This window comes from Oncorhynchus clarkii, chromosome 22 (assembly GCF_045791955.1).
Source record: "Oncorhynchus clarkii lewisi isolate Uvic-CL-2024 chromosome 22, UVic_Ocla_1.0, whole genome shotgun sequence".
Lineage (NCBI taxonomy): Eukaryota > Metazoa > Chordata > Actinopteri > Salmoniformes > Salmonidae > Oncorhynchus > Oncorhynchus clarkii.
This window is the reverse complement of record NC_092168.1, coordinates 37,192,362-37,264,450: the sequence shown is the minus strand read 5'-3', so window position 1 is coordinate 37,264,450 and position 72,089 is coordinate 37,192,362. Positions and strand designations below refer to the sequence as shown.

At 43.3% G+C, this 72,089-nt stretch overlaps 2 protein-coding genes across 3 annotated transcripts in view; one reads left to right on the top strand and one right to left on the bottom strand.

Moving 5' to 3' along the window:
* The window catches only part of LOC139380844 (adenylate cyclase type 5-like), a 121,265-nt gene extending 113,736 nt beyond the window's left edge, over window positions 1-7,529 (top strand). For both annotated transcript variants that reach the window (XM_071123946.1, XM_071123944.1), the window contains exons 16-21: window positions 245-265; window positions 551-683; window positions 749-1,012; window positions 4,627-4,831; window positions 5,062-5,186; window positions 5,499-7,529. In XM_071123946.1, the coding sequence (XP_070980047.1) occupies window positions 245-265; window positions 551-683; window positions 749-1,012; window positions 4,627-4,831; window positions 5,062-5,186; window positions 5,499-5,627 (877 nt within the window). In that variant the 3' untranslated portion in view covers window positions 5,628-7,529. The remainder of the gene's footprint in view (window positions 1-244; window positions 266-550; window positions 684-748; window positions 1,013-4,626; window positions 4,832-5,061; window positions 5,187-5,498) is intronic.
* A 7,569-nt stretch (window positions 7,530-15,098) lies between these two features.
* On the bottom strand, window positions 15,099-38,459 carry LOC139380843 (vesicle-trafficking protein SEC22a-like). Its single transcript, XM_071123943.1, has 7 exons — window positions 38,258-38,459; window positions 28,183-28,400; window positions 20,837-21,000; window positions 20,258-20,437; window positions 18,036-18,154; window positions 17,676-17,741; window positions 15,099-17,028 (listed from the first exon to the last, which is right to left on the bottom strand). Exons 2-7 carry the CDS (start codon window positions 28,365-28,367, stop codon window positions 16,828-16,830), a joined length of 915 nt encoding a protein of 304 aa, XP_070980044.1. The 5' UTR covers window positions 28,368-28,400; window positions 38,258-38,459; the 3' UTR covers window positions 15,099-16,827.
* Between the last annotated feature and the right edge of the window lie 33,630 nt (window positions 38,460-72,089).

The window sequence follows — 72,089 nt, the reverse complement described above, 5'->3', positions numbered from 1 at the left end:
AATTGCCCAGTCGGTAAATGTTAGATTGAGGTGAAAGGTATTGATGGGTGGACTGATGCTTTGCTCTAACCCATGCTATTTATTCACGACAAGCAGATTTAAATTAAAACATGTCCTGAGTTTACTTAATGTAATGGATGACTGTTGGTTAGGTCAGGTCCTGTCTATGGTTATCCGTCTTCAGATGGAGTGGGTTCAGTTGCCTCTCTCCCTAAAATGTTTTTTCTTTGTTTTCTCTTCACAGTGAGCACATAAATGGAACAAGGTGAGATTTATGTAGCTTAACACTATTAAACCAATGGAAACAAATTGAAACGCACAAATTGATTGAGATCAATTGTATCCAATATAGTGTAGCTTCAATGCATCATGTAGATCTTCCTGGCACTTCATATGCCTAGTAGTTAGATAACATTGATAAACAGTGTTGTGACCTTGTATATTGTTTAGTAATAGTATGTAGTATCTAGCGTTATTGAAGAACATAGATTAAAGAGTGCGATGGCCTCAGGCCTGTAGTTGATCTTTGGTATCTGTCCTCTCTGTCCAGCTGTGTGATGGACTCTAAGGTCCCTCTGAAGATCATGACTCCCGTGGTCATCACTGTCTTCGTCCTGGCTTTGTATCTACACGCCCAGCAGGTGGAGTCCACAGCCAGACTCGACTTCCTCTGGAAACTACAGGTAGGTGTGTGGGTTTGTGTGCCATCCAAGGTCATTGATACCTCCTTGACCCTCCCTCCCTCCAGGCCACAGAAGAGAAAGAGGAGATGGAGGAGCTACAGGCTTACAACCGTCGCCTCCTCCACAACATCCTCCCCAAAGACGTGGCTGCTCACTTTCTGGCGCGAGAGCGTCGGAACGACGAGCTCTACTACCAGTCCTGTGAGTGTGTGGCCGTCATGTTCGCCTCGATCTCCAACTTCTCTGAGTTCTACATAGAGCTGGAGGCCAACAACGAAGGAGTGGAGTGTCTCAGGCTGCTCAACGAGATCATTGCAGATTTTGACGAGGTGAGAAGGGAGTGGGGAGAGAGAGGTATGAGGATGGGGTGAGGAGGGGAGACGTATGAGGATGGGGGAGGAGGGGAGAGGTATGAGAATGGGGGAGGAGAAGAGAGGTATGAGGATGGGGGGAGGAGAAGAGAGGTATGAGAATGGGGGAGGAGAAGAGAGATATGAGGATGGGGGGAGGAGAAGAGAGGTATGAGGATGGGGGGAGGAGAAGAGAGGTATGAGGATGGGGGGAGAAGAAGAGAGGTATGAGGATGGGGGAGGAGAAGAGAGGTATGAGGATGGGGGAGGAGAAGAGAGGTATGAGGATGGGGGGAGGAGAGAGGTATGAGGATGGGGGGAGGAGAGAGGTATGAGGATGGGGGAGGAGGAGAGAGGTATGAGGATGGGGGAGGAGGAGAGAGGTATGAGAATGGGGGAGGAGAAGAGAGGTATGAGGATGGGGGAGGAGAAGAGAGGTGTTAGGATGGGGAGGAGGAGAGAGGATAGGGGAGGAGGATAGAGGTATGAGGATGGGGGGAGGAGAGAGGTATGAGGATGGGGGGAGGAGAGAGGTATGAGGATGGGGGAGGAGGAGAGAGGTGTGAGGATGGAGGAGGAGGAGAGAGGTATGAGGATGGGGGAGGAGAAGAGAGGTATGAGGATGGGAGAGGAGAAGAGAGGTATGAGGATGGGAGAGGAGAAGTGAGGTATGAGGATGGGGGAGGAGAAGAGAGGTATGAGGATGGGGGAGGAGAAGAGAGGTATGAGGATGGGGAGGATGAGAGAGGTGTGAGGATGGGGGAGGAGGAGAGAGGTGTGAGGATGGGGGAGGAGAAGAGAGGTATGAGGATGGGGAGGAGAAGAGAGGTATGAGGATGGGGGAGGAGAAGAGAGGTATGAGGATGGGGGAGGAGAAGAGAGGTATGAGGATGGGGGAGGAGGAGAGAGGTGTGAGGATGGGGGGAGGAGAGAGGTATGAGGATGGGGGAGGAGGAGAGAGGTGTGAGGATGGGGGGAGGAGAGAGGTATGAGGAGGGGGAAGGAGAAGAGGTATGAGGATGGGGAAGGAGAAGAGAGGTATGAGGATGGGGAAGGAGAAGAGAGGTATGAGGATGGGGGGAGGAGGAGAGAGGTGTGAGGATGGGGAAGGAGAAGAGAGGTATGAGGATGGGGGGAGGAGAAGAGAGGTATGAGGATGGGGGGAGGAGAAGAGAGGTATGAGGATGGGGGGAGGAGAAGAGAGGTATGAGGATGGGGGGAGGAGGAGAGAGGTGTGAGGATGGGGAAGGAGAAGAGAGGTATGAGGATGGGGGGAGGAGAAGAGAGGTATGAGGATGGGGGGAGGAGGAGAGAGGTGTGAGGATGGGGAAGGAGAAGAGAGGTATGAGGATGGGGGGAGGAGAAGAGAGGTATGAGGATGGGGGGAGGAGAAGAGAGGTATGAGGAGGGGGAAGGAGAAGAGAGGTATGAGGAGGGGGAAGGAGAAGAGGTATGAGGATGGGGAAGGAGGAGAGAGGTATGAGGATGGGGGGAGGAGGAGAGAGGTGTGAGGATGGGGGAGGAGAAGAGAGGTATGAGGATGGGGAGGAGGAGAGAGGTGTGAGGATGGGGGAGGAGAAGAGAGGTATGAGGATGGGGGAGGAGGAGAGAGGTGTGAGGATGGAGGAGGAGGAGAGAGGTATGAGGATGGAGAGGAGAGAGGTATGAGGATGGGGGAGGAGAGAGGTGTGAGGATGGGGAGGAGGAGAGAGGTATGAGGATGGAGAGGAGAAGAGAGGTATAAGAATGGGGGAGGAGAGAGGTGTGAGGATGGGGAGGAGGAGAGAGGTGTGAGGATGGGGGAGGAGGAGAGAGGTGTGAGGATGGGGGAGGAGAAGAGAGGTATGAGGATGGGGAGGAGAAGAGAGGTATGAGGATGGGGGAGGAGAAGAGAGGTATGAGGATGGGGGAGGAGAAGAGAGGTATGAGGATGGGGGAGGAGGAGAGAGGTGTGAGGATGGGGGGAGGAGAGAGGTATGAGGATGGGGGAGGAGGAGAGAGGTGTGAGGATGGGGGGAGGAGAGAGGTATGAGGAGGGGGAAGGAGAAGAGGTATGAGGATGGGGAAGGAGAAGAGAGGTATGAGGATGGGGGAGGAGGAGAGAGGTGTGAGGATGGGGGGAGGAGAGAGGTATGAGGATGGGGGAGGAGGAGAGAGGTGTGAGGATGGGGGAGGAGAAGAGAGGTATGAGGATGGGGGAGGAGGAGAGAGGTGTGAGGATGGGGAAGGAGGAGAGAGGTGTGAGGATGGGGGAGGAGAAGAGAGGTGTGAGGATGGGGGAGGAGGAGAGAGGTGTGAGGATGGGGGGAGGAGGAGAGAGGTGTGAGGATGGGGGAGGAGAAGAGAGGTATGAGGATGGGGGAGGAGGAGAGAGGTGTGAGGATGGCGGAGGAGAAGAGAGGTATGAGGATGGGGGAGGAGGAGAGAGGTGTGAGGATGGGGGAGGAGGAGAGAGGTGTGAGGATGGGGAAGGAGGAGAGAGGTGTGAGGATGGGGGAGGAGAAGAGAGGTATGAGGATGGGGGAGGAGGAGAGAGGTGTGAGGATGGGGGGGAGGAGAGAGGTATGAGGATGGGGGAGGAGAAGAGAGGTGTGAGGATGGGGAAGGAGGAGAGAGGGATGGGGAAGGAGGAGAGAGGGATGGGGAAGGAGGAGAGAGGGATGGGGAAGGAGAGAGGGATGGGGAAGGAGGAAGGGGGGATGGGGAAGTAGGAGAGAGGGATGGGGAAGGAGGAGAGAGGATGGGGAAGTAGGAGAGGGATTGGGAAGGAGGAGAGAGGATGGGGAAGGAGGAGAGAGGATGGGGAAGTAGGAGAGGGACGAGGAAGAAGGAGAGAGGTATAAGGATGGGGAGTAGAGTTAAAGTTGTGAGGATGGGGGAGGAGGAGAGGAATGGGGGAGGAGGAGAGGGATGGGGAAGGAGGAGAGGGATGGGGGAGGAGGAGAGGGATGGGGAAGGAGGAAAGGGATGGGGAGGAGGAGAGGGATGGGGGAGGAGGAGAGGGATGGGGAAGTAGGAGAGGGGGATGGGGAAGTAGGAGAGAGGGATGGGGAAGGAGGAGATTAATGGGGGAGGAGGAGATGGATGGGGGAGGAGGAGAGGGATGGGGAAGGAGAAGATAGGTATGAGGATGGGGAGGAGGATAGAGAGAAGTATGAGGATGGGGAGGAGGATAGAGGTATGAGGAAGATATGATAATGGGAAGATAGAGGTATGAGGATGGGGGAGGTGAGAGATATGTGGAAGGGAGGAGATGGATATGTGGATGGGCGGAGGGAGAGAGGTATGAGGATGGGGGAAGAGGAGAGAGATGAAGAGAGGGAGTGGAGTGTCCACCTGCTCATTGAGATTACCACAGAATTTAACAAGGTGAGAAGGGCCTTTCTCTCTCTCTCTGTGTGTGTGCGTGTGTGTGTGTTTACACTGACAATATGTTCTGTCCCATTACTCCTAATATTACTACAGTATTGGCACTAGTGACTATTATTGGACCCTGTTATGTTGAAATAGAGCTAACAATATCAATGCTATTAACCCAAGTTAACTAACTAGTAAATGTCTTTCACTTCCCCATTCCCCTCCTCTCCCCCCAGATCATCAGTGAGGACCAGTTCCGCCAGCTGGAGAAGATAAAGACCATTGGCAGTACCTACATGGCAGCCTCTGGCCTCAACGACTCTACCTACGACAAGGAAGGCCGCTCACACATCAGAGCCCTCGCAGACTACGCCATGAGACTCATGGATCAGATGAAGTACATTAACGAACACTCCTTCAATAACTTCAAGATGAAGATCGGTAAAGCTGCCTATGGGAAATATAATTTTGTTGCCTTGTTCATTTTGATGTGAATTCATGAGAAGAACGATATCCTTAAGCAGTAGTGCCTCACAAAGTCTATAATGAGTAATGGAATTAATGTGACCTCACCAGGGAAAAGTCTGCTGAGCGATAAAAAATGTATATTGAACATACGGTGTATATATTGTTAAAAACATGCTGAACCATATCCCTGTCCACCGGTGCAGGTCTGAACATGGGTCCGGTGGTGGCTGGGGTGATCGGGGCCAGGAAGCCCCAGTATGACATCTGGGGGAATACCGTCAACGTGGCCAGCCGCATGGACAGCACCGGTGTACCTGAGCGGATCCAGGTAACTCAGACACAGCACAGAAGAAACTGATAACACACCAAGAATTTCTATTGTGACTTTATAACTATGATGAAGACCTAAGGGTCGAAACATTGTCAATAAAGCACATGGAAGCATAGCTTGCAGTGTGCACTCTTTTTTTTAACCTTGTGTCAATCTTTTAGAATATTATAATTTGGCAGTGTGAAATGGCAGGTAGTGTACTTATGATCAAGATATGTGAACACTGCTGTCCTCTGTGACTTCATGACTACTTACTTTCCCACCTTTCTTTCCCTCTCTCTCTCCTTCCTCTGGCCTTTCTCCCACCAGGTGACCTCTGACCTGTACAACGTGCTGAACTCCTATAACTACACACTAGAGTGCCGAGGCCTCGTCAAGGTGAAGGGTAAAGGAGAGATGCAGACCTACTTCCTCACTGGAGGACCTCCCAGCAGTTAACACCCAGGCTGTGTCCCAAATGGAAACCTATTCCCTATATAGTACACTACTTTTGACCAGGGACATAGGGCTCTGTTCAAAAGTAGTGCACTATATTAGAAATTGGGTGCCATTTCAGACACAGCCTATTCAGAAGCAGCCCCAGTAACAGACTGACACTGGTGCAGGAAAAGGCTGAGAGGAGAGGGGTGATTGGACTAAAGGGGGCTGACCCCCCCCCCCCCCCCCCAAGTCTTTGACGAGCAGGCTCATGGACCTGTGTTAGCTTGGGGAACTGACTGCCCCCCACCAACACCCCTTGTCCTAGGTTTATATCCTCCCTACCTGCAGAGGTCAGACTCCGATTGGACCAGAGTGAAGGAGACCCCCCAAGCCGAGAGGAGGCTGGGTGGGAAAGAGACAGGGAGGAGCTTAGAGGGCCTGGGTTCGTTGAAGAGACCAAAGAAATACCATCAGACAACAGCAGACAGAGACACATTGTGACAGCAGCATTCTCTCAAGGTCTTATTTCTATAGGTCATAGTGTGAGTTAAGGAACGGCTAAAAGCCAATCATCTCGCAGTACTGTAGATCTCTAAGGTTTTCTGAGGAAATCGATCCAATATGTGTGTCTTCATAGACATTCTGCTGAAGGATCCAAGTCGCTCTAAACAAAACCTGCATGAAGACACTGAAACCCATATGAACACGTAAAACATTCGGAAAGTATTCAGGCCCCTTCGCTTTTTCCACATTTTAGTGTGTTAGACTTTTTCTAAAATGGATTAAATAAAAAATGTCCTCATCAGTCTACACACAATACCCCATAACGACAAAGCGAACCCAGGTTTTTAGAAATATTTGTAAATGTATTCAAAATAAAAAACTGACAAACCTTATTTATGTAAGTATTCAGACCCTTGAGATAAGGTAAATCATGTTTCCATGAATCATCCTTGAGATGTTTTTCAACTTGGAGTCCACCTGTGGTAAATCCAATTGATTGGACGTGATTTGGAAAAGGCACAAACCTGTCTATATAAGATCCCACAGTTGACAGTGCATGTCAGAGCAAAACCAAAGCCATGAGGTTGAAGGAATTTTCCACAGAGCTCCTAGACAGGGTTGTTTCAAGGCACAGATCTGGGGAAGGGTACCAAAACATTTCTGCAGCAGTGAAGGTCCCCAAGAACACTGTGGCCTCCATCATTTTTAAATGGAAGAAGTTTGGAACCACCAAGACTCTTCCTTAGAGCTGGCCGCCCAGCCAAACTGAGCAATCGGGGCATCTCCAAGCGGGCTGTCAAAAGACACCTAATGGGACTCTCAGACCATGAGAAAAAAGATTATTTGGCCTGAATGCCAAGCGGCATGTCTGGAGGAAACCAGGCACCGCTCATCACCTGGCCAATACCATCCCTACGGTGAAGCATGGTGGTGGCAGCATCATGCTGTGGCGATGTTTTTCAGCGGCAGAGACTGGGAGACTAGTCAGGATTGAGGGAAAGATGACCGGAGCAAAGTACAGAGAGATCCTTGATGAAAACCTGGTCCAGAGCGCTCAGGACCTCAGACTGGGGCGAAGGTTCACCTTTCAACAGGACAACGACATTAAGCACACAGCCAAGGAGTGGCTTTGAGACAAGTCTCTGAATGTCCTTGAGTGGCCCAGCCAGAGCCCAGACTTGAACCTGATCAAACATCTCTGGAGACCTGAAAACAGCTGTGCAGCCACATTCCCCATCCAACCAAGGTTGAGATGATCTGCTGGGAAAAAAATGGGAGAACTCCCCAAATATAGGTGTGCCAAGTTTGTAGCGTCATACCCAAGAAAACTTGAGGCTGTAATCACTGTCAAAGGTGCTTCAACAAAGTACTGCGTACTTAAGTAAATGTGATATTCCCATTTTCCAACAAAAAAAATCCAAACCTGCTTTTTGCTTTGTCCTTATGGCTTATTGTGTGTAGATTGATGAGGGGGAAAAACTATTGAATCCAATTTTAGAGTAAGGCTGTATGTAACAGAATGTGGAAAAGTCAAGGGGTCATAATACTTTCTGAATGTTCTGTAAATACAGTACCAGTCAAAAGTTTGGACACACCTACTCATTCAAGATTTGCTTCATTTGTACTATTTTCTGCATTGTACAATAATAGTGAAGACATCAAAACTATGAAATAACACAAAGGGAATCATGTAGTAACCAAAAAATGGTTAAACAAATCAAAATATATTTTAGATTCTTCAAAGTAGCAACCCTTTGACTTGATGACAACTTTGCACACTCTTGGCATTCTCTCAACCACCTTCACAATGAATATTTTTCCAACAGCCTTGAAGGGGTTCCCACATATGCTGAGCACTTGTTGCCTGCTTTTCCTTCACTCTGCAGTCCAACTCATCCCAAACCATCTCAATTGGTTTGAGGTCGGGTGATTGTGGAGGTCAGGTCATCTGATGCAGCACTCCATCACTCTCCTTCTTGGTTAAATAGCCCTTACACAGCCAGGAGGTGTGTTGGGTCATTGTCCTGTTGAAAAACAAATGATAGTCACACTAAGCGCAAAGCAGATGGGATGGTGTATCGCTGCAGAATGCTGTGGTAGCCATGCTGGTTAAGTGTGCCTTGAATTCTAAATAAATAGGAACCACACATGCGGAGAACATCTCAGAAAGACAGGGCGGTTGGAACCAAAAATCTAAAATATGGACTCATCAGACCAAAGGTCATATTTCCACCAGTATAATGCCCATTGCTTATGTTTCTTGGCCCAAGCAAGTCTCTTATTATTGGTGTCCTTTAGTAGTGGTTTCTTTGCAGCAATTCGACCATGAAGGCTTGACTCCTCTGAACAGTTGATGTTGAGATGTGTCCGTTACTTGAACTCTGTGAGGTGCAGTTAATTGTCGATTTCTGAGGCTGGTAACTCTGCTGCGGAGGATAAGTTCATTAGAAGGAACTCTGGGTCTTCCTTTCCTGTGGCGGTGCTCATGAGAGCCAGTTTCATCATACCACAGCAGAGGTAACTCTGGGTCTTCCTTTCCTGTGGCGGTGCTCATGAGAGCCAGTTTCATCATACCACAGCAGAGGTAACTCTGGGTCTTCCTTTCCTGTGGCGGTGCTCATGAGAGCCAGTTTCATCATACCACAGCAGAGGTAACTCTGGGTCTTCCTTTCCTGTGGCGGTCCTCATGAGAGCCAGTTTCATCATACCACAGCAGAGGTAACTCTGGGTCTTCCTTTCCTGTGGCGGTGCTCATGAGAGCCAGTTTCATCATACCACAGCAGAGGTAACTCTGGGTCTTCCTTTCCTGTGGCGGTGCTCATGAGAGCCAGTTTCATCATACCACAGCAGAGGTAACTCTGGGTCTTCCTTTCCTGTGGCGGTGCTCATGAGAGCCAGTTTCATCATAGCGCGTCATGGTTTTTGCGACTGCACTTGAAGAAATGTTCAAAGCTCTTTAGATTTTCCATATTGACTGACCATGTCTTAAAGTAATGATTGACTGTCGTTTCTCTTTGCTTATTTGAGCTGTTCTTGGCATAATATGGACATGGACTTTTACCAAATAGGGCTAGCTTCTGTATACCACCCCTACCTTGTCACAACACAACTGATTGGCTCAGACGCATTAAGGAGGAAAGACATTCCACAAATTAACTTAACGAGGCACACCTGCTATTTGAAATGCATTCCAGATGACTACCTCATGAAGCTGGTTGAGAGAATGCAAAGCTGTCAAGGCAAAAGGGTGGCTACTTTGAAGAATCTCAAATATAAAATATGTTATGATTTTAACACTTTTCTGTTTACTACATGATTCCATGTGTTATTTCATAGTTTTGATGTCTTCACTATTATTCTACAATGTAGAAAATAGTCAAAATAAAGAAAAACCCTTGAATGAGTAGGTGTGTTCAAACTTTTGATTGGCACTGTATAAATACACATACAGTACATATGGAAAAAAGTGTTTTTTTGTTCATACAGTCCATGTATGCTGTCTTTGTACACTTGAGTGGTACAGATATTACAATTCTCCAAACCATGGGTACACTACGTACTAACATTGCCAGCCAGCACAGAAGCACTATCAAACCCTTTACTGGAGTTGGTCAGATAGGAAGGAGCAGTGTGTTTCATCTCTATTAGGGAGCGTTGGTGGGCCGTGTTAACCTGGCTGGCTACTTGAACGACCAGTGAGACTGCTCTGTTCAGTGTGAGTTTACAGAGCTCTACACTACACAACACACATCATGCAAACACAGGGGCAAAAACACAGACATACGCTAGCCACACATACATGCACATAGACACACATGCTTTAACTGACGACACTTTCAACCGAGGATGTCAACAAAAAGTTTTGTATTTGACATTTTGTATTTTGACTCAAACACCAAACCCTATCAGATATTTTAGATTCTATATTTTGTACATTAATATATTAGAGAGAAGTATCTATAAATAAAGATGTATTCGGATGTACATAGCTGACCGAGATCTATTACAATCATGCAAGGGGTGGACGATTCCTTGTCTGCCCCATCACTGTATTCTTCATTCTTTCTAGTTCACCTGCTTTTTCCACACATTTGCTTTGAATATCAAGCAGTTGCCTGCACTTGTGGCAAGGCATCCCCTGACATTGTCTTTTAGATGAATAAGCCCCTGCAGTCAGTCCGTGTCATAGATAGAGACTGATTTGGCACTCTATGAAGCCGTCCCACCAACCCTGGCTCAATCAGATGTAATGACCCAGTGAATGTCCAATTTTCTCCAATGAGGCCTTTATACTCGTCTATACTGATGATGACATCATCCTTATGTTAAACAATATGAGGAACAGCTTGTGGGAGTCCATGTGGAGATGTTTCATTTTTACCTTTGACCTGCTGGATATTGTTATCCCCAGTGGGGTTGCACAATTCCAGTAACTGCAAAAATTCCCGGGTTTTTCTAAAATACTGGTTGGAAGATTCCCGGAATCAGGAGGGAATAAGCAGGAAATCCAGTAAACTTCCAACAGAGATTTCTAGAAAACCTTGGAATTTGGGGAGTGACTGGAATTTTGCAATCCCTATACCCCTTCTTCTGTTTCTGGTAGAGCAGCCCCATCAGTGTTACAGCATACTGTGGGATCTTTGTCTTATCCTACATCTGATGTCATCATTCTAATTTAACCAATTTTTTTTGTCTTTCCCGTCATCAAACAACTACTTACAGTGACAATATTGGTGATTTGGGTACCAATCAGTTCTTGAGAAGCAGTCTGTCTGTTTGGATTGTCACTTTGTACCCCGAGGTACGTGTGGATAGGAAGAATGTCTTGGCGCTCTATTCATTCTGGGTGACAGATAGCCTAGTGGTTAAGAGCATGCCTGAACGGCCCCTCTAAAAACTCAAAGTCCAAAACGAACAAAAGCATCACAAAAGGCGTCATAATGCACTGCTCAAAAAAATAAAGGGAACACTAAATTAACATCCTAGATCTGAATGAATGAAATATTCTTATTAAATACTTTTTTCTTTACATAGTTGAATGTGCTGACAACAAAATCACACAAAAAGTATCAATGGAAATCAAATGTATCAACCCATGGAGGTCTGGATTTGGAGTCACACTCAAAATTAAAGTGGAAAACCACACTACAGGCTCATCCAACTTTGATGTAATGTCCTTAAAACAAGTCAAAATGAGGCTCAGTAGTGTGTGTGGCCTCCACGTGCCTGTGTGACCTCCCTACGACGCCTGGGCATGCTCCTGATGAGGTGGCGGATGGTCTCCTGAGGGATCTCCTCCCAGACCTGGACTAAAGCATCCGCCAACTCCTGGACAGTCTGTGGTGCAACGTGGCGTTTGTGGATGGAGCGAGACATGATGTCCCAGATGTGCTCAATTGGATTCAGGTCTGGGGAACGGGCGGGCCAGTCCATAGCATCAATGCCTTCCTCTTGCAGGAACTGCTGACACACTCCAGCCACATGAGGTGTAGCATTGTCTTGCATTAGGAGGAACCCAGGGCCAACCGCACCAGCATATGGTCTCACAAGGGGTCTGAGGATCTCATCTCGGTACCTAATGGCAGTCAGGCTACCTTTGGCGAGCACATGGAGGGCTGTGCAGCCCCCCAAAGAAATGCCACCCCACACCATGACTGACCCACCGCCAAACCGGTCATGCTGGAGGATGTTGCAGGCAGCAGAACGTTCTCCACGGCGTCTCCAGACTCTGTCACGTCTGTCACATGTGCTCAGTGTGAACCTGCTTTCATCTGTGAAGAGCACAGGGCTCAAGTGGCGAATTTGCCAATCTTGGTGTTCTCTGGCAAATGCCAAACGTCCTGCACGGTGTTGAGCTGTAAGCACAACCCCCACCTGTGGACGTCGGGCCCTCATACCACCCTCATGGAGTTTGTTTCTGACCGTTTGAGCAGACACATGCACATTTGTGGCCTGCTGGAGGTCATTATGCAGGGCTCTGGCAGTGCTCCTCCTTGCACAAAGGCGGAGGTAGCGGTCCTGCTGCTGGGTTGTTGCCCTCCTACGGCCTCCTCCACATCTCCTGATGTACTGGCCTGTCTCCTGATAGCGCCTCCATGCTCTGGACACTACGCTGACAGACACAGCAAACCTTCTTGCCACAGCTCGCATTGATGTGCCATCCTGGATGAGCTGCACTACCTGAGCCACTTGTGTGGGTAGTAGACTCCGTCTCATGCTACCACTAGAGTGAAAGCACCGCCAGCATTCAAAAGTGACCAAAACATCAGCCAGGAAGCATAGGAACTGAGAAGTGGTCACCACCTGCAGAACCACTCCTTTATTGGGGGTGTCTTGCTAATTGCCTATAATTTCCACCTGTTGTCTATTCCATTTGCACAACAGCATGTGAAATTTATTGTCAATCAGTGTTGCTTCTTAAGTGGACAGTTTGATTTCACAGAAGTGTGATTGACTTGGAGTTACATTGTGTTGTTTAAGTGTTCCCTTTATTTTTTTGAGCAGTGTATATGCAGAAACTCTTCCAAACTGCTTTGGCTGGGAAGCATTCAGACGCCTTAAAGCGGGAACATCGACTTTAAATTTAATTCATGATGTAACGCTCAACTTCAGTGATATGGTTTAAATAGAGCCCTTATCCTCTGGTCTTTACTCTTTTCAAACTAAAACCCTCCTTCCACTAGAAACATGAGGGATCTTACTCTACTGCTATAACCCATTCAGTCCCTCTCCATTCTGCAAAATGGTGCCATTTTTTGCTTTTCTTTTTACTGTGTCATTGGTGTTGTTTGAGATTGTACTTTACTTTCTGCTACTTTGAAAATAAGCAAGGAAAATACAGTGCCATTGAATTCAATTGACCTTTAACGTGCATTCTCAAACTGTGGGATGGGGGGGGCAGACCTTCTCTGCTAGGGAGGAGCATAGCTCCCTTTCTCTCCCTATATTTGGACAAAGGATGAACCTCGTGAGGTTTTCACTAGATGGAGCGGAGAGAAGAGGAATGACATCAGTGTGTCTTGAGTCAGAGGCAGGACTTGCATAACCTGGTTGCCGTCTGTTCAGCTATTACATTCCACAAGGAGTGTTAGCTAAGTGGGCTGGTACCCAGACTAAACCTTGGGTTGTCTTTGCTTTCTATCATGTCAAACACTAAGCGTCTTTCTTTGTTACATTCAATAAACCACTAAAATGGCACTTGTTGACAACGCCTTCTTATTTGATGTGGCATCCTATATCTCTCCTTCTATAACTTTATGTTTGGATGGTTGTTTCAGATGTACAGCCATAGATTTATTTTGGTCTTTGACGATCCAAATGGTAATATGTTTCAACATTACTAATAGAAAGAGAAGAGAGAACTTAACCAGCCAGCTTGCCTGCCATGTCGCTGAACTGCTGGAGTTGATTGTTCAGATAGATCTACATATAGGACACAAATTCAAAAGGATCTCTACGATTGTTCCTCTAGATCTCCAGAGGGGGGCAGCATTACACTGTCATTGGTACAAATCCTAACAGATGGGCAGTACTAAAAACAATGGCTCCCTTTCTATTTTCTTCATTAATAATACAGCTATATGAAAGCAATATGGTGATTTAGAATTCCTACCAAATAGTACCCTATCACCTATATAGTGCACTAATTTTGACCAGGACCCATAAGAGCCCTGGTCAAAAGTAGTGCACTATATAGGTGATAGTAAATCTGTCAGAAATGGCACCCGGACTAATGACCCTTGGTTGTGAATTATACATGTTATTAGATAGACTACGTATACAACTTAAGCACTGATAAACTACAATATGAACAGGACTATTTTATCTGCCCCTCTGCAAATTGCCCATAAATAATTGTTAACTTTTTAATTGTTAATTAGTTAAGCGAGTAAGACTGACTGTACTTAAATGCAATGGCCACAGTCCCAATAAACTGGAGACTACAGAGGAAACAGTCCAAATAAACTGGAGACTAGAGGAAACAGTCCAAGCCCATAGAATAGATGGTGGATGTAAAGGGCATTGTAGCCTACTGATCAATTCATTTAGCAGGCTTTACTGTGTACGATTTTTTTTTTTACCCTCTTTTTCTCCCCAATTTCGTGGTATCCAATTGTTGTAGTAGCTACTATCTTGTCTCAGCGCTACAACTAACCCGGATGACGCTAGGCCAATTTACGACAGAGCCTGGGCGCGAACCCAGGGACTCTGATGGCACAGCTGGCACTGCAGTACAGCGCCCTTAACCACTGCGCCACCCGGGAGGCCCTACGAAAACTATGTTGATTTAAATCTTTACATAGAGGGGAAGGTAGAAGTGCTTTAAATGCCCTGCACTTCAAAGGAAATGACTGCATAATACAGCCGGATGAAGACAATGATTTGTCAGGACTCATAAATTGGTAATCTTGCCGAGTCCATGCCCTTTAAAAGCAGGACACCACGGTTGCTGTGGACAGTGTAAAAATAACATTGATTATGTCTGTATTAGTCACAAATAGGCCTAGATGGCAACAGACTTCCCCTCACTTGCATTCAAATTTAAAGTGCTGTCCAAATGAGTTACAATTCCTCTTCAAATACCTACGACTTCTTCTGCATTCAACCTTACACTTCCTGATTTATATTTATTAGGGATCCTCTTTATCTGCTGCCAAGGCACAAGGGGGATTTTTTATATGAAACGCAGAAATGCACTACTCCGGTTTGCCTCAGGTGTAGTAGATTATGGATTGGTATGGTATCCATTTGGAATCATTTCTATTGCGCTGATACAGACACTACATTTAATGGTACTTTATACATACAGTAAAGGAGTCAAGAAACCTCTAAGAAACTTTACAGTGCCTTCAGAAAGTATTCACACCCCTTGGCTTGGACATTTAGGGCAAGACTTGATCATTGCTAGACAGCCATTTTCAACAACCAACTTAACAGAGCTTGAAGAATGTGGAAATAGTAAACTACTTGGTTATGCACACACCATTAGCAAAATGAGGATCTGTTTAATGTTGTATATTTAGTTACATTACATTGATTGCAAAAGTATGTCATTAGAAACAGCCAGGGGCGCAACTTTGGTTTTAGAAGTGGGGGGAGACTTTTTTTATTCAGTCGGATAAACACCCTACCCGAATGCTCGGAGGCATCTGCATGGTCCTAAAGCACACCGTTAACACATTTTGTATCACATTCCAGTGATTCAACTGGGGTGGGGGGGGGGGGGGGGGTAAAAATGCATCATACGCAGTGAAAGTTGCACCCCTGGAAACAGCCAACATCAAATAAAACATTTAAGTCCTAGATGTCATACTGGAGGCTAACTTAGATCACAAAGGTCAAGTACCACAGTCTGCTAAGATGTACAGGCTAATAGAAAACATGTTGGCCATTGTTGATGACAAATCTTAAGGGTTGGATTAGTGCAGTAGTGCCCAGATATACATGTAGTTTGTTGCCAGATGTTCATAATACTTGGTTCCATGTTTATACTCTCCACTCATGCAATGACTATCTCTAGTCTGACTGACACTGGCCACTCCACCCCCCTCAAAAAAACGAACATCGTTGGCACAATCCCTTAACTCATCATTAAATTAAACAATGTTTCTAGGAAGTTTACTGACATTGTCCTCAGTAATTTCTGCTTCTGACATTGTAATCCAAAAGCTATGCAAAATAAATGGTGCATTGGAAAATACATGGCAAAAGAAAAGCATTGAGTATTTTTGGAAGTAACCATTTCTGCTACAATATGAGTAACTCGTCTAGCTCCTCTCCTACTCTGGCCTTTAGAGTAATACCCTGAAACATCGGGATGACAGATGGCTCACAGGTAAATTAAACCCTTTCCAGCAGTGGCTGCTGTTACCACCACTGCACCAGGAGGTCTGGCAGATGATACGGAGATGATAAGGTTGGCCTCCCAGTGATGAAAACAGTGGGATAACACCACCACATTACATTTGCCATGCCAAACTCAGCTTTCAAGCAATATAATATTCATGAAGCCTGCAACAAAGTACATGGAAGTAACAGGTGTGACATGATCATACACATTATTTTGAATAAATTATTCTCAAAATCAATAAAACAAATCTTTACGAGCCAAGAGATTTAATAACATACGATACTGGGGTGGCAGGTAGCCTAACGGTTAAGAGCATTGGGTCAGTAACCAAAATGTCGCTGGTTTGAATCCCCGAGCCGACTAGGTATAAAGAAAAAAGTGGATATGCCCTTTAGGAAGGCACTTAACACTAATTTCTCCTGTATTCACTCTGGATAAGAGCGTCTAAATGACTTCAATTATACATGTCTGTGACGCCAGAGATTCAATTTAAGTCAGAAACCCCTGTTCAGACTCCTGATAGTTACCCCAAACATATTCATATGAATATTATTAGCCAATTATTTGGCTGTAGTGGCACCACCCATTAATCCTATTGGGCCGTATCACTTTGAGGCCACGCTAAAGTGAGCTCAGCATCCAACGGGATTGAGGCAGGGCCAGGCTGGCCCACAGTCCTGAGCTGTGGTGGGGAAGAAACATGATAAAGAGAGCAGGAGCAGAGTCACTTCTTTGCTCCGTAGCCTTAGACATGGTTGTTGTTGGTGGTTGGTTGTAAATTAGTATATTTGTTGGGTTTTGTCAGATACTGAAGTTGTTTATTTCTTATTGTTTTGACTGTAAGTCTCCTGGTTGTAGTTTTTGTCAGACGTTGTAGTCCGGAGCTTTGCCCTGCGGCTGCCTCAGTCTGATCTGTAGTGTCATGAAGGCCCCTACAGTCACATGGAAGAGGATCTGCCACACGTTCCTCAGTTCATAAAGGTACATGTTGGACAGACAGATTAGGGCGAAGGCCAGGAACGACTTACTGTTCCTCCACACAGAGAAGTACGCAAACAGGGAACACTAAAGAGAGGGAGAGAAAGGGAGAGATGGAGTAAGAGACAGACACCGGGAAAAAGAGAAGAGTCAACTTCTGTGAGAACAATAGAGCTACTTCATTGTACTGAAAATCCCTTGCAGGAGACCAATCTTTCTTTGCTTTCAAACTATGTCCAATATTTCACCTTTATTCAAGGATGCCCCAATTATTTAGTGCAAGCTTAAATCAACTACCAGCAATAAAATGACAAGCCCTATTCTGCAACCAATGTAATACATATTATTTGCACTTTTCAATGTACAATTATGTGTAAACTGTAGCTAGACTCAGACGAACACTAACAACCCCGTCTGTACAGTGAGAGTTGTGATGCAGAGTGCAGGGTTGTTTTTAATTTATTTAACTAGGCAAGTCAGTTAACAAATTCTTATTTACAACGACGGCCTACCCCGGCCAAAACCTAACGACCTTGTGCCAATTGTGCACCACCCTATGGGACTTCCAATCACGGCCGGTTGTAATACAGCCTGGAATCGAACCAGAGTCTGTAGTGACTCCTCTAGCACTGAAAAGCAATGGCTTAGACCGCTGCGTCACTCGGAAGCCCCACCTCACTCATCACAGTGACTGCCAGAAGGAGACAAGGCAGCTCTTGCTCGCTATGACTTACCTGATACAGACAGGCTGCTGTGCCCAGGAAAAAGGCAATCACGTAATTAAAGTCTTCGTCGTCGTTCTGCCGGCAAACCAACGGGGGATGAAGACGAGGGAGAGAAGATAGCGAGGTCAATGTACAGCAGTAGGTAGGCTTGAAACAAGGCTTGGTGAAACTGGTTGGACAAGAAAGCCAACAAAAGCAATGGACAAAAACAGCCTCTGAAAAGCAATAATAAGCATACCCAATAAGATAAATACCAGGTGTTACAAACTGTTCATATGAAAAGGCTTGGATTAGTTATAGCTACAGGGGGTCACTTTGGACTTTCCCACTGAATTAAATAGAGTAATGTATCTATCGCTCTGGCGTTACCTGTATGGTGCTCTCTATAGCATGAACCCCTCGGAGTAGATTGAGGCCTCCACAGAGGATGCTCAGCACACAGGAGACGATGCCAGGTAGAGTCACAGGATCAAGCTGTTGGCTGGGAGCTGGGCGGAGAAGGGAACTGTTAAGAGCCAGCAGAAATGATCTGGCCAATGAGCAATAGACACATTAAGAGACTATACAGACTGAGAGAAACAGCTACGTTGTGATTCTGAAGGACATCACAACACAGACTCAGTGCCAGAGGCTGCCATGACCTAAGGTAGGGTGCCAAGTAAGATCTTGCAGCTAAATTCTTATAAATATGATGAATAGCTACAGAGCAGGATTAGGTTCAGGGTATAGACATGGTCAACCACTGCACTATGCCATCATGTGCAATCTTAGAATTCTCCTAACATTTGAAGAGAAACCACTGACTAAATACCAAAATGACAACATTTTGATGATCATCCCTTCACAGTGAGTGACAGGAAAGTGAATATGAATGCAGTGGTTCTTGAGGGAGACAGAGGAGCTGTGGTGACCCAGGGCACAATCATTTAGCTGGGATTACTGAGGTGTGAAGGTACCAACAGAGAGGTGGTGGGCCGGTCTCAGTCAGGGATCACTAATGGAGGGGCCACACACACACACGACAGCTGCATGCCAAGGTGTCCTTCAAAGAGCTGACCCTATAGGGCTTTCAAGTGACTAACTTTGGTTCTGTTCCAAACATGTTCCCAACCAAGCTGTCCATGAGGTATGGAATGGATGGAAGCCATTTTCAACATGTGCTAACGTGACAGAAGGAGAAGTCTACAGTAAAGGCTTAGGTGAACAGGAAAAGGGAGGATTAGAATGAGGTGGATGGAATGCAAATAAAATCAATTTGTCATTCAGTACACAGTGAAGTGATTATGTTAAAGCTTAAGTAAAGAGCCTTACACGTTTACTGTGTGTGAAAACACAAAAGGCAGGTAGGCACTTTGAAAAACACCTCAATGTGCATAAATTAGCGCATGAGTTTGTCAACGTATGGCTGAATGTGAAAGACTAAGCTGTGTAATAGACAACTCAACTTTAACTACAGTTGCAGGCACTAAAAAAATATGTTTGTTAAAACCCTGTAGAGCGGTACAGGTTGATGAGAAAATATCATAACCTAACTAAAGCGTCTTAGGGTTAGGCCCCTTTTTTCTCAATTTCCGCCTGAATGACGTGCCCAAAGTAAACTGCCTGTTGCTCAGGCCCTGAAGCCAGGATATGCATATAATTGGTACAATTGGAAAGAAAACACTTTGAAGATTGTAGAAATGTTTAAATAATGTAGGAGTAGAACACAATAGATATGGTAGGAGAAAATCCAACGAAAAACCCAACCAGAATTTTTTTGGGGAGAGAGACCATGCTTTTACATTTGCTAGTATAAGGGCATACTCAATTCTAGCTCCCAGGATGCAATTCCGATAGACTGCTGACACCCTGTGGAAGCTATGTTCAAGGTTTCAGGCTTGTAACTTCCAAAACGAATAAGAAATAACTGTTTTAGTACAGGGACAGAGTCTTGGAAATTTGTGTTTGCGGGTGCCATGAATAAAGGACGAATCTTCTAAAATCCTATTGAACATACTTGTTTCCGTAAGAAATATTATAGTTTGATTACATTTTAGGGTATTTGAGGAGTAGATAGAAATGTATTTTGACTTGTTGAAACAAAGTTTAGGGGTAGATTTTCGGATTCCTTTCTTTATGTTGAACGAGTGGATTACTCAAATCGTTGGTGCCAACTAAACAGACCTTTTGGGATATAAAGAAGGATTTTATCCAACAAAACGACATGTTATAGCTGGGACACTTTGGATGACAAATCAGAGGAAGATTTTCAAAAGTGAATATTTAAAAATCGCCATTTGTTAATTTATGAAACCTGTGCCGGTGGAAAAATATTTTGATGTGTGGCGCCGTCCTCAAACAATCGCATGGCATGTTTTTGCTGTAATAGCTACTGTAAATCAGACAGTGCAGTTAGATTAACACAAATATAAGCTTTAAACCAATATAAGACACTTGTATGTACCTAAATGTTTAATATCCATAATTTTTATGATTATTTATTTGAATTGAGCACCCTCCAGTTTCACCCGGAAGTTGTCCCGCTAGTGGGACGCCTAGCCCTAAGAAGTTTTCCCACAACTATCCTGTGTGTGTCTGTGTGGGGTACCTACTTATGCCCTTGTACTTGGAGGGGGTGTGGTATGAGAAGCCATTGATAGATCCTAGGTCCTCAGGGGACAGCTGGTAGGGCGGTCGAAGTTTGATCTCTGTTTGCATGTCGGCCAGGTTGATCTTAGTGGACAGAGAGCGGGGGCTGTTGAAGCGCTGCTTCGTCTTCTGGATGAAGTTGTCTGGATGAGGCCGCAACACAAGTATGAAGGGTGTGAGAATAGAGAAGTCTATCATGAAAATACAACCTAGGAATTGTATATTCCTGCTGGTACAGTATAAACATGCTCTAAAATGTTTGGGCATGATAGTGGTTTGGTTAGTTTCCTGAGACCACCCATACGCAAAAATAATAAGTGTCTTCTAAATGGAATATAATATATTTTTGAAAGCGTCAAACCAGGGAAACCTAGCCTGGTCCCAGATCTGTTTGTGCAGTCTAGTCTTGTCAACACTACAGTCAAGGTCACGCCAGGAGTAGGCAGAAAAGTACAAACAGATCTGGGACCAGGCTAAGGGAAACCCTGTGTTTCTAAAGTAAGACAATGCATGGGTTTGTTGGGAAAACAAGAGAGACTCACCCAACTCGATGAAGGAGTATGGCCTCACAGCGCTGTTAACACGCTTGGCGTCGTACGTGACAATGAACTCCCTTTGCAGCTCATCCAGGAAACAGAAGGCCAGGACGTTGGGGTAGGTCTCTGTACAAACCATCAGATAACCCACACCCAGAGAGCAGGTGAAACTGAAACACAGAGTGAGCAAGAATACATTGGACTATTATTTCCTGCAATTACAATGCTGAACAGTGGGAAGCACAGTGAGTTCAGTAGTATTCATAAACAAAACCATGAGATGTCCCTGCATATGTTATTCAGGATCAAAATTATATTTGGAGATATAACAAAACAACTGGCATTATAATAGCTATGCAAGATTACCAAGAAATACCATTTAAGATTACACAAAAAAGGAACCTCGCCAGAGGTGTTTCCAACCAATCCATCGAAAATAATTCACAGAAATGTTAACAGGTGGCTTGAATAAAGGCTGGTTTGCAGTGTGCTAAGAGATGCCAGTATCGGTCTCTTAGTTTCTTTACAGGAAGATTAAAACAAGCATTAAATGGGGAGGGGGAACAGCTAGCTCACTCTTTTCCCTCTGCTTATGAAGTATGGGTGCTGAATTATGGTCATTTGGAGAGTGCCAGGGGGGGAGGGACAAAAATCATAGCATCCACTCAACTGGAGCTCAGCAGAGCCCCTCGAAGGGCCAATACATCGGAGTTAAGCATTGCCCAAAAAGAGCTTTAAATCAGATTACCCAGTGACTTAACTGCTGTCTGGCATGTCCTCAGTCTCTTTCCTTCACAGTGAGGCCGATGTTGGGCCTTGATTAAAGGACCTCATGATAACAAATGAGGCTTCAGACTGTAGAGTGGATGGCCAACCAACCCTGCTCCTAGAGGGAGGAATGTGTGCGTGCACACACACACACACACACACATTTCTCATTCAAGCCAATATCTGCTGTCTAATGGTGGTTTCAAGACAACTGGGAACTAGTTCAAATTGTGCCGTCATCGATCTTCAGGTCGGAAAGTAAGATTTCTAGGTAGATTCCAGAGTTTCCAACTCGGAATTCCATCATTCAAAATGATGTCTTAGTCGGTGCTCGTTTTTGTCCGATCTAAAAATGGTTGGAGGCCGGCGCCTTTGAACACGGCATTAATGGGACCAAGTGACTAATAACCCATGTCCATGTGAACAGATGGATTTTGGACCAAGTGACTAATAACCCATGTCCATGTGAACAGGTGGATTTTGGACCAAGTGACTAATAACCCATGTCCATGTGAACAGGTGGATTTTGGACCAAGTGACTAATAACCCATGTCCATGTGAACAGGTGGATTTTGGACCAAGTGACTAATAACCCATGTCCATGTGAACAGGTGGATTTTGGACCAAGTGACTAATAACCCATGTCCATGTGAACAGGTGGATTTTGGACCAAGTGACTAATAACCCATGTCCATGTGAACAGGTGGATTTTGGACCAAGTGACTAATAACCCATGTCCATGTGAACAGGTGGATTTTGGACCAAGTGACTAATAACCCATGTCCATGTGAACAGGTGGATTTTGGACCAAGTGACTAATAACCCATGTCCATGTGAACAGGTGGATTTTGGACCAAGTGACTAATAACCCATGTCCATGTGAACAGGTGGATTTTGGACCAAGTGACTAATAACCCATGTCCATGTGAACAGGTGGATTTTGGACCAAGTGACTAATAACCCATGTCCATGTGAACAGGTGGATTTTGGACCAAGTGACTAATAACCCATGTCCATGTGAACAGGTGGATTTTGGACCAAGTGACTAATAACCCATGTCCATGTGAACAGGTGGATTTTGGACCAAGTGACTAATAACCCATGTCCATGTGAACAGGTGGATTTTGGACCAAGTGACTAATAACCCATGTCCATGTGAACAGATGGATTTTGGACCAAGTGACTAATAACCCATGTCCATGTGAACAGGTGGATTTTGGACCAAGTGACTAATAACCCATGTCCATGTGAACAGGTGGATTTTGTAATGCCGCAGTTGTGTTTCTTGAAACAGTTTGGTCAATTACAATTGGCGGGCTGTCACAAAACTCATTAGGGGAATTGGAGCATTTCAGGAAAGAGCTTTAATAGATATTCACAAAACAAGGAAAAGTGTTGTGACATCAGCAATAGGACAGAATCAAGGTGACCGTTTTACCGACACATCGGCAGTCATGACCACAGAAAAATTCCACACTACCGTTGAGTTACGGTAATCTCCTCTTATGCACTCTGGACATGTGTTGGTTGGGGTCTCTAAAGTGATGACTCATTCAAAACGCCCGTATGCATATTAGAGCCTATACATACACCTAGGCTTATGAGCTCAAGTCTGCAAAACAAACCAAAAAACTACTACAATTCTGATTGTGTGAGGCCTCCCGAGTTGCGCAGTGGTCTAAGGCACTGCATCGTAGTTGCTAGCTGTGCCACAAGAGATCCTGGTTCGAGTCCAGGCTCATGGGGCGGCACACAATTGGCCCAGCGTCGTCCGGGTTAGGGGAGGGTTTGGCTGGCAGAGATGTCCTTGTCCCATCACGCTCTAGTGACTGTGGCAGGCTGGGTGCATACACACTGGTACGGTCGCCAGGTGTACGGTTTTTACGCCAACACATTGGTGCGGCTGGCTTCCGGGTTAAGCGGGCAGTGTCAAGAAGCAGTGCGGCTTGGTTGGGTCATGTTTTGGAGGACGCATGGCTCTCGACCTTCGCCTCTCCTTATGGGAGTCGCAGCGATGAGACAAGACATTTGGATATCACAAAATTGGGGAGAAAATTATGATTGTGCCTACTACATATTACACCTGGCAAAAAAAAAAAAAAAAAAACTGATTTAAGATGTCTTTGGTACATAATTGTTCTAGCCTATACTACACAACTTAACACATTTTAGTAATCGGCTTTGAACGTGGACTGTTATTATGCATACTGGATGGACTGGTTACCTTATGCTACACTCCAAAATGTCTATCCACAAGTCTGGGAGAGAACATATAGCCATTGGCAATGCTGTTGGTTCATTGATTGTGCAGGGCAGTTACCCTACAAATTATAGTGAATTTCTATTTGATTGTGCAGGGCAGTTACCCTACAGATTATAGTGAATTTCTATTTGATTGTGCAGGGCAGTTACCCTACAGATGATAGTGAATTTCTATTTGATTGTGCAGGGCAGTTACCCTACAGATGATAGTGAATTTCTATTTGATTGTGCAGGGCAGTTACCCTACAGATGATAGTGAATTTCTATTTGATTGTGCAGGGCAGTTACCCTACAGATGATAGTGAATTTCTATTTGATTGTGCAGGGCAGTTACCCTACAGATGATAGTGAATTTCTATTTGATTGTGAATAGTCTTAATAGGGCACTTTTAATATTTTCATAATTAAATTGGGTGACATTACCTTTAGCTAGAGAATCTCACCACCATGCGTTTCCATCTCTTCCTCTATTCCTTTCTCCAGCGCGCAGAGGGGCTGTCAACAGTTTAGTGAAATATGTTTCGGTGCAGATGTCACTTGAAATGAAGCATTGGGCAGCTGTAGGAACAGGGTTGGAGAGTCCATGGCATACAGAGTTTGGGTGAAATATCACCTGTTGTATGCAGGCTCTCGCTGCGCTCCTCAAACAGTGGCTGATGCGTGGAGTGAAATAAGTATTCTTATATTTATCAGCTGCTCATATTAAGCACATGCGCCGCTATAAAAACAAACTAGTCTACCTGGCATCATTGAAAAGCGGACCGGAGGGGAAAACGAGCCACCTCCATTCGCTATTCCAGTGTATACGGATATATGTCTTTCTCCCCTTGCCCATTTCATAATGGGACAGTCTAAATCAAAACTCATTTCACATTTTAGTAAAGACTACATTGAGAATAGTCTGATGGGTGAAAATATGATCACTTGATGATCTGTGCTGTGCCGCCTGAGGCAAGGAACGTGTAAGCTTTCTTTTTGCTACTTTCTCAAATCATCAACAGCCGATAGTTGCATCATATAGCCCATATATGTTTTGATTTAAGACATTCTAAGGTTTGTATAATTTACGACTAAAGTTGCCAAATAACTAAATCTAGCGTAGAGGACTTGTTCCAAATAATCTTTTACGCTCAACATAGCCACGTCATATGCACACATTGGAATGGGAAAAAATATCCTTTCTATTTTATACAGCTAAGTTAAATTATATTCTTCTTACTATAGAATGACACGGGACTTAAAGCATATCTTGTCTGCAAAATGAACAAGCCTACAGCCTATGGCATGGAGCATAGCCAGAAAACACAGTAGTCCAAGTCATGTTCTTCAGACCTGCCTACAAAAACAATTATGGATTTATTGTGATGTGTGTATTAAATTGATTTAAATGTAGCCGTTCCAAATGATGATGTGTGTGTGGAGGTCTGGAGATGCTAAACGTGTTTGTTAAAACCTCTTGAAGCTAGGGGGAACTATTTTTATGTTTGGAAAAATAACGTTCCCAAAGTAAACAGCCTATTTCTCAGGACCAGATGCTAGAATATGCATATAACTGACAGATTAAGATAGAAAACTCTAAAGTTTCCAAAACTGTCAAAATATTGTCTGTGAGTATAACAGAACTGATATTGCAGGCGAAACCCTGAGAAAAATCAAACCAGGAAGTGGCTTCTATTTTGAAAACTCCATGTTCCATAGCCTCCCATTGCTCCATTTAAAGGGATATTAACCAGATTCCTTTTCCTATCGCTTCCTCAAGGTGTCAGTCTTCAGACAGTTTCAGGCTTTTATTTTGAAAAAATGAGCCAGAACTATAACATCGCGTCAAGTGGTCACATTAGTTTTGCTCGCGCAACAGAATTTGGAAGCTATTGTTTTTCCCTCTCCTACTGTGAAAGACATTTGCAGTTGATATATTATCGATTATATATTTTAAAAACCTGAGGATTGATTATAAAAAAACGTTTGACATGTTTCTGTGGACATGATTTCATGAATGGACTGAAACCTTGCAGTAGGATGTGACTTCTCTATTTCTTTTTGCATAGGGATAACTACTGGGTGCTTTGTGAAGATGCTTGTGTCTCAACAAACTCATCTGCAATAATTGCAGCTTTATCAAGAGTGAGATCCTTGTGCTCATAAAAGTAGAGGGGAAGGCAATTTTTTTGAACTGCTCGAGAAGTAGGAGTGTCTTCAAATCCTCAAGGTCCTTGACCTCTTGAGAACCACAGCAGCGATCAAAAGACATGCTTGTTCCCCAGCGAACTCATCATGGCGTTGCGATTGTGTCTTTTGTAATTTACGGAACTATTGTCAGTATGCCTCTGGGACCAACTCATAAGCCCAAAGTATAGCAGCTAGAACAGTGTCAATCGGAACTCTGGTCGGGAAATAAAGCGGCGTACACTTTGAGCCTTACCCACAAGGACACCAAATATCTCAGCCCTTTTGGGATGTGGGAATCCCCTCAAACAAAGTAATGCATACATCCACCTCTTTTTCATCAAAAAGGCAGTACAACCAGGTGATCCGACCAAGATCAAATTCTGTTGAGGGAGCAAGATGGGCCAGACTGGATTCGGAGTGCTTCCAGCTCTTTCAATCGAATGGCATGCACACGTTCTTATTGTTCTAGTCTAGCTGCACATTCTTGTTGTTTGGCTGCATGCTCATCTCGTCTTTCCCTGTGCTCTAACTCATTTATGTTCCTCCAATCTCTCCTCACGTTCACTTTCCTTTTCCTTGTGCTCAAGTTCTAATTTCCGTTCCTCCAATTTCACCTTAATTTCTAACTCCCTCAGCTGCACGTCTCCGGGATGTACTCTACCACCCGTAGGACCCATTTCATCAACATCTCCAGATGGATTTCCTCCTCCACCAAAGCAGTACCGATCAACTGCCTACTGCTTTTGGATTGCCAGATACCAGTTTGATATAATGCTGTGCAATGTTGAGCGGATTAGCCTTCATAAATGTATCTAGCATCTCCCATGTAGGGTTTATTACAAATGCTTTCAACTTAAGAGTCCATGGCCGGAGGCTCCCGGGTGGCGCAGTGGTTAAGGGCGCTGTACTGCAGCGCCAGCTGTTCCACCAGAGACTCTGGGGACGCACCATTGGCCTAGTGTCGTCCGGGTTATGCCGGTAGGGATATCCTTGTCTCATCGCGCACCAGCGAATCCTGTGGCGGGCCGGGCGCAGTGCGCACTAACCAAGGTTGCCAGGTGCACGGTGTTGTTTCCTCCGACACATTGGTGCGGCTGGCTTCCGGGTTGGATGCGCGCTGTGTTAAGAAGCAGTGTGGCTTGGTTGGGTTTATCGGAGGACGCATGACTTTCAACCTTCGTCTCTCCTGAGCCCGTACGGGAGTTGTAGCAATGAGACAAGATAGTAGCTACTAACATTTGGATACCACGAAATTGGGGAGAAAAAGGGGGTAAAATTAAATAAATAATAATTTAAAAAAAAATGTAATAAAAAAAAAAAAAAAGAGTCCATGGCCCTTTTTACATTTTTATTAGCCTGTGTGTTTATACAACTTTCAAAATGATTCCACCAATCTTACAAGGTGGATGTCAGTGACAAACTACCACAAAAGTGTATTTTGAACACTCAAATATTTGGGCACAGCAAAGCTTCAGAGTAGGTGACTAGAGTGACTTCCATACTCATGGGAAACACGAGATCCAATTTTGTTACATTCCCCAGGAAGATCCCCCCCCCCAAAAAAAAAAAAAAATGTTGCTCAAACTAAGTCCACTGAAAGTTACATAGCAACAACAACTGGGACCTAAAAGACACGCACCATGAAAATTTGCCTAAGAAGCAAACCAAAATAAAAACCCACCAAAACAGACAGGAAACATTACAAAAAGGTGACAACACAAAAGCAGATAAAGGTTTGTTTGTTAGAAATAGGGATAGCCAACTAAAAGGTGTTAACCCCCAGCATCTATCAAGACAACTAGAGCACTGGGCCAGCCCCTCATAAATAGCACCAAGGCCAGCACAGGTGAAACACCTTAACACTAATGAGATGGCAACCAGCACAGGTGTAACACATACTGACTAACGAGGTCACCAATCGGTGCAGTCTATGTGCTAACAAGCTATACGTACTCAAGTCCAACCTCAAAACATAAATGGAAAAACCAAGCCCTATACCACCCTTTATGATTATGATTCAGTTAAATTATACTTAGCATGTTAGCAGATAGCACAATGACTGGAAGTCTATGGGTAACGCTAGTTAGCAACTGGCCTAGCACTAGTTAGCAAAACCTCCTGAAGTATCCCATTAAGTGTGACTTGCAACTTACTTGATATTGTACTGTCCAGCCTTCAGAGTGCATCGGTCAGGGAACTGGCTGAGTTTCTTAGACAGTGCTTTGACTTGCTTCTTGGTTTCCTGAAGGCCTTTGTCCTGCTCGTAGTCTGTGGAGGCAGACAGGGGTAGACCGTCCACCACCCGCACCACAGAGGCAAACAAGACCATTGACATCATACAGCTGGCTAGCTCTACACACTCACTGGAAACCTAAAAGAAAAAATGGAACATGTTCATAGAGCATGATATTTGTGAATTCATTAGCATTCTGATAAAATAGGCCTAGTTTAAACAGAATTGCCAGCATATCAATATTACCATAGCTATATCTAATTCACATTATTTTGGGTAGCCTTGTGTAACACTAGAATAGATCATAATAAATGGGACAACTGAAGTTAGTGCAGGACTAATCTTTGTCTGCCACGGTTCGGTACCTTGGATAGCAGTTTTTCAAAGTGCTAATAGCATGCCCTTGGTCATGAATCTCAGTTCCATTACACTGCAGTCATTGGAAGAAGAAGTCTTCTGTATGGGGGAGTTTTGTTAAAACTCGTGCGTTTTCAATGTTTACTAAAATAAAACTTATACAATGAATAACCTGAGACTCATTGGCCTTGGCTCGTTTTCTGTGAAGAACATGTAAATAATACCCCCTTACATATTCATATTACATATGTGGTTTAGAAGGTACTAAAAGTGTGCATGTAGGTAAAAATTAAACAAAAGGTTTGCTGTGTGCCGTCACTCTGTCTTCTTCCTCCCTGGGCCTGCTGTTCCAACATAAACGACAAGAACCTGTCTCTTGCTTTTCTCGCACTCTTTACCCGTTGTAGTGTGAGAAACTACACAACGTCTTGACGGGAGCCTGTACAATGTTATTACGATACATTGTAAAAAAAAAGTAATACTAACCCAGACAGGTGCACATTGAGAAGGACACATAAAACAGCTTTGCGTGTGTGGCTCCTTAACACAATCAGTATGGCAACAATCTCTGCTCAGAGGGCCTTAGAAATCATTTTTGCACACAGAGAAGCTAACATGGAAGGAACATCTTCCACTTTGGAATGAGGATCATGTTTGTCAATTCAGAATCTAACAGGGAGTTGGAAGAAGAGGATGAGATTGACCCTCAGCCAGCCCCAGGACCAGCCCGTCAGCAGCCAGCCCCAGGACCAGGACCAGTCCATCAGCAGGGGGATAAACATGTTTGTAAAACATTTTTTCCCAAGGAATGACCCACCCTTCATGACTGCCAATGTGATAAGGATGCAACCAGGGCCAACGTGGATGGCGGTTACTCATGTGCAGGACATAAAATCCTCTTTGAACAGTTCATGCCAGACACTATGCAGAAAATCTTTCTTGACTGCACTAATTTGGAGGGAAGGTGCGTTTTTGGAGAGCGATGGAAGGAAATGGACCAAACTCATTTACATGAATACTTTGGGGTTCTTATCCTTGCTGGCGTTTTCAGATCCAATGGGAAATCCACAGAATCCCTGTGGGATGCAGACACTGGCAGAGATTTTTTCAGTGCAACAACGCCTCTGGGAAAACTTCCATATTATTTCCAGGATTATCGGCTTCAATAACCGAGACACCAGACCAGCTAGGCAGCAAAGACAAGCTAGCTGAAAATCAGGTCCGTGTGGGACAAGTGGGTGGTTGCGTCCCACATGGCCAATAGCCAGGGAAAATGCAGAGCGCCAAATTCAAATACATTTCTATAAAAATCTAACACATGCAAGATAGCAAATTAAAAGCTACACTCGTTGTGAATCCAGCCAACATGTCAGATTTCAAAAAGGCTTTTCGGCGAAAGCACAAGATGCTGTTATCGGATGATAGCACAACAGTAAACAATGAGAATAGCATATTTCAACTCTGCAGGCGCAACACAAAAGGCAGAAATAATATATAAATCATGCCTTACCTTTGATGAGCTTCTTTTGTTGGCACTCCAATATGTCCCATAAACATCACAAAATGGTGCTTTTGTTCGATTAATTCCGTCGATATAGCCAAAACGTCTATTTATTTGGCGTGTTTGATCCAGAAAAACACTGCTTCCAAATTACGCAACGTCGCTAAAAAATCTCAAAAGTTACCTGTAAAACTTGGCCAAAACATTTCAAACAGCTTTTGTAATACAACTTTTAGGTATTTCTAAACGTATATAAATCGATCAAATTGAAGACAGATCATCATGTGTTCAATACAGGAGCAAAACAAACTGACGCTTCTAGTAGCAAAACAAACGGACTTTTCTGGTTACGCGCCTCTATCAAAAAGGTACACATGAAGTGACGTTCGTTCTGAGCTATGGTACTTCTTCATTACACAAAGGAAAAACCTCAACCAATTTCTACAAACTGGTGACATCCAGTGGAAGCGGTAGAAACTGCAGGAAAGTATATTAGAATTCTGGATTCCCCATGAAAACATATTGAAGAGACAACATCTGAATGGTTTGTCCTTGGGGTTTCGCCTGCTAAATAAGTTCTGTTAGACAGAGATGACTCAAACAGTTTTAGAAACTTCAGAGTGTTTTCTATCCAATACTAATATGCATATATTAGGATCTGGGACAGAGTAGGAGGCAGTTCAGTTTGGGCACGCTATTTATCCAAAAGTGAAAATGCTGCCCCCTACCCCAAAAAGGTTAACCTGTTTTATAACACTGGTCCCAGCGTTACTGTTGATGAACAGCATATGCCATTTAGGGGCCGCTGCCCCATCAGAGCCCCTGAGATGAACCAAGGGTTGTCCTGGACGTGACACAGGGACTCCGTGGGCACAACATCACATGATAGCTTTTTTTTACTTCACACAAGCTGGGACAGGAGCTCCTCAAGAGGAAGCTGACGATGGTAAGAACAGTACTAAAAAAATAAGCCAGGGCTCCCACTTCTGCTGTTGAATACAGAGAAGAGGCCTACCAATTCCTCCAAATTTGAGTTCATGGCAGACACATCCCTAGTGTCCTATGTGCCAAAGGAAGGCAAAAATGTGGTACTCATGAGTACGCTGCATAGGGATGGGAGAATCTGTGGGCAGGAGTGTCAATTACAATTCCACAAAAGGGGTGGACAATTTAGGCAAGCTGGTTACTGGCTATAGCTGCAAAAGAAGAACCCTACGCTGGATATTTATCAACATCTTGGTTCGTCATCTGGATGGCGTTGAACCCAGATTGGAACAGAGAGAAGCTCCAGAGGAGACGGCTCTTTTTCGAGAATCTGGGAAAGGCATTGGTAAGACCTCAAATTCAGAGGCTGCAACATATTCCAAGGACCCCAGCTTCTGCAGCCATCATGAGTAGCATTCAGGAGGATGCTGGTGCCCCATCCACTCGAACCAACACCTCCAAAACCAGAAGTGTGAGTGATGTTGTTGCACGTGTGTGCCTGATTCTCCTACCCTGGCCTGCTGTAACTATATATCCAAGTGAGATAAGTAAAAAATTCCTGAACTAAGTTCTCATCATTCTACATTGCAGCCGGTAGCAACGAGAAATGCTGCGATGTGTGTGGACCCAAGGACAGGAAGACAAAATTCAGCAAAAAAAAAAGAAACGTCCTCTAGAGGTCGACCGACTATGATTTTTCAACGCCAATACCGATTAATCGGACAATTTTTAAAAATGTATTTGTAATAATGATAATTACAACAACTGAATGAACACTTATTTTAACTTAATATAATACATCAATAAAATCAATTTAGCCTCAAATAAATAATGAAACATGTTCAATTTGGTTTAAATAATGCAAAAACAAAGTGTTAGAAAGTAAAAGTGCAATATGTGCCATGTAAGAAAGCTAACGTTTCAGTTCCTTGCTCAGAACATGAGAACATATGAAAGCTGGTGGTTCCTTTTAACATGAGTCTTCAATATTCCCAGGTAAGAAGTTTTAGGTTGTAGTTATAGGACTATTTCTCTCTATACTATTTGTATTTCATATACCTTTGACTATTGGATGTTCTTATAGGCAGTGTATCTTCCGTCCCTCTCCTCGCTCCTCCCTGGGCTCGAACCAGCAACACAACGACAACAGCCCCCATCAAAGCAGCGTTACCCATGCAGAGCAAGGGGAACAACTACTAGAAGGCTTAGAGCGAGTGACGTTTGAAATGCTATTAGCGCGCGCTAACTAGCTAGCCATTTCACTTCGGTTACACTAGCTTCATCTCGGGAGTTGATAGGCTTGAAGTCATAAACAGTGCAATGCTTGACGAACAATGAAGAGCTGCTGGCAAAACGCACAAAAGTGCTGTTTGAATGAATGTTTACAAGCCTGCTTCTGCCTACCACCGCTCAGTCAGATACTTAGATACTTGTATGCAACGCAGGACACGCTAGTCAATATCTAGTAATATCAACAACCATGTGCAGTTAACAAGTGATTATGATTTATTGTTTTTTTTATAAGATACGTTTAATGCTAGCTAGCAACTTACCTTGGCTTACTGCATTCGTGTAACAGGCAGTCTGTAACGTTCTTTGCTTCACGGAAACATGGCTCACTCGAGACAGGCTATCAGAGTCGGTACAGAATTGTATCAGCATATCGATTGCGCAACCAGGGCTGGTAAAACCCTGGATCATTGTTATTCTAACTACCGCGACGCATATAAGACCCTCCCCCGCCCTCCTTTCGGAAAAGCTGACCACGACTCCATTTTGTTGCTCCCAGCCTACAGACAGAAACTAAAACACAAAGCTCCCGCGCTCAGGTCTGTTCAACGCTGGTCCGACCAATCTGATTCCACGCTTCAATCACTCAACGTCAACAAAACTAAGGAGATGATTGTGGACTTCAGGAAACAGCAGAGGGAACACCCCCCTATCCACATCGATGGAACAGTAGTGGAGAGGGTAGCAAGTTTTAAGTTCCTCGGCATACACATCACGGACAAACTGAAGTGGTCCACTCACACAGACAGCGTCGTGAAGAAGGCGCAGCAGTGCCTCTTCAACCTCAGGAGGCTGAAGAAATTCAGCTTGTCACCAAAAGCATTCAAAACTTCTACAGATGCACAAGCGAGAGCATCCTGTCGGGCTGTATCACCGCCTGGTACGGCAACTGCTCCGCCCACAACCGTAAGGCTCTCCAGAGGGTAGTGAGGTCTGCACAACACATCACCGGGGGCAAACTACCTGCCCTCCAGGACACCTACACCACCCGATGTCACAGGAAGGCCATAAAGATCATCAAGGACAACAACCACCCGAGCCACTGCCTGTTCACCCCGCTATCATCCAGAAGGCGAGGTCAGTACAGGTGCATCAAAGCAATGACCGAGAGACTGAAAAACAGCTTCTATCTCAAGGCTATCAGACTGTTAAACAGCCATCACTAACATTGAGTGGCTGCTGCCAACACACTGACTCAACTCCAGCCACTTTAATAATGGGAATTGATGGAAAAAAATATCACTAGCCACTTTAAACAATGCTACTTAATATGTCTACATACCCTACATTACTCATCGCATATGTACAGTGCCTTGCGAAAGTATTCGGCCCCCTTGAACTTTGCGACCTTTTGCCACATTTCAGGCTTCAAACATAAAGATATAAAACTGTATTTTTTTGTGAAGAATCAACAACAAGTGGGACACAATCATGAAGTGGAACGACATTTATTGGATATTTCAAACTTTTTTAACAAATCAAAAACTGAAAAATTGGGCGTGCAAAATTATTCAGCCCCTTTACTTTCAGTGCAGCAAACTCTCTCCAGAAGTTCAGTGAGGATCTCTGAATGATCCAATGTTGACCTAAATGACTAATAATGATAAATACAATCCACCTGTGTGTAATCAAGTCTCCGTATAAATGCACCTGCACTGTGATAGTCTCAGAGGTCCGTTAAAAGCGCAGAGAGCATCATGAAGAACAAGGAACACACCAGGCAGGTCCGAGATACTGTTGTGAAGAAGTTTAAAGCCGGATTTGGATACAAAAAGATTTCCCAAGCTTTAAACATCCCAAGGAGCACTGTGCAAGCGATAATATTGAAATGGAAGGAGTATCAGACCACTGCAAATCTACCAAGACCTGGCCATCCCTCTAAACTTTCAGCTCATACAAGGAGAAGACTGATCAGAGATGCAGCCAAGAGGCCCATGATCACTCTGGTTGAACTGCAGAGATCTACAGCTGAGGTGGGAGACTCTGTCCATAGGACAACAATCAGTCGTATATTGCACAAATCTGGCCTTTATGGAAGAGTGGCAAGAAGAAAGCCATTTCTTAAAGATATCCATAAAAAGTGTTGTTTAAAGTTTGCCACAAGCCACCTGGGAGACACACCAAACATGTGGAAGAAGGTGCTCTGGTCAGATGAAACCAAAATTGAAGTTTTTGGCAACATTGCAAAACGTTATGTTTGGCGTAAAAGCAACACAGCTCATCACCCTGAACACACCATCCCCACTGTCAAACATGGTGGTGGCAGCATCATGGTTTGGGCCTGCTTTTCTTCAGCAGGGACAGGGAAGATGGTTAAAATTGATGGGAAGATGGATGGAGCCAAATACAGGACCATTCTGGAAGAAAACCTGATGGTAGTCTGCAAAAGACCTGAGACTGGGATGGAGATTTGTCTTCCAACAAGACAATGATCCAAAACATAAAGCAAAATCTACAATGGAATGGTTCAAAAATAAACATATCCAGGTGTTAGAATGGCCAAGTCAAAGTCCAGACCTGAATCCAATCGAGAATCTGTGGAAAGAACTGAAAACTGCTGTTCACAAATGCTCTCCATCCAACCTCACTGAGCTCGAGCTGTTTTGCAAGGAGGAATGGGAAAAAATGTCAGTCTCTCGATGTGCAAAACTGATAGAGACATACCCCAAGCGACTTACAGCTGTAATCGCAGCAAAAGGTGGCGCTACAAAGTATTAACTTAAGGGGGCTGAATCATTTTGCACGCCCAATTTTTCAGTTTTTGATTTGTTAAAAAAGTTTGAAATATCCAATAAATGTCGTTCCACTTCATGATTGTGTCCCACTTGTTGTTGATTCTTCACAAAAAAAATAGTTTTATATCTTTATGTTTGAAGCCTGAAATGTGGCAAAAGGTCGCAAAGTTCAAGGGGGCCGAATACTTTCGCAAGGCACTGTATATACTGTACTCGATACCATCTACTGCATCTTGCCTATTCCGTTCTGCACCATCACTCATTCATTTATCTTTATGTACATGTTCTTTATCCCTTTACACTTGTGTGTATAAGTTTGTAGTTGTGGAATTGTTAGGTTAGCTTACTCGTTGGTCATTACTGCATTGTAGGAACTAGAAGCACAAGCATTTCGCTACACTTGCATTAACATCTGCTAACCACGTGTATGTGACAAATAAAATGTGTATATATACACAGTGTGTGCAAATGAAGTAGGATAAGGGAGGTTAAGGCAATAAATGGGCCATAGTGGCATTTTTGTTTTTACAATATAGCAATTAAAACACTGGAGTGATAGATGTGCAAGTAGATATAGTGGGATATAAAGGAGCAAAATAAATAAATAACAGTATGGGGATGAGGTAGTTGGATGGGCTATGTACAGGTGCAGTAATCTGTGAGCTGCTCTGATAGCTGGTGCTTACAGATAGTGAGGGGGTTAGGAGTCTCCGGCGATTTTGGGGGTGACCAGTGAAATATACCTGCTGGGGTGCGTACTACGGGTGGGTGCTGCTATGGTGACCAGTGAGCTGAGAAGTCTTTTCTCGGTAAAGCCTCGCCTTATAGATGACCTGGAGCCAGTGGGTTTGGCGACAAATATGAAGCGAGGGCCAGCCAACAAGAGCATGGGGAGTAGTCGGTCGCAGTGGGGAGTAGTCGGTCGCAGTGGGGAGTAGTCGGTCGCAGTGGGGAGTAGTATATGGGGCTTTGGTGACAAAATGGATTGCACTGTGATAGACTGCATCCAATTTGCTGGGTAGAGCGTTGGAGGCTATTTTGTAAATTACGTCACCAAAGTCAGGGATCGGTAGGATAGTAAGTTTTACGAGGGTGTTTGGCAGCATGAGTGAAGGAGGTTTTGTTGCGGAATAGGAAGCCGATTCTAGATATCATTTTGGATTGGAGATGCTTAATGTGAGTCTGGAAGGAGAGTTTATAATCTAACCAGACACCTAGGTATTTGTAGTTGTCCACATATTCTATGACAGAACCGTCCAGAGTATTGATGCTGGACGGGCAGGCAGGTAGCGATCGGTTGAAGAGCATGCATTTGGTTTTACTTGCATTTAAGAGCAGTTGGAGGCCATGGAAGGAAGAGTTGTAATGGCATTGAAGCACGTCTGGAGGTTAGTTAACGCAGTGTCCAAAGAAGGGCCAGAAGTATACAGAATGGTGTCGTCTGCGTAGAGGTGGATCAGAGAATCACCAGCAGCAAGAGCGACATCATTGATGTATACAGAGAAGAGAGACTGAGAAGTAGTTGGTGAACCAGGCGAGGCAGAAATTTAAGAAACCAAGGATGCTGAGACTGCCAATAAGAATGTGGTGATTGACAGAGTCGAAAGCCTTGGCCAGGTCGATGAATACAGCTACACAGTATTGTCTCTTATCGATGAAAAATGCTTATTGAAATCCTCAATTATCGTGGATTTATCGGTGGTGACAGTGTTTCCTAGCCTCAGTGCAGTGGGCAGCTGGGAGGAGGTGCTCTTATTCTCCATGGACTTTAGTGTCCCAGAACTTTTTGGAGTTTGTGCTACAGGATGCAAATTTCTGTTTGAAAAAGCTAGCCTTTGCTTTCCTAACTGCCTGTGTATTTTGGTTCCTGACTTCCCTGAAAATTATCATATCGCGGGGGCTATTCGATGCTAATGCAGTACGCCAAAGGATGTTTTGTGCTGGTCAAGGGCAGTCAGGTCTGGAGTGAACCATGGGCTATATCTGTCCTTGGTTCTACTTTTTTTTTTTTAAATGGCCATGCTTATTTAAGATGGTGAGGAAAACACTTTTAAAGGACAACCAGGCATCCTCTGACGGAATGAGGTCAATATCCTTCCAGGACACCCGGGCCAGGTCGATTAGAAAGGCCTACTCGCTGAAGTGTTTTAGGGAGCGTTTGACAGTGATGAGGGGTGGTCGTTTGACCGCAATTGTTTATGGTTCATTGAACAAGCATGGGAAACAGTGTTTAAACCCTTTACACTGAAGATCTGTGAAGTTATTTGGATTTTTTTTAAAATTATCTTTGAAAGACAGGGTATTTCAGCAACACAGACGCTCGTTGGCGCGCGCGAGCAGTGTGGGTTCAATAATTGAATAACGTGGAATTCTAAATTTATTTTGCGACGCTCGGGCACGCGACGTGTCAGGTCTGGTCAGCATGTTAGACCTCTGCGCCACTCGGGAGCGGTTTTGGAAGCATAAGGAACTCCTTACCTTTCATTTCAGCGATAAATAATTTTCAAAAAACAAAGAGGTTAATTTAAATTGATACACACCTAACGTTACATATGGTTAAGGAGTAACTGTAGGCTTCAAGAGTACAGATTGGGCTACTTAATACGCCTCGCGAAAAATGTGCCCTCTCCAAGCCCCTGGATAGTAAGCTAACTGGCTACATTTGTCTTGAGTGAGCCTGCATTTGTCTCTCCATTGTTTACCAGGATATGGTACATGCATAAGAGATTGATAGCTCAGAAACTGAACTAAAGCTAGCTAGGTTGATCAGCAGAATGCTGGCCAAATCATTTGTCGAGGATGGTGCAAAATGTGATAGCAAGTTAGCAAACATCACTAGCTAGTTATCTTAACGTTACATTTAATAGTAGGACTACTCAGTTATTAAATGGGAATGCATAGCCATCTTTATCCATGTCGCATAATATCAATTAAAAAAGGGGCCACCTTTTTTAGCTAGCTACTCTCCTTTTGCTCTCTCCTAGTACTGTAAGCTAGCAAGCTACTGCACTCTAGCTAACATTAACTAGCTGTCAAGAGCAAAACTAACATGGCTTTCCAAACAAACAACATTAATTGTTATTTTGTGAGCTAACCTGAAAAGATGCGTGTGTTAATGCAACACTCACCGCAAAGTAGTTTATTTCTTGTAACGTAGCATCACCGGGCACCGTTTTTATTTGCCTACAATCTGTTGTGGCGCAAACGTACACGCAGGACAGATGCCGCGTTCGATATTAGTCGGAACTAGGAAGTTCCATATTGCTAACAGGATAGTTATACACGTGCCGCGTGTAACCAGTTAGGAAGTTGGACATTTCGAGTTCCGACGGGGACATGAATGCGTTAAGGAACTCGTATGTTTACGTGTTTGACGGAACGTCTCGCTGTGCATTATGGGTAGTGCCAACGTGATGCGTGCGCAGGTTGACATTTATTGGGATGAGTCTGGTCTTGGAGGATGCACTGAGAGAATTCCGCTAGATTGTCCAGCTGCAAATTCGGCTTTATTGTAAACATATGAAAACAAGTGTATTTGTCTTAAAATTAAGGTTATGCACTAAGGTTAGCAGTGTGGTTAGTGGTTTAAAATAATATTTTCTGACTTTGTGGCTGTGCCAGCTAGTGACCACTCTGCAGAGCTGCCTCTAGAACAAGATTCGTGACAAAAACGCTAAACTGAAGCGTGAATGCATTCTCATCAGCACCACCTTAACACCAGCAAGAAATGGATGATTATTATGGATACCACAGCATATTGGAAAATAATGTCACTTTCATTCAATAACAGTCAGATATATACACTACTCAAAAAAATAAAGGGAACACTAAAATAACACATCCTAGATCTGAATGAATGAAATATTCGTATTAAATACTTTTTTCTTTACATAGTTGAATGTGCTGACAACAAAATCACACCAATTATCAATGGAAATCAAATTTATCAACCCATGGAGGTCTGGATTTGGAGTCACACTCAAAATTAAAGTGGAAAACCACACTACAGGCTGATCCAACTTTGATGTAATGTCCTTAAAACAAGTCAAAATGAGTGTGTGTGGCCTCCACGTGCCTGTATGACCTCCGTACAACGCCTGGGCATGCTCCTGATGAAGTGGCGGAGGTGGCGGATGGTCTTCTGAGGGATCTCCTCCCAGACCTGGACTAAAGCATCCGCCAACTCCTGGACAGTCTGTGGTGCAACGTGGCGGCGTTGGTGGATGGAGCGAGACATGATGTCCCAGATGTGCTCAATTGGATTCAGGTCTGGGGAACGCGCGGGCCAGTCCATAGCATCAATGCCTTCCTCTTGCAGGAACTGCTGACACACTCCAGCCACATGAGGTGTAGCATTGTCTTGCATTAGGAGGAACCCCAGGGCCAACCGCACCAGCATATGGTCTCACAAGGGGTCTGAGGATCTCATCTCGGTACCTAATGGCAGTCAGGCTACCTCTGGCGAGCACATGGAGGGCTGTGCGGCCCCCCAAAGAAATGCCACCCCACACCATGACTGACCCACCGTCAAACCGGTCATGCTGGAGGATGTTGCAGGCAGCAGAACGTTCTCCACGGCGTCTCCAGACTCTGTCACGTCTGTGAGATGTGCTCAGTGTGAACCTACTTTCATCTGTGAAGAGCACAGGGCGCCAGTGGTGAATTTGCCAATCTTGGTGTTCTCTGGCAAATGCCAAACGTCCTGCACGGTGTTGAGCTGTAAGCACAACCCCCACCTGTGGACGTTGGGCCCTCATAGTCTGTTTCTGACCGTTTGAGCAAACACATGCACATTTGTGGCATGCTGGGGGTTTTGCATTTTGCAGGGCTCTGGCAGTGCTCCTCCTGCTCCTCCTTGCACAAAGGCGGAGGTAGCGGTCCTGCTGCTGGGTTGTTGCCCTCCTACGGCCTCCTCCACGTCTCCTGATGTACTGGCCTGTCTCCTGGTAGCGCCTCCATGCTCTGGACACTACGCTGACAGATACAGCAAACCTTCTTGCCACAGCTCACATTGATGTGCCATCCTGGATGAGCTGCACTACCTGAGCCACTTGTGTGGGTTGTAGACTCCATCTCATGCTACCACTAGAGTGAAAGCACCGCCAGCATTCAAAAGTGACCAAAACATCAGCCAGGAAGCGTAGGAACTGCGAAGTGGTCTGTGGTCACCACCTGCAGAACCACTCCTTTATTGGGAGTGTCTTGCTAATTGCCTATTCCATTTGCACAACAGCATGTGAAATTTATTGTCAGTAAGTGTTGCTTCCTAAGTGGACAGTTTGATTTCACAGAAGTGTGATTGACTTGGAGTTACATTGTGTTGTTTAAGTGTTCCCTTTATTTTTTTGAGCAGTGTGTATATATATATATATATATATATATATTTTATATATGTTAGTACCAGTCAAAGGTTTGGACGCACCTACTCAGTCAAGGGATTCTTTATTTTGACCATTTTCTACATTGTAGAATAATATTGAAGACATCAAAACTATGAAATAACACATGTAATCGTGTTGTAACCAAAAAGAGTTTTACAAATCCAAATATATTTTTCAAAGTAGCCACCCTTTGCCTTGATGACAGCTTCGCACACTCTTGGCATTCTCTTGGCAACAAGCTTCATGAGGTAGTCATCTGGAATGCATTTCAATTTACAGGCGTGCCTTGTTAAACGTTAATTTACGGAATTTCTTTCCTTAATGCTTTTGAGCCAAATAGTTGTGTTGTGACAAGGTAGGGGTGGTATAGAGAAGATAACCCTATTTGATAAAAGACCATGTCCATATTATGGCAAGAACAGTTCAAATAAGCAAAGAGAAAATTACAGTCCATCATTACTTTTAGACATGGCCAGTCAATCCGTAACATTAAGAACTTTGAAAGTTTCTTGAAGTGCAGTTGCAAAAACCATCAAATGCTATGATGAAACTGGCTCTCATGAGGACCGCCACAGGAAAGGAAGACCCATAGTTACCTCTGCTGCAGAGGATAAGTTCTTTAGAGTTACCAGCCTCAGAAATTGCAGCCCAAATTAATGCTTCAGAGTTCAAGTAACAGACACATCAACTGTTCAGAAGAGACTGTGGGGATCAGGCCTTCATGGTTGAATTGCGGCAAAGAAACCACTACTAAAGGACACCAATAAGAAGAGACTTGCTTGGGCCAAGAACACAAGCAATGGACATTAGACTAGTGGACATCTGTCCTTGGTCTGATGAGTCCAAATTTGAGATTTTTGGTTCTAACTGTCTTGTCTTTGTGAGATGCAGAGTAGGTGAGTGGATTATCTCTGCATGTGTGGTTCGCACCGTTAAGCATAGAGGAGGTGCTTTGCTGGTGACGCTGTGTTGGGTCATTAGGTTGGGTCACCTAAGAGCTATTTGACCAAGGAGTGATGCATCAGATGACCTGACCTCCACAATCACCCGACCTCAACCCAATTGAGATGGTTTGGGATGAGTTGGACTGCAGAATGAAGGAAAAGCAGCCAACAAGTGCTCAGCATATGTGGGAACTCCTTCAAGACTGTTGGAAAATAATTCCAGGTGAAGCTGGTTGAGAGAATGCCAAGAGTGTGCAAAGCTGTCATCAAGTCAAAGGGTGGCTACTTTTAATAATCTGAAATATAAAATGTTTAACAATTTTTGGGCTACTACTTGATTCTGTGTGTTATTGGCTTCACTATTATTCTACAATTTAGACAATGGTAAAAATAAAACAAAAACTTGAATGAGTAGGTGTGTCCAAACTTTTGACTGGTACTGTATATGTGAAATGTCTTGTGCAAGCATTTTCGGATATGTGTAAATAGAGCCGAATATATTGATAAAAGTCACCTTGTCCGAGAGAAATTTACAAGGTTATCAAAACGTCACACCAGGGGAAGTCTACACGAAACAAATGTTGTTTCTAAAATTTCCTACGGGAAAAATGAATGGTGGAAAAACGATTGGAACCATTTCCCTGTTTGACTGCTAGGTTTTATGGGTATTATGACACCTACACTGTGGGGCTCTATTAACCAATTTTTACTACAACCTCCGAGTCCATTGGAAAGGATCAGCTTGAGAAAAGTGTAAAGTCACTGATCTACAAACAGTATTCCCTACCAAATAATAGACTTTGTGCAATGAAGGATCGTGCAGCTATGTCTCCCCTGGCTTTGGCAATCCCCCCCACCAAACAGACATGGATTTATTGGAGACAGCTCGTGTTAAAGATATCCTACCTGCAACAAGCCTAGCATATAATTCTGTAAATGCCAGTAAAAAATATATTTTTTTTAAATACACTGACCCTACGATATGTGGTTAGTTGATAAGTAAAATACCTATCCAGGCGTTCTAAGATCTGGCATGCGTCAGCAACGCCTGGGCAGAGGAACGCGCCCAATGCCTGCACCAGGGATGATCATGTTGTAGCAGAAAGTGAGTTAACCTGAAATAAGTATTAATAATCACAAGCCAGTTTCTCAACCCTCCCTAACTTTAAAACCCACTGTAATAACCCATGGAAACTCTTCAATCAAATAAAAAACACCCTTTCTTACATCAGCCGATGTCACAGTGCTATACAGAAGCCCAGCCTAAAATCCCAATCAATGCTCTTTAGAAACTGATTACTTTATTACTAAGCAAGAGCATGGTGAAACAGGCCGGCAGTTGGAACATCACTCAACGTGTGTATTAGTGTGCATTACAATACAAATGGGTACTTAAGTGCTACACCACCTGGTGTTGTGTAATGATGTTAATACATCACCCTTTGAGATGCCAATATAACATGACAAATAATCCCTTCTTTAGGATATACAACAAGACATTTCCTATGCTGTTCTATTGCATTAATGAACTCATTCTGAAATCACCTTCCTTTAACTGAAACGTTCTTTTACACTTGTGTACTCCACTGATCTAAACAAGTCAATGTAAACAAACATTACATATTTTATTTTCACATGCTTGGGTAACTAAGTATTTAAGTTTAGTGTATTTTTCTTCAGAGAGCAGTAGGGGTAGTGTTCATTCTCAGAGGTGGAAAAGCCACCAGCTGTTTCTGAGCGCAGACCGAGTTCTCTCAGTGGACTGTTTCATTCTATCTGTGGAATGTGCATGTTATGCACGCCTCTTGAAGTGAACGCAACACCCTGCTACACTCAACTTCCCGTGGTGGGGCAAGGATGACAGAGGCACAATATAGTACCGTTTACAGGGAATTTAATTCCATCACACAGTAATTTGGGGAAAAGGTTCTGTACAGAACCAAAGCAAAGGAAGTAAAAGCCCACTCTCCTACCTAGCACCAACTGGCACAATAACCAAAATACTGTGGGATGGTCCGCCCAGGTCTTATCTAGTGTGCATAGACAGTACATACGACGGGTATATGTATGCCCGCAGGCCTCTTGCCTAAACACTCCCAAGGTGCCTTCCCCCCTGGGAACAAACTAAACAGAATACAAACTTAAAGTGAACAATTTCACTAATCAAAAACAAAGTCTTATGGCAAACATCAGCAGGACCAGCTACAAAATACTTTACAAATGATACAGACCAACAACGAAACACAGGATAGACGCTCTCGCTGAGCCGCAACCAATACAGGACATACCCAGCCGCAACCAATACAGGACATATCCAGACGCTCTCGCTGAGCCGCAACCAATACAGGACATACCCAGACGCTCTCGCTGAGCCGCAACCAATACAGGACATACCCAGACGCTCTCGCTGAGCCGCAACCAATACAGGACATACCCAGACGCTCTCGCTGAGCCGCAACCAATACAGGACATACCCAGACGCTCTCGCTGAGCCGCAACCAATACAGGACATACCCAGACGCTCTCGCTGAGCCGCAACCAATACAGGACATACCCAGACGCTCTCGCTGAGCCGCAACCAATACAGGACATACCCAGACGCTCTCGCTGAGCCGCAACCAATACAGGACATACCCAGACGCTCTCGCTGAGCCGCAACCAATACAGGACATACCCAGACGCTCTCGCTGAGCCGCAACCAATACAGGACATACCCAGACGCTCTCGCTGAGCCGCAACCAATACAGGACATACCCAGACGCTCTCGCTGAGCCGCAACCAATACAGGACATACCCAGACGCTCTCGCTGAGCCGCAACCAATACAGGACATACCCAGACGCTCTCGCTGAGCCGCAACCAATACAGGACATACCCAGACGCTCTCGCTGAGCCGCAACCAATACAGGACATACCCAGACGCTCTCGCTGAGCCGCAACCAATACAGGACATACCCAGACGCTCTCGCTGAGCCGCAACCAATACAGGACATATCCAGACGCTCTCGCTGAGCCGCAACCAATACAGGACATACCCAGACGCTCTCGCTGAGCCGCAACCAATACAGGACATACCCAGACGCTCTCGCTGAGCCACAACCAATACAGGACATACCCAGACGCTCTCGCTGAGCCGCAACCAATACAGGACATACCCAGCCGCTCTCGCTGAGCCACAACCAATACAGGACATATCCAGAAGCTCTCTCCTCCTAACAAAAGGAACACTGGCTTTTAAAGCTGTAGAAGGAGTCGGTAATTGAAAACAGCTGTATCTCCTGACGAGAGGGCGGGGTCAGAGCTCCAATCGTCAATGGGGCCGACCAGTCAGCTGCCTAGGACTTTGGGAAGCCATTTCCTGAAATACACACAAACAAACCCACAACAACACAGAAACTGGGGAACGTAACAGTGCACCACAGAAACACTTGGATAGCTAGAGAACAGCCTATCCTTTGCCATCGCAACTGGTAACTCACTTGTTGTTCCATCCCATCTAGCAAACATCTAATCAACATGTCTGCAAACCACTTTACTATCTCCCAACATGACCTTTTAGGAGACAAGCCCAGTCACGGTCTATGAATCCAGGAATCCATTTTGGCCCATGACTGACATTGCTGGTGAGGACAGGGACCCCCTCTCCAAAACTTCAGCCCTTGGTACGTTTGTCATGGTTCTCTTTCTTTCTGCATTCAACTTTACTTTTCAGGTTTGGATAGACTAGGTCCAGTGTGGAGCGTAGTCCACGACCTAATAACATCTCAGCAGGAGAAAGTCCTGTTGTGGATTGAGGTGTTATTCTGTAGCTGAACAGAACACATGACACTTTTGCTGCTATGTTCCCTTCTTCACTTTTCTTCATAATATATTTGAATGTCTGTACTGCGTGTTCCACCAGTCTATTTGAAGATGAGTGATATGGAGCATATGTCAGATGCACAATATCATTGTTTCTGAAGAATTCTTGTGCTTCTGTACTCACAAAACAGGTCGCATTATCGCTCACCACTATCTCAGGTATCCCTTGGTTACTAAATCTCTGTCACAGGCCATCTAACCGGATACACATCCATCCATTTTGAATGTGCATCAATGATTATCAGGAACATTTTCCCCATGAATGGCCCTGCGTAATCTATGCGCAATCTTCTCCAAGGTTTCTCTGGAAACTCCCAAGGGTGGAGCAGAGCAGTTGCTGGTGCCTGTCTGTGTTCCTGACATGTGTTACATGTCTTGACTCGAATCATGAAAAACATCCCCAGACCATTATTCCTCCTCCATCAAACTTTACAGTTGGCACTATACATTCGGGCAGGTAGCTTTCTCCTGGCATCCACCAAACCCAGATTTGTACATCGGCCTGCCAGATGGTGAAGCAGGATTCATCACTCCAGAGAATGCGATTCCAATGCTCCAGAGTCCAATGGCGGTGAGCTTTACACCACTCCAGTCGCTTGGCATTGTGCATGGTGATCTTAGTCTGGTACTGTAAGTGGCTGCTTTGCTATGAAACCTGACTAGTAGTTGTTGTGCTGACGATGCTTCCAGAGGCAGTTTGGAACTCGGTAGTGAGTGTTGCAACCGAGGACAGACGATTTTTACACGCTACGCGCTTCAACAAGCTTGTGTGGCCTACCACTTCGTGGCTGAGCCATTACTGCTCCTAGACATTTCAACTTCACAATAACAGCACTTACAGTTGACCGGGGAAGCTCTAACAGGGAAGAAAAAATTCAAACTGAAATGTTAGAAAGACGGGGCCAGGTTAAGAGTTCTCAACATAAACCCTATTGGTCTCTCAGCTCCATCTTGCATTCGGTGTGACAGAACTGCCCCTACCCCGTAGGGTGACGCATCACACAAGAGAATGAGGTCCTTCTCTCCAGCATAGTGAACCAACACATCTGATGACTTCATCAGTTTCTTTGATTTTGCAAACAAAGCCTCCTGCTCTTTCCTCCACTGCCACGTTGTCTCTTTACACAGTAGTATGTGAAGAGGTGCTGACACTGTTTACAAGTTTGGCAAAAATCTGTTTTAATAGTTTCGCAGTCGCAGGTAATATTTAACTCAGTCACATTTGTAGGACCAGGTATGTTCTGGATTGCTTGTTCCTTGTCATTGAGTGGATGGATATTTGTGGCGTCACATTTATAGGAGCAGGAACGTTCTGGATTGCTTGTACCTTGTCATTGGGCGGATGGATACTCGTGGCATCCACTCTGTGTCCTAGGAACACTGCCTCGTTCCCCATGAAGGTACACTTTCTCCGCTTGAAATGGAAGCCTGCACCCTCCAATCTCTGTAGTACCTCAGTCAACATTCTCAGATGCCCCTGGTTCTTCCCTGTCACCAGGATGTCATCAAGTAAATGGCAACATGTGGAATCCCTTGTAGTATGCCCTCGATGGTCCTCTGAAAAATAGCATGACTGCTGGAGATATCGAAAGGTAAAAGTTTAAACATAAACAACCCCTTGTGTGTGTTTATTGTACAATACTTCTTAGATTCCTCACCCAGAGTGATCTGTTGACATGCATGGCTCATATTTAACTTTGAACTTCTGTCTACCAGCCAGATGTGTAAATAGATCCTCTATTTTTGGAATAGGGTACAGCTCTAACTTGGATACTCTTGACAGTCAGTTTGTAATCCCCACAGATGCTCAAAGTATTTTCGGGTTTTAAAACAGGCACTATGGGAGATGCCCATTCTGAGAATTTGACTGGTTCCATACTGTCCTCTTTCAAGAGACGGTCAATCTCGGCTTCTACCTTTGGCTTCATGGCATAAGGCACAGGTCTTGGGTTGTAAAACCTTGGTGCGTCCTCCTTGTCTACATATATTTTAGCTGGGCGGCCTTTCAATGTTCCAAGTTCCTCTTTGAACACATTATCATGCTATGTCAACACTTCTTCCAATGTCCACTATTGACCCTCATCGATCTGATTTACTGTTCCCATTTCTAACTTTAGCTCTTTTATCCAGCCCCAACCTAGCAGGTTTGGACCATTGCCTGATACGACTACTACAGGTAGGGGAATCACTGTGTCTCTGTGCTGCACAGTTACATTAGCTGCACCTAATGTGTCTAGTCTCTTACCTGTGTACATTTTGAGATGCAGAGAACTAGTCTTTAAGGCCGGAACTTTTGCACTGTCCCACTACTCTGTTCGTTATGGTTACACTGCACCCTGTATCCACTTCAAACTTCACATCTGATTCATTGACTTTCAATTATAATGGGATAGGATCTGCTTTTGGAATGTTCTCTGATATGTTGTACATTGTAAACATAAATCCTCTTCTTCCCCTTTGTTTTGTTCAGCTTCCCAGCTGATGTGACGTGTCACATTGTTCAGCTTCCCCGCTGTGACGTGTCCCATTGTTCAGCTTCCCCGCTGATGTGACGTGTCCCAATGTTCAAGCTTCCCACTGATATGACGTGTCCCAATGTTCAAGATTCCCCGCTGATGTGACGTGTCCCATTGTTCAGCTTCCCACTGATATGACGTGTCCCAATGTTCAAGCTTCCCCGCTGATGTGACGCGTCACATTATTCAGCTTCCCCGCTGATGTGACGTGTTACCATTGTTCAGCTTCCCCGCTGATGTGACGTGTCCCATTGTTCAGCTTCCCCGCTGATGTGACGTGTCCCATTGTTCAGCTTCCCCGCTGATGTGACGTGTTACCATTGTTCAGCTTCCCCGCTGATGTGACGTGTCCCATTGTTCAGCTGCCCCGCTGATGTGACATGTCCCATTGTTCAGATGCCCCGCTGATGTGACGTGTCCCATTGTTCAGCTTCCCCGCTGATGTGACGCGTCACATTATTCAGCTTCCCCGCTGATGTGACGTGTTACCATTGTTCAGCTTCCCCGCTGATGTGACGTGTTACCATTGTTCAGCTTCCCCGCTGATGTGATGTGTCACATTGTTCAGCTTCCCCGCTGATGTGACGTGTCCCATTGTTCAGCTTCCCCGCTGATGTGATGTGTCACATTGTTCAGCTTCCCCGCTGATGTGACGTGTCCCATTGTTCAGATTCCCCGCTGATGTGATGTGTCCCATTGTTCAGCTGCCCCGCTGATGTGACATGTCCCATTGTTCAGCTTCCCCACTGATGTGACGTGTCCCATTGTTCAGCTTCCCCGCTGATGTGACGTGTCCCATTGTTCAGCTTCCCCGCTGATGTGACGTGTCCCATTGTTCAGCTTCCCCGCTGATGTGACGTGTCCCATTGTTCAGCTTCCCCGCTGATGTGACGTGTCCCATACTTTTTTACTCCTTTTTCTTGCTTATGCTTTCATCCCCCTTTTGGGTTGGAACTCTCTGGAGTGGATTTAGCCCTACATGCTCGTTTCTTGTGTCCTTGCTTACCACACTTATGGCGCTTTTCATCCTGAAAAAGTGCACTCACATTCCATGTGATCACCTTTACATCTGTAAAATGGTTTCACTTGCTCACCTCATGTGCACACGTCCCTGCCCTGTCACATTAGCACTGTAGCACATCCTTGTTGGCAGTCTCCATTGCTTGAGCAAAGACCAATACTCTATCAAAATTGTTAAGTTCAGCCTCCGATAATAACTTAATTTGGATCTGGTCATTATTTATGCCCCAACTAGCCTCTCTCTCAGCATTTCCTTAAGATTGTCCCAATAATTACGATGTTGTGACAGTTTACGCAACACAGCTACATAGTCCAGAACACTCTCCTCTGCATTTCTGTTCCTTGATTTAGCACAATCTCACTCTGCTTCTGGTTGAAATGTGCTTTTAGCAGCTCCACCAGTTCCTTAAAGTGTTGATCTCCAGGGTTACCAGGACTAAGCATATTTCTCATAAGACAGTAGGTTTGGCTTCTCACTGAACTCAACAGAATGGCTTTTTCTTGTCATCATCTTCTATTTAGTTTGCCTCGAAAAAATGACCAAGTACTTCACAGTATTCCACCCACGATTGCAAATGATGATCAAAGGGAAATACCAATCCTACTGTGGTAGCCATTTCTCTGTTAGCAGCTAGCTTCAGCTTTCTTCGAGAATTATTGGCAGACTACACTCATTGGCCATTTACTAAATACCTCAAAAACTAAATATGTTTTGGATGAACAAATTCATACTAATTAACCCCCCCCCCCAAAACACACCAAAGTCCCGCAAAGTCCCCAGGCTCAGGAACCTGGGAGGGGTAACTTCTTCATTCAGTACTCCCTGTAACATTTCGGCTGTAAAGGCCTAGAGATTCAGAAAGCTATTTGCCGCCTTCATAATGATATCGAACTTCTTAGATGTTTTATTAGTTTGACTAGCGTAATTGAACTCTTATAAAACGCAACAAAGTCCACCTTCTTCACTATTAGTGTGTTGGGATTCTTCTCCTGCATGGCATTCACTGCAGACTGCGGGACATCCACTGTCATCTCATCTAAACTCACTCCTTCAGCTATTTTCAGTTACTGTTACTGCGAACTCCATCTGTACAGGGCACTCCGGAAAACGTGATTCCCATCACAATTACAACAACATGCTTCATCTGACTCTTCAACTACTAGATATTTATTTATTAGACAAACACTTGCCACGTGTCCAAACTTTTTACAATTGTAACACTGCAGCGGCTTCTGTACATATCTCTGCATATTTCACATAACCAAGTTTTGCATTAGTTGGGAGAACCACTTCACCAAACAACAGTAAAACCGATAGAATAAAAGAAGGAGCAAAGTCTGTCATTCGATTCAAACGTGTGTCTACCACTCCTGGAATGTTATCCCTTAACCACACAGCCTCTATGTCCAACGAGACACCAGGTGACATCTTTAACCCGGTGCCCTACTCTGAAAATCATAGCTTTCCACATCATACGTCAACATCTTGTTGAGCCACAGAGCTGTCTTCTATTGCATTTTTGACACACAGGAATTCAACATCATACCGCTTCTGGTCACTCTGACCGATTTCACTTTACCCAAATGTTCCTTCTTCATAGACGAGACCGCAAATGGGTCACCCAAAGAAACATATTTGTTTGTGAATCGCACTCCAACCATAAACTGCTGTTCATTTCCAACTATCCCTTTTAGCTGCACTCTTCTTCACCATCTTCCACTCATTCTCACTCCAAGAGAATCGCACAATACTTCCACTTCCACCATTGCCCCTCCAGTCATCTCCCGGACTCCCTCACTTTTTGTTGTGAAAGATGCGAGAGTTTGTGTTCTCAAAGTAGCAGCCATAATGTTCGCATTCCAGCACAGCTGTTGCTTCACCAACTATGTTCTCAATTTCCTCAATTTCGTCCACACTACTCGTCCACACTGGAACGCAAACTTTTCATGCATCCAGTTGTCCTTTTACCTTTACCTCGTCGCCACTTGTAATAACCCATGGAACTCTTTATGGCTTAGAAGGAGTGACGGAGTAGCTCTTTATAATCTGATTACTTTATTACTAAGCCAGAGCATGGTGAAACAGTTAGGCAGTCACACTCAATGTTAGTGTGCATTCCAAACCTCTTACAACAATACCAATTGGTACTGAAGTGCTACACCACCTGGTGGCGTGTATGTGTAATTACGTTAATACCACATTACCACACCCACCCAATCTCCCCAGAGTGCACTGATCCTTAGAGGTCCATTTAAGCATGGAAGGACCTCCCTGAATTCCTCTCTCGACCCCAGCAGGCCAGGCTGTGGATGCTGCAGCTACATGGTGACGATGATGGATGTCTGCCGCACTGACTACTTGATGAATGGCCAGTGGTCCTGGGGAATGTTTAGCGCTGAAAGACTGTCAAATGAGAGAGAGGCAATGATTGTGTTCACACTGGCTAAATAAATTGGGGAGGAACGAGCAGAAAGATTGTGGTCTCTCTCCCTCTCTTTCCATCTCGCTCGCTCTTTCTCCCTCTCTTCATCTCCTGAAATGTGTTAAGCGTAGGTGGGAAAAGCATTGAGCTTACACTTACTTTGTTGTTGAGAAAATAGTGTCATGTTGTTTCTCCCAGGGTTGGTTTCCAAGAGCTAAGACTAACCAAATGAGATTACAGACATAAGCCCACTTAGTCTTGTATAGACACATTAATTTAACATGATGAGGGCAGTCTGGCTGTAAATCAATCAGTGTACTGTATCAAGGCAGGCTCTGTGCCCCTGGGTGCGATATCCTGAGGGTCAATAAACTAGAAACACTGATCAATTTGGGATCAATTCTGAACCATTCAACATGGTGAATGGATTTGAAAGCCACTTCAATCTACTTCGAGACGTCACAAAACTACATAAAGAGAGACCTAAAGACACTCATTTGACACAATATTAATTTATAATATTAATTTATTCTAAAGAAAACAATCAATTTGCTTCAGCTTCTCCCATTGACAGTATTACACTTTTTCAGTCAGCTTTTCCGATTGACAGTGTAGCCCAGGGGTAAATTAACTTAATATACTTTAAAATAATAAACTGTGTAGAAATAAGTATTTGATCCCCTGCTGATTTTGTACGTTTGCCCTCTGACAAAGAAATTATCAGTCTATAATTTTAATGGTAGGTTTATTTGAACAGTGAGAGACAGAATAACCACGAAAAAATCCAGAAAAATGCATGTCAAAATTTTTATAAATTGATTTGTATTTTAATGAGGGAAATAAGTATTTGACCCCTCTGCAAAACATGACTTAGTACTTGGTGGCAAAACCCTTGTTGGCAATCACAGAGGTCAGACATTTCTTGTAGTTGGCCACCAGGTTTGCACACATCTCAGGAGGGATTTTGTCCCACTCCTCATTGCAGATCTTCTCCAAGTCATTAAGGTTTCGAGGCTGACGTTTGGCAACTCGAACCTTCAACTCCCTCCACAGATTTTCAATGGGATTAAGGTCTGGATACTGGCTAGGCCACTACAGGACCTTAATGTGCTTCTTCTTGAGCCACTCCTTTGTTGCCTTGGCCGTGTGTTTTGGGTCTTTGTCAAGCTGGAATACCCATCCACGACCCATTTTCAATGCCCTGGCTGAGGGAAGGAGGTTCTCACCCAAGATTTGACGGTACATGGCCCCTTCCATCGTCCCTTTGATGCGGTGAAGTTGTCCTGTCCCCTTGGCAGAAAAACACCCCCAAAGCATAATGTTTCCACCTCCATGTTTGACGGTGGGGATGGTGTTCTTGGGGTCATAAGCAGCATTCCTTCTCCTCCAAACACGGCGAGTTGAGTTGATGCCAAAGAGCTTCATTTTGGTCTCATCTGACCACAACACTTTCACCCAGTTGTCCTCTGAATCATTCAGATGTTCATTGGCAAACTTCAGACGGGCATGTATATGTGCTTTCTTGGGCAGGGGGACCTTGCAGGCGCTGCAGGATTTCAGTCCTTCAAGGCGTAGTGTGTTACCAATTGTTTTCTTGGTGACTATGGTCCCAGCTGCCTTGAGATCATTGACAAGAACCTCCCGTGTAGTTCTGGGCTGATTCCTCACCGTTCTCATGGTCATTGCAACTCCACGAGGTGAGATCTTGCATGGAGCCCCAGGCCGAGGGAGATTGACAGTTATTTTGTGTTTCTTCCATTTGCAAATAATCGCACCAACTGTTGTCACCTTCTCACCAAGCTGCTTGGCGATGGTCTTGTAGCCCATTCCAGCCTTGTGTAGGTCTACAATCTTGTCCCTGACATCCTTGGAGAGCTCTTTGGTCTTGGCCATGGTGGAGAGTTTGGAATCTGATTGATTGATTGCTTCTGTGGACAGGTGTCTTTTATACAGGTAACAAACTGAGATTAGGAGCACACCCTTTAAGTGTGTGCTCCTAATCTCAGCTCGTTACCTGTATAAAAGACACCTGGGAGCCAGAAATCTTTCTGACTGAGAGGGGGTCAAATACTTATTTCCCTCAGTAAAATACAAATCAATTTATATATTTTTTTAATATGTGTTTTTCTGGATTTTGTTGTTGTTATTCTGTCTCTCACCTGTTCAAAAAAACCTACCATTAAACTTACCATTCAAATTATAGAATGATAATTTCTTTGTCAGTGGGCAAATTTACAAAATCAGCAGGGGGTCAAATACTTTTTTCCCCTCACTGTACGTTCATAGGCTGCAGTTTCTTGAATGTCCTGGTTGCGACTACTCACCTAAACGAGAGTTAGACAGTCAGAGAGCATAGAATATCCCAATCACAATGGATAGAGGATTCTTTTTTAGCTAATTTTGACGAGGAAATTTCACCAATTTTCAGGGCTGCCCTCAAGACCTTGTTGAAGACCGAATACATCCACCGAGGCAAAATGAGTTTGATACCCATGGTGTAGAATGAAGCAAATAAAGATGAACACACTTCTGACATGATGAAGCTCTGAGATGGGCACGCAAAACTACAAATTTCCCATTTCTAATCAGCAACAAAGGAAGAAGCAGTTCTACACTCTTAGAAAAAAAGTGCTGGTTGACTGGCAGCTATATACCACTGAACAAAATGAGAGTATGGATCTTTCAGCTGAGGGTGTAAATCATTTTGATTACTGCGTTGAAAGAAGCAGAAGAAAATCTTTATTTCACCAGATAGCGCTGATCCTTTAGGGTCTATTTATTTCTTTGACTTCTGTTATTCAGACCAATTTGTCCCCATGTCTCTGTGTATTGAATAGTCTTCCAGGCAATTCATTTTCTAAACTGCAGGCACAGGCAGTATTTTTGTTTAGGATCAATGTCATTGGTAATATTTCCAGCGATCCAAATGGAAAATGTTTTGAGGAGAAGGCAGCCCAAGCAACAGGGTCCGTGTACATTTCGTTATTTTGACTTAAGAGTCAAAATGGAGAATGTAAAAACAGAAAATGGCTTGTTTTTTGGTTTTTGTTATTAATTTTGACAAATAAATATCTGAAGTCTACTTGTTTTCTCATTTATTGTCTAAAAACTGGGCATGGAATAAAGGAAAACAAAATAAAATGAATTCCATTTTATTTATTAGATTAGTATTTTTGTTCATACCTGGAAGTACACGTCCCCTCAGAATATTCATAGGGCTTAAGAGGGCTTGTTTACGGCTTAGGTTGGCAGCACAAAGAAAGGATTAGACTGTGTGAGTGTGAAAAGAACATAAAAATACTAATGTTAGCAAATATGGAGAACTTATTAGGAAGTTAGCATGCCAAAAAAACAACCACTCATCAACAACTGAACAAAGTTGGATTGCACTAGATGGCTAGCTAGCACTAGCTGGCTATTGACTAGCTAGCAGGCTCAACCTGCTACAAGATGAAGCTGCCCGGCCAAAGCTACCTGCTGAAGAAAGGTCAGACTTCTCCATTAATTTTTGTAGCTAACTTAGCTAGATCTTCTTCTTATCTTCTTCTTGCATTATTTTCTTTAGGAATGCAGTGAAATAAAAGTAGTCAAAAATACAAAATAGTATATTACAAATACCCCAAAAAATTACTTAAGTAGTACTTAAGTAGCACTTAAGTATTTTTACTTAAATAAAAAGGCTTATTTTCTTAAGTATTTTTACTTAAGTACTTTACACTACTGAAAATAAGCCTTTTTATTGGTATACAGGGTATACTTTACAGTTGTGAACACAACTATTGCTGTGACAATTGGCCTACTTCTCTGAATGCATATACTGTATATAGACCGAACAAAAATATAAACGCAACATGCAACAATTTCAAAGATTTTACGGATTTACAGTTCATATAAGGAAATCAGTCAATTGACATGAATTCATTAGACCCTATTCTATGGATTTCACATGACTGGGCAAGGGCGCAGCAATGGGTGGACCTGGGAGGGCATAGGCCCATTCACTTGGGAGCCAGGCCCAGCCAATCAGAATTAGTTTTTCCTCATAAAAGAGCTTTATTACAGACCGAAATACGCCTCAGCACCCCCTCAGACGATCTCGCAGGCAAGAAGCCCGATGTGGAGGTCCTGGGCTGACGTGGTTACACGTGGTTTGCGGTTGTGAGGCGGGTTGGATGTGCTGCCAAATTCTCTAAAATTACATTGGAGGCGGTTTATGGTAGAGAAATTAACATTCAATTCTCTGGCAACCACTCTGGTTGAAATTCTTGCAGTCAGCATGCCATTTGCACACTCCCTCAAAACTTGAGACATCTGTGGCATTGTGTTGTGTGACAAAACTGCACATTTTACAGTGGACATTTGTCCACAGCACAAGGTGCACCTGTGTACGGATCATGCCTTTTAATCAGCTTCTTGATATGCCACACCTGTTAGGTGGATGGATTATCTTGGGAAAGGAAAAATGCTCACTAGCAGGGATTTAAACACATTTGTGCACAAACTTAGAGAAATACGTTTTTTTGAGTGTATGGAACATTTCTGGGATCTTTTATTTCAGCTCATGAAACATGGGAACAACACTTTACGTGTGGCATTTATATTTTTGTTCAGTACAGGTGTAGGATCTTAATTTGGTCACCCTGTTGTTGCAGGAAATTTAGTGTAATGTATTCGAGGGCTTCTTAAGCTTCTTAAGTTTGTAATTTCCACTTTAAAATGTCAGACTTAATTTGCCTTAACCAAAAATGTATAATCTCTTACAAAATTGTAAATGAATCATAATTTCCACAATATCAAAATAAAATGTGTAAAATAAGTTACAAGCTAAGACAAAATGAGATTTCATGATATTACTGTGTCTTTACATATCTATTCACTACTGGCCAGTTTTTTATTTGTTATTTTATTTATTTCACCTTTATTTAACCTTTTAGGCCAGTTGAGAACAAGTTCTCATTTACATCTGCGACCTGGCCAAGATAAAGCAAATCAGTGCGACAAAAACAACACAGAGTTACACATAAACAAACAAATGCAGTCATCATCCACTTCAGCTAGCAGTTTTAGGCCTGTTTAAACATTTTAAGGTAAAGCACTTAGGATGAAGTGTAAAAAATGAGACAAGCTTTATGATTATGCTTATAAACATATACATAACACACACACATACATATATATATATATATATATATATATATATATATATATAAACTCAGAAAAATAAGAAACGTCCCCTTTTCAGAACTCTGTCTTAATAATTCGTAAAAATCCAAATAACTTCACAGATCTTCATTGTAAAGGGTTTTAACACTGTTTCCCATGCTTGTTCAATGAACCATAAACAATTAATGAACATGCACCTGTGGAACCGGTACATCCGAACATCACACCTGCGGGACAGGTACAGCATGGCAACAACAACTGCCCGAGTTACACCAGGAATGCACAATCCCTCCATCAGTGCTCAGACTGTCCGCAATAGGCTTAGAGAGGCTGGACCGAGGGCTTGTGGGCACGAACCCACCGTCGCTGGACCAGACAGGACTGGCAAAAAAGTGCTCTTCACTGACGACTCGCGGTTTTGTCTCACCAGGGGTGATGATCGGATTTACGTTTATCGTCGAAGGAATGAGCATTACACCGAGGCCTGTACTCTGGAGCGGGATCAATTTGGAGTTGGTCCGACATGGTCTGGGGTGGTGTGTCACAGCATCATTGGACTGAGCTTGTTGTCATTACAGGCAATCTCAAAGCCATCCTCCTCCCTCATATGGTATCCTTCCTGCAGGCTCATCCTGACATGATCCTCCAGCATGACAATACCACCAGCCATACTGCTCATTCTGTGTGTGATTTCTTGCAAGACAGGAATGTCAATGTTCTGCCATGGCCAGCGAAGAGCCCGGATCTCAATCCCATTGAGCACATCTGGGACCTGTTGGATCGGAGGGTGAGGGCTAGGGCCAATCCCCCCAGAAATGTCCGGGAACTTGCAGGTGCCTTGGTGGAAGAGTGGGGTAACATCTCACAGCAAGAACTAGCAAATCTGGTGCAGTCCATGAGGAGGAGATGCACTGCAGTACTTAATGCAGCTGGTGACCACACCAGATACTGACCCCCCCCCTTTGTTCAGGGACACATTAATCCATTTATGTTAGTCACATGTCTGTGGAACTTGTTCAGTTTATGTCTCAGTTATTGAATCTTGTTATGTTCATACAAATAATTACACATAAGTTTACGAAAATAAACGCAGTTGACAGTGAGAGGACATTTCTATTTTTGATCAAATCAAATCAAATGTATTTATATAGCCCTTCGTACATCAGCTGATATCTCAAAGTGCTGTATTATTTTTGATGAGTTTAGATGTGTTGGTATGGTACGTACAATAAAGTATCCAATATTCTTATATCTGACAAGGTTTAAGTTACCGTTATGAATCCTGCGTCGAGTCTCAATTTGGCTGAATTGTCGTGTATTTGCAGAATAACCTGCTTTAAATTTTTCCTCCACTAGATGGCAGTAATGTGCTACCGCTTTCAAAGACATCTAAATGTGAGTTTTTCTAATCACCCTTCAAGTACTGAGCAAATCTCCAAATGAATGAAATTCCCTGAATTTACATTGCGAATGTTGCTTTTATGGATACTAAATATGACTGGTTGTGATCCAGTCACATCTGACAGGTGACATGCAAAGTTCAAAGGCCCCATGAAAAATAAACTACCAGGCCCCTAACATAGAAATCGGAATGTTTCAGATTAAAATAGCGTACTGAACAATGTGTTAATAAATGTACTAACTATAAGCTTCTGTTGCTCTATACTACAATTGTGCAGATTCTAGTTTCCACCTTCATCCTTTGCCTATATTAACAGTAATTGCAAACATGTTTGGTTCCTAATGTTAACAAAAGCTGTCTGTGTCATGAGATTGTTAAAATGCTTTATTATAAATATCTACACAATTGGTTACTTATTTCTTAATATATGGTATTGTAGTCCGTTTTAATGAAGAAATTACCAATGATCCATTATTCAGATTAAATCATTTATTACCAATTCTTATAAACAAGGCTAACCCTCTTCTGCCATACGCATAATTCCTAAATATATGCCTAAATAACATACCACAAATATAAAAAAATCCTGAACTATGTGGACTGCAGGCATAAATGTGGTACCTACAGAGAACAAGCATCTGTGAAACTGCAACTGTAGTGTCAAGACATTATGTGGGCATTCCTGAGTAAGTTCAACAGGAGATAAACCATTGCAGAAAATTCTCTGAAACAGTATTTTGCCCATCCCCGGGCAGGCTTGGGTAGAACAGGTTAAGGAATTTGTCCTTGTGTTTGTTCCCTGTAAAGAAAACTCAGAGGTTACACTGCCTCAAGAGCCCAGCGCCTTCTAGTGAGCAAACTCATTTATGTCTTTAAAGTAACATTTCCTAGCTAACTGGTTTTCAATTGAAAGGATGGCAAGGCTGTTCAACCTGTCTTGGCACATTGTAGTTCTTTATAAGTTTCAGCTTACTGAAGGCACTTTCACCTCCAGCAACTGTTACAGGCATTGTACAGAAGTTTCGCAGTGCAATGCACACCTCTCCAGAAATGCTCTGTAGCTGCATCTTGTGGATGTCCTTTAGGAGCTCTACAGTAGAAAGACCATCTGAAAAAGTTGCACCATATATCGTCTTTAGATGTCGCACTTCATTTTCAAATTCATCTGTGAGATCTTTGGAGTACTTTTTTCTCAATTTGTGGAAAGATACACAAATTTGGTTTTCAGTCATTTTCCGATATGTATGTATTGGTGAAAACTTGCATATTGCTGCAATCATATGGAACCGCATGTCCAAATGACTGATTATACTATCCAGAGCCACATAAAACACTGTGTTGTGAAATCCAGTGTCTGACTTCTGTTAATTTGCTATGTCCTCTTCAATCTCATCAGGGAAATGTTTTCTTTTTTTCTTGGGGCTCCTCTGTTCACTGATAAACTGAGAAGTACCACCCATTTCATTTGCCACCATAGAGGCTTCTGTCACGCCCTGACCTTAGAGATCCTTTTTATGTCTCTATTTTGGTTTGGTCAGGGCGTGAGTTGGGTTGGGCATTCTATGTTTTGTGTTCTATGATTTCTATTTCTTTGTGTTTGGCCGGGTATGGTCCTCAATCAGGGACAGCTGTCTATCGTTGTCTCTGATTGGAAACCATACTTAGGTACCCTTTTCCCCACCTGTGTTTGTGGGAAGTTGACTCTGTTTAGAGCACTTTGCTTTTGAGCTTCATGGTTTTTGTAGTGTTTAGTTTGGTGTCATTTTGATTCAAATAAAGAAAATGTACGCTAACCACGATGCACCTTGGTCCTCTCCTTCCAACAGCCGTGACAGCTTCTGCCAGAAGAGCGTCCCATTGATTACGCAGAGCCTGTTTTTCTTCCTGTAGTGCCTTAATAATGTGAGCTGCTTTAGTGTCCAGGTAAATATTTCCTCACTGAAGAATTAAGCTTCTATTCTCAATACACTGCACAACTTTTACCCAGAAACTGAGCAGGAAGATTGCCTTGAAAGCCATGAAGTAGATTTTCAGACCTTTGCCTCAAATTTGGCTTTGTTGGTCAGGCTGCAGGTAGCAAGAAGCATTTCTAGGGCCTTGATGACAGACAACAAATGAGTTTCCACTGGTCGGACCGCAGCAACATGCTCACTCCATCGCGTGTCTGAAAGGCGGTTAAGACAGCAGCCAGTCTTTTCCTTGAGAATGGCCCATCACTCTGGGCTGGCACTTGACAGATTGTAAAGACAATTCACACAGCCAAAGAAGGTTGATATTTCTGGGCACGACTGAGCTGCACGTACACCCAAACGATTAAGAGTACGGGAGGCACAAGGTGATTATATGGCCAGTGGATTCTTTTGCAGTATGTGTGCTTGAACTCCCTTCACTTCCCCTGACATATTTGCACCATTATCATAGCCTTGACTATGACAATCTGCTGTCAATACCATGACCTTCCAATGCACTCAAAATTATTTCAGAAATTTCACTGTCTGTCTTTCTAGCAAAGTCTTTAAATTCCAGAAAACATTCAATTATTTCCCATTCACCTGTTCCCTGAACTTTGTGTACATATCTCACCAATAATACATTTTGCTCAGTATTAGAAATGTCTGGAGTTGCATCACATATAACCGAGTAGTAGAATGCATCTTCTCTTTCATAAAGTATTGTTTTCCCTTTGACCACATATTCCTATGAAGTCGTTTTGGCTCTCAGGGCTGAGGTAATGAGTCAGTCGTGCTCCTTTCTTTTTGTCCCTGACATTCTGTAAGTGCTCACGTAATAGCGGGTCAAATTTTGACGACAATTCAAGTAAGCCTAGGTAATGTCCATTATGCACATCAAGATTGAGTGATTTCCCCCAGAATGGCAGATTCCTAGATGCTAAGTACAGTGTCACATCCAAAATCCTTTCTAGAAGTGCTCTGTTTTTATACATCTCTGACTGGATTTGTTTCTGCAGCTGACTGTCTATACCTGTAGCTGTTGTTACGCTATGCTGCAGATTTTTCCATTTCCAGTAACAGTTCTTGTGAGACACACCATCCTCATGCTCTGGTAGTTTGTCATACATTCTCCACCATTTCACTGATGATATATTATATCCATCCTTACTATTCAGAGAACTCTGTACTGTAAATAGCTGGGGAATGGCTTGCCTTCTGAGTCTGGGGGCATGATTTTATACAGTTCTGTCTCCTCACCAGACCTGTTGGCTAGTCTGTGAACAATAGCTTCTCTTTCATTATCTTGCACTTTCTCTGACCACAGTGCTGGATCATCTAAAACCTCATCTTCCTCACTTCAAATCTGTCCATACTATTCCTTTTTCTTATTACTTGCTCGTTCAGTCTCTTCTGTCACTCCTTCACTGGCACTGCTGCTACTAACTTCTCTTCCTCCTCCCTCTGCCTGACAGCTTTCTGCTGAGATTCTGCCTCTCTCTCTTGGCACTAGGAAGCGAGTAAACAGAGGGAATTTTAGATGTAATTTTCGCTCCTACAAAGGTTACCATGCTACAAATCTACAACTGGAAAAAAAAGTTTTAATAGTATACATAACAAATATAATACGTATTTAAGTGTGTCTAAGTCATCATGTGCCTAACTTTACAATTTAAAAATCTAGTCTAGTTATGCTACTTCTGCAACAAAACATCTGCCTCCAAGGTCTGCTGTTTCAACTTCATGTAGTAGACACGTTGGGATATTTGTCTACAGCAGTAGTAGTAGTAGTAGCAGCAGCATCTACAGTATGGTTAGGTAGGCTACATGTTAGGTTTTAATTTTGGTCTAACGTTAGCTAGCTAACAAATATCACGCAAATATTGGGGAATACAGTTATAATGATATCTAAATAATAGCTAATTAGCTAGCCATAGTTTGTAGTAGTAGCTCATCATCATCATCATGTTAATAATTACTGCTCTGACCATGCCGACTGACCCCACCGTAGGCAGCTAGCTACCTGTAGCTATCAAGCTATCTATCAAGCAAGCTATCAAGCAAGCTAACTTATATTGGGAAGCTAGGCTCCTCAGTTCGGCAGGCTGTCTGCACTGATTTACGACTCAAATCCTTCTCCTCGTTTTTTTTCTGGGAAAAACGTAGTGAATCATTTATTCACTGAATTTTGCTGTATCTGTCTCTGTTTAGTTTCTTTCCTTTTCTGGAAACCCGATTTTGTTTTTGAGGGGGGCATAATAGTTCTCTCTCGTGAATGCTTAAGCTATATGCGGAGCAACTGTCAGATCAGCAGTGTTTTTTTTCTCCTCGGGGAGAATGGACGAAACCATGTGCATTTTGGGGGAGGGTGGAGGGGTACAAACGGGATGGTTGGGTAGAGATGCCTGATCTGATTATGGTTATATGTTTTAATTTTCATTACGGATTTTTTTCTAACATTTTTTAAATGATAAACAAATAATTATTTAAACATTTAGGGGCCCCTACCAGGCTAGGGCACCATGAATCATTCATGTTTCCCCCTTAACGAAGCCCTTGGTTGGAACCAAAAATCTCAAATTTTTCACGGAGACCAAAGGACAGATTTCCATCGGTCTAATGTCCATTGCTCGTGTTTCTTGGCCCAAGCAAGTCTCTTCTTATTATTGGTGTCCTTTAGTAGTGGTTTCTTTGCAGCATTTCGACCACGAAGGCCTGATTCCCACAGCCCCCCTAACAGTTGATGTTAAGATGTGTCTGTTACTTGAACTCCGTGAAACATTTATTTGGGCTGCAATTTCTGAGACAGTTAACTCTAATGAACTTATCCTCTGCAGCAGAGGTAACTCTGGTTGAGAGAATGTCAAGAGTGTGCAACACTGTCACCAATGCAAAGGGTGGCTACTTTAAAGAATCTCAAATATAAAATATATTTTGGTTACTACATGATTCCATATGTGTTATTTCATCATTTTGATGTCTTCCCTATTATACAGTGTAAAAGATAGTCAAAATAAAGAAAAACCCTTGAATGAGTAGGTGTGTCCAAACTTTTGACTGGTACTGTATATATATATATATATATATATATATTTTTTTTTGACCAGCCAGGCCAACATACACACCTGCAGTACACTCCTCTCCCCGCCCCGCCCCCACTTACAAAGACACATACAATTCAGGGAAGATATAAGTCAGTATTTTTCACAGAGGCCCAGATTCCGACCCATAATTCCCTTTTCATGCGCTTTCCTCTCTATATGTATTCTGACCTTGAATTTTTAAGCATGATATTAGCATTCTCTCCACCCACTGTTCATTTGAGGTGGAGCTCGAATAAATGAAGGCGTGGTGGAGGTGTGTCTACAGATAAACCGTATTCTGAATTTAACTGAATTCCCTATTTACTCGAGAGGAAAGCATGAATAGGGCGGCGCACAATTGGCCCAGCGTCATCCGGGTTAGGGTTTGGCCTGGATAGGCTGTCATTGTAAATAAGAATTTGTTTAACTTACTTGCCCAGTTAAATAAAGGTAAAATACAAAAATAAGGTCGCGAAAACCTACCGGTTCCGAGTGGAAAATGCATCTACTTATTTTTTTTCGATAGAAATAATGCACTGTAATTTACAATTTGAGAAGATCTATTGATAAGCACTAGATAGATAAGTAATCCGTTGGAGAAGGAGATTGCAAATCCACATAGCAATTGTTTTAAATTATTTTCCCTTGAGCCGAATATGAAACCAGCCATATGGAGGCATACTGAAAATCATATCAACATGACATGTATTGCGGCCCCTTTTCCACAGTGAAATGGGATATAAATAGCTGTGCCATTATTCAGGATTCTAATTGTGTGCCCTCATGATTTGTGTGGATGAAATTTGGAGACCCAATCTATATCCTTCTGTAGGGCTGAACCTGCCGAGTTTATGGCTTTAGAATGTTTTGATTATATGCCCGCGCTTTTCTACATTTTATTTTACAATTTGTATATAGTTAAATATTAGCCACTATCGGGAGGTACCGTCAGTAATACCCGCATAGATTTACTTTTGCATCCTTCTATTCCATTCGCCATTCTTTCCTATGTCACATTCTTGTAAATTGTTCCTGGGGGTCCCTAGCATTAGTGGATCATATAATGTGCAATCATTTAGGACCTATTTGAATCATCATATAACTCCGACCACATTTAGCAGATTAAACCTGGAGGCTGGCGCACAGTTCACCACGACTGGACCGTTGTCATACACCATGATTAGTGAGAATTAGGGTAGATTTATAGGATTATTGTTCAACACCTATTGTACACTTTTTTTCAACATTCCAATATTTAATGGATTTAACTTAAATATGACAACTTTCAGGATGAATCAAACCCCTGCATTTTGTATTCCTAAATATACAGTATTAAGTGCGTAAAGGCTCTCCAAACCATTTTCTTTAATGATTTATGCATACGTTCCTAACCCTAAAATGTGCCTAAATAATCTACAAGATAAGAGTATTTTTAAAGGTCCATCTGTAGTCAGCAGATGCAGCTGCCCTGATCAACTTCCCATTATAGGAAAAGTCACATGCAATAAGTAATTGTAGCGATGACACAATTGTCTTAATATTGAATTGTGTCTATTTATGACATTTTATGATACGGGTCAGTTGGAGCGTACAGTCTGATTCAGACTCCTCACACACAATATGATTTAAAAAATAATTGTTCATGCCCTCGCCTATGCAGACCTTAAACTCATCAGTATTGACAACAAAAGAAATGTGATTTCATGGATAAAAACACATATTTTTGGCATTCTTATTAACATTTCAAAAAAAGGCCTATTTAATAGTTTCAATTGCATGTAGTAGCGTTTAAAGTCCTTTGGGTGGCAGTAGCGAGCAGGCGTTAACCCTGGAGTCTATTTGAGACTTGAACGTTGAACCTTGAAATTACAGATGACAAGTGTATTAAACAAACCCATTGCATTAAAAATAGAGGCAGTCAGACTTTTGGATGACAATTTTTACTTTGTTTAAAAAACATAAAACAGTGTTATTGATGACAACAGCCCAACAATTGACCAAAAATAAAAAAGGATCAGCCCAACAACAAATAATCCGTTAGCATAGAGGGCGTCAACGCAGAAGTGAGCCTGGCCCAATCCAAAATGCACAATCATCCCCTAAAACCTATGCACTTTCAGAGATCTGAGATGATTTGACAGGTGTAATTAATCTGGTAATAGCTCCACCTTTCCACCATAGGTTGAAGTTGTGTAACCTTTATTTAACTAGGCAAGTCAATTAAAAACAAATTCTTATTTACAGTTACAGCCTACCTGGGGAACAGTGGGTTAATTGCCTTGTTCAGGGGCAGAACAACAGATTTTTACAGCCCTGGGATTTGATCCAGCAATCTTTATGGTTACTAGCCAAACACTCTAACCACCAGGCTACCTGCCACCCCAAAGTTATACAATCAAATCCTCTCAGATCTCCACAAGTGCATATGGCGTAGGTGGTGATTTGAAAAGTGATCCTGACCATAGAGATAGAGGACTCCAGCCATTACCACGAGCTTGTCCTCCCCAATTAAGGTGCCACCAACATCCTGTGCTGTCAAGTAATCTCAGAGCTCCACAAGGGCATACGTTTTAGAGGACGATTTGGGTTTGGTACAGCCTCTCCACGTTTAACATGACACCCTCTACACAAACTGTTTTTTTTTGCCACGTGTCTGGATCCCAACCAGTCATATATAGTATCCATCAAAGCAACATTCGCAATTCAAATTCTGGGAATTTCATTAGTTTGGAAACTCTCACATTAGACCTCTTTTAGGGTGGTAGCACATTACTGCCATCTAGTGGATGAAAAAGTGTACAACATGTGTTATTCTGTAAAATGTTATAATTCAGCCATATTTGAGACTTGACGCAAAATGAATGATACTAACTCCAACCCCTGTCCGATTTAAGAATATTGGATACCTTATTGTACATACAGTACAAACACAAGTAAGCATAACAATATAGCCAGTGTCACAATTTATCTAAAGTGCTTTACCTTAACATTTTATATAGGGGTGGCAGGTAGCCTCATGGTTAGAGCGTTTGGCCAGTAACTGAAAGGTTGCTAGATCGAATTCCTGAGCTAACAAGGTAAAAATATGTTGTTCTGAACAAGGCAGTTAACCTTCTGTTCCTAGGCCGTCATTGTAAATAAGAATTTGTTCTTAACTGACTTGTGTAGTTATAAATAAATAAATAACAGGCCTAAAAATGGGAAAGGCTAGCTGAGATGGATGGTGACTGCATTTAGCCAGATGTGTAAAGACAAAGTAATATCATAATCTCATTTGTGACCGACCGGCTCGATTTGGTCTGGTGTAGCAAAATGCAATTTCTTTTTTAAAATATTGGATGAAAGTAGAAACTCCTAGGTAGAAAATGGTATATCTTTTTTTATTTTTTATTTATTTAATTTTTACCCCTTTTTCTCCCCAATTTCGTGGTATCCAATTGTTGTAGTAGCTACTATCTTGTCTCATTGCTACAACTCCCGTACGGGCTCGGGAGAGACGAAGGTTGAATGTCATGCGTCCTCCGATACACAACCCAACCAGCCGTACTGCTTCTTAAAACAGCGCGCATCCAACCCGGAAGCCAGCCGCACCAATGTGTCGGAGGCCACACCGTGCACGCACTGCGCCCGGCCCGCCACAGGAGTCGCTGCAAATGGCTAGCAATGCAAATGGCTCTGAGATACAAATAATATTACTACACAGATCATACACGTAACGTTAGCTAGCGAGCCAGACCGCTAACGTTAGCTAGCTAGCTAGCTAACAGTACGCTTTAACTTGCAATGAAAACTTTGACAAAATTTGAAACATATAATATCTGAAAATGTAGCTAGCTAGACTCTCTTACCTGTATACACGGATTAACATTTCTTCCTCCTGGTCACGGTTGCCCTTAGTTTGAAGATGTAATCCGGAGACAGGTGTTTTATACAACATTCTTCTGTGTGTTCTCTTTTCAACTACCTCCACATATTTGCAATCAAACACCATAATTTTCTCCATCTCCTTAGCTATCATACCCTGCTTCCACCTGACATTCCATTGATTTCAAAACTCGGTCCTCCAGAAAGTGGGGAGCATTAGCAGCACTTTTGCAGTTCTTCATGATATCTTTAAAAAAAAGCTGCATTAAAATGGATTAACTACACATACTGAGCAGCTCATGTTATAGACAGAAGTGTGCTACATGGCAGGCTAATCCGAACTTATCTCTCGGCATGTCCAGCCCATCCATTATCTCAGCCAATCATGGCTAGCGGTAAGGTTTCTGTCTTTTTCTGTGGCTAAACCAACAATTGTATTTATATTTACTGATGGCATACACGTTTGCTATTAAGGGACACGAAAGTTCACATGTTCCAGAAAGCATTTCTACCAAAAGACGCATTTTGATCAAAAATGTATGTTTACATTCAAATGCATCTCCTGTGAAGTAGTGACGCACGCCTAGTTTCCTGAAGCGAGTCTCCCTTTGTCTTAGCTTGTAAAATATTATATATCACAGGTCAAATACAGCAAATACATTCACTTGTATTACTCATCAAGATAAGGGGAGAGGGAGTTTCTTCAATTTCTTCCCTCCATACAAATGCCAACTGTCAACTTTCAGTAAAAACCACACTTGAAGCAAATTTAAACATTTAATTAAACCGATTCAATCAAAGGGCAGTTGAACAAGAGTGAGCAAAGTTTAGTATGAGGGGGATATGGCAGCCTGGCTGCATAGGATTGGTGCCAACAGAAAAACAACTTCCCCTAATGTATCCTGGAGAGAAAGAGGGGGGAAAGAAAGCATAGGCCAGCTGAGGAATCATACACATTTGGTGAGAGGGACACAGTATTTAAAGACACAGGTAACAAGTATATAGCCTGATGATGTGGACAACCATTCACAGGCAAACAATTTTAAAGTGTTTAGGGACCATCTATAGGTAATACCACATGACATGAGAGAAATGGTGACGCACCTTGAGAGCTTAATGCAAAACAGGAAGAGGAAAGAAGGGGCGTTCCTTGAAGGACGTAGATGGGTCTCAGCTGAAGTCCAAGAAGTGTCCTGTCCAGTTGTCCCTGAAACAGGCCTGCAGGTGCCATCAACAAGCCTACATACCATCTGTGAGTGAACATTGTCAAGACAGAGAGAGAGAGAGTTACCTGATCATTTTCTCACAGCATGAAAATAATAATGCAGCAACTGGAAATGTGAATTATTGTGTGGGTTATAATTCATTGACATTTCTGTAATGGCAAAATCAAGTATGACGTTTTAACGTGGAAATTACACACTTTAGAAGCCTTTTTAAACCTTGAACACGCTACACGTCTGTATTTTCTGCAACAGGGTGATCAAATTAAGATCCTACACCTGTATACATTCAGAAAAGTAGAACAATTGTCACAGTAGTCACATTCATAACTGAAGAGTGTAGTCTAGCCTGCCTTTCAGTGAGCAGGAAAGGATGTTGGAGAAGGATATCCATACCAATAAAAAAGGTAAATTGAAGTTATTGTACTGGCTGATGTAACTACATGAAGTTCACAATGATCTGCTCAGATGCCATACTGTGCCCCTGTGGGACATTCATTTTGAAGGCATGTATGAATAACAACTGCAAGGACAGACATTGACTGACAGGCTGACACACACGTCACAGTTACAAATAGTAGCTAGCTAGAAATGGCAAAACATTTTATAAATATATATATATATATATATCTATATTTCTAAGAAAAGGAAAGTAGACAATGAATGTAGGATGTTCCAGCAAGAGTGGACATCAAATATTTCTTTATTGAGGTATCAGGGAAAGCAGTGTGCTAAGTATGCAAAGAGAGCATCACTGTCTTGAAAGACTAAAGCTTGTCCCAACACTTCCAGACGAAGCATGCAGAGAAATGTAGGAATGTGTCTTCTGAGCAGAGGGCAAGTGCATCGAAAGAAAAGCAGCAAGGACTTTTTACAAAACTGCATTCAGCAAATGACGGAATTGGGAGAGCTAGCTATGTACTGTCCCACAAAATTGCTAAACATAGCAAGCCATTCTCCTTGGATGAGAGCAGAGATGCACGTGACACGGAGCAGTTGTTGATGTTCTGACGAGGCAAAACCCCAGACTTTGAAATGACAGAGGAGCTTGCTTCAGTGCAGTCAATGAAGAGCACAACCAGGGGGAAAGATTTATTGGAGGTGGTTACTAAGTGTGTGGCAAAGCTGGGACTGAGTTTTGAAAAGTTATCCAGTGTGACTGTGCCCAAACTTGACAGGAAAAAACGTTGACCTTTTGAAAAGGACACAAGATCAAGTAGCAGAGCTGAACCCAGATCAGATTTTGTTTTCTCCTGCATTGCATTATTCAACAGGAGGTGTTCTGTAAATGTCTTCTGAAAATGAGCCATGTTGTGGATACAGTCACTAAAGTGGTAAACTTCATAAGATACAAATATTTAAACCACAGGCAGTTTGTCTCACTGTTGGAAGAGACAGAGTTGGGTCATGCAGAGCTCCCCTACCACACAAACGTGAGATGGCTGAGTTTGGGGAAGTTGCTTAAAAGGATCTGGGACCTGAAGTCGGAGATTGCTGAGTTTTTGCAAATGAAAGGAAAATGTTGATTTCTCTCAACTGCAAGATAAAGAATGGTTGGCTGATTTTGCCTTCACGGCCCTAATGTATGAACTGAATTCCAAACTACAAGGGAAGGGCCTTTTTTCACATCAGATGTACAGCCTTGTCAAAGCCTTCAAGGGAAAATTATTCCTCCTGACCCGCCAAGTAGAAGCCAACAATCTCACCCACCTTCCGACACTACTAGTCTGTTCCCTATCAGATGACCTTCTGACACTACTAGCCTGTTCCCTATCAGATGACCTTCTGACACTACTAGTCTGTTCCCTATCAGATGACCTTCTGACACTACTAGTCTGTTCCCTATCAGATGACCTTCTGACACTACTAGCCTGTTCCCTATCAGATGACCTTCTGACACTACTAGTCTGTTCCCTATCAGATGACCTTCTGACACTACTAGTCTGTTCCCTATCAGATGACACTACTAGCCGGTTCCCTATCAGATGACCTTCTGACACTACTAGTCTGTTCCCTATCAGATGACCTTCTGACACTACTAGTCTGTTCCCTATCAGATGACCTTCTGACACTACTAGTCTGTTCCCTATCAGATGACCTGACACTACTAGTCTGTTTCCTATCAGATGACCTTCTGACACTACTAGTCTGTTCCCTATCAGATTACCTTCTGCCACTACTAGCCTGTTCCCTACCAGATGACCTTCTGACACTAATAGTCTGTTCCCTATCAGATGATCTTCTGACACTACTAGTCTGTTCCCTATCAGATGACCTTCTGACACTACTAGTCTGTTCCCTATCAGATGACCAGCGGGAGAAGAATATATTGCTGCTACGAACGGTGAGTTCTCGTCATTTGAGGATTTCAAAGAGTTAGAAAATGACATGCTGTTGGTTTCCTCTCCTTTCACCTTCAATGTGGATAACGCTCTCACTGACCTGCAACTTGAGCTTATTGATCTTCAGTCTGATGCAGTGATTGGATAACTATTCAAAACATTGTCACTGACAAGGTTCTATGCATTTCTCGATGAACAAAACAACTTTCCAAAGATTAGGAGTCATGCTCAGAAGACCTATGTATGTGAACAGACGTTTTCAGTGATGAAATATAACAAGATCAGATCATCTCTTACCGACTCTCACCTCTCAGCAATCCTGCGCATATCGACGTCAGAAACTATACCAGACTTCACTGCTCTAGTCAAAGCCCATCAGAGACTTCACTCCTCACACTGATTGAGTAGTTTAAATGTAATGTTCTTTCTTGTGTTTTTGTGCATACTATACCTTGTGCACACATTCTGTCCGTGGTGCTGAATGTACAGTGTACTTCTCCCTCCGTGTAGTTCATTTCATGTTTAATAATGAAAATACCTTCCAAAAGGAGAACATGGATGTGGTTTATTTCTGTGCATGTTAAAAAAGTTAAATAAGTAGCATATCTGGACGTGATTTACAGTAGATATCTGTCAACACAGTCATACACTTGATGTAAAATCAATCCTGTAATGATTCTGGCCAGTGATGGCAAAAATATATTCTAATGTGGCCCTCCAGGGAAAATAAGTTAGCTACAGAAAGTAATGGAGAAATATTACCTTTCTGCAGCAGGTGGATCTTGCAGCAGGTTGAGGGACTAACTTACTTCCACTAGCTAGCATGACTATAGCCAGTAACCAGGTAGGGCTCGCTAGCGCAAGCCAACTTTGTTCAGTTGTTGTTGAGTTTGTTTTATTGGGATGCTAACTTCATAATAAGTTCAGAATCTTAGCTAACATGAGTATTTGTATCTTCCTGTCACACTCAGTCTAATCCTTTCTTTTTGCTTTTTAAACACCCCCCCCTAAGCCCTGTGAATACCCCTATGAGGGGTGTGTACTTCCGGGTATGAACAAAATGAAAAATGCATTTATTTGTTTTCAGTTATTCCATTTCAATGTTTTACACAAATTGGAAAACAAGTTTAATTCTGATTTTCATTTTTAAAACTCAGAAATGAAAAAACGAGCCGTTTTAAGAATCTCCATTTTGACTCGGAAATCTAAATAACGAAAACGTACATGGACCTTACCTGGGGAAGAAATCTGTTTTATAGGAGACCTAATATCATTCCAGACAGTCCTTGGGTTGCATTAACACGTAGTTCTATCGCTAATCCTCTAGGTCAGGGTTTCCCAAACTCGGCCCCCCCAGGGGTGCACGTTTAAGTTTTTTCCCTAGCACTATACAGCCAATTAAAATCAAAGTTTTCTGAGTTGATTATTTGAATCAGCTGTGTAGTGCTGGAGCAAAAAAACTAAACGTGCACGCCTGGGGGGCCCCAGGACAGAGTTTGGGAAACGCTGCTCTAGGTTAATTTCCTCATACTGTTTGCAACCCTCCTTTCAATACAAAGGATTGTGACCAGCCAGGAGAAAATGCCCTGCTCCCACAAAAATCCTCCCAAGTGAAATTGTGATTGAGTGGGTTATCTAGTCCTGCACTCTAAGGCATTAATCAGCTAGCTACTGCAGTTGTACGTTGTATCCCACTGAGCAAAAAGTGTTGAATCAACATTGTTTCTACGTCATTTCAACCCCCCAAAATCACTGCCATTTAATTGATATGGAAAATGTATTGGATTTTC

Excerpts from the sequence above, each read along its gene's own strand:
- LOC139380843 (XM_071123943.1), bottom strand. The coding sequence starts at position 28,367 with ATGATGTCAATGGTCTTGTTTGCCTCTGTGGTGCGGGTGGTGGACGGT. Across the intron at positions 20,438-20,836 it reads ATACTCCTTCATCGAGTTGG|ACAACTTCATCCAGAAGACG; the intron begins GTGAGTCTCTCT and ends GGCCTCATCCAG. Across the intron at positions 17,742-18,035 it reads CTATAGAGAGCACCATACAG|AACGACGACGAAGACTTTAA; the intron begins GTAACGCCAGAG and ends GTTTGCCGGCAG.